This window comes from Schistocerca cancellata, chromosome 4, assembly GCF_023864275.1.
Source record: "Schistocerca cancellata isolate TAMUIC-IGC-003103 chromosome 4, iqSchCanc2.1, whole genome shotgun sequence".
Classification (NCBI taxonomy): Eukaryota; Metazoa; Arthropoda; class Insecta; order Orthoptera; family Acrididae; genus Schistocerca; species Schistocerca cancellata.
The window spans coordinates 316,913,047-316,985,135 of record NC_064629.1 but is presented as its reverse complement, the minus strand read 5'-3'; positions in this window follow the sequence as shown (position 1 = coordinate 316,985,135).

The window sequence follows — 72,089 nt, the reverse complement described above, 5'->3', positions numbered from 1 at the left end:
TATGGCTAAACATACAGTGGAATAAAGCTACATACAGGAATGGAAATTTCTTTCATTCTTCTATGTAGGGTTTGCAATATTATCTAAATTTGGTGAACAGTTGCACAGAGTTTGATCATAGAAAGATAAATATGGGGATACCCTCATTTGTTTCTTAAATTCTAAGATTTCTAACTGACTGTGATTTGCACCCATTGCATTGACTTCTACACCTATTATATATTTCTGGTTTTCATTTTACACAACAAAACTCTGTCTCAGAATCTGGCAGAAAAACAAAAGAGATTCTGGTCATACATAAAGCACGCCAGTGGTAAGACGCAATCAATATCTTCACTGCACAATAACAACGGTGAAGTCACTGATGACAGTGCCACTAAAGCAGATTTATTAAACATGGTTTTCTAAAACCCCTTCACCAAAGAAGAACAACTACGAAGATGAAAAACATAGAAGTAGATATCTCCGGTGTAGCAAAGGAGCTTAAATAACTTAATAAAGGCAAAGCCTCCAGCCAGGATTGTATAGCAGTCAAGTTCCTTTCAGAGTATGTTGAGCGATAGCTCCTTATTTAGCAATTATATACAAGCACTCGCTCACAGAAAGTTCCGTACCTAAAGACTGGAAAACTGCTCAAGCCACATGAATACCCAAAAAGGGAAATAGGAGTAATCTACTGAATTATGGTTGCAATCACTAACATTGATTTATAGTAGGAGTCTGGGACATATATTGTATTAAACACTATGAATTACCTTGAAGAAAACGATTTATTAACACATAGTCAGCACGGATTCAGAAAACACCTTTCTTGTGAAACGCAATTAAGCTCATTATACTCATGAAGTAATGAGTGCTATTGACAGGGGATGTCAAATTGATTCAGTACTTTTAGATTTCCAGAAGGCTTTCGACAGCGTTCCTAACAAGCATCTTCTAACCAAACTGCATGTCTGTGAAATATTGCCTCAGTTGTGCAACTGGAATCATGATTTCCTGTCACAAAGGTCACAGTTCATAAGAATAGATGGACAGTCATTGTGTGAAACAGAAGGAATATCCGGTGTTCCCCAAGGAAGTTTTATAGGCGCTCTATTGTTCTTGATCTATATTAACGACATTGGAGACAATCTGAGTAGCCATCATATATTATTTGCAGACGATGCTGTCATTTACCATCTTGTAAAAAGTCATCAGATGACCAAAACAAATTGCAAAATATAATATAAGATACCTGTGTGGTGTGAAAAAAGGCAATTGACCCTGAATAAAGAAAAGTGTGAAGTTATTCACATGAGTACTGAAAGAAATCCGCTAAATTTTAATTACATGATATGTCACACAAATCTGAAGGATGTATATTCAACTAAATACCTAGGCATTACAATTACAAGTAACCTAAATTGGAATGATCACATAGATAATGTTGTGGGTAGAGCAAATCAAAGACTCCGATTCACTGGCAAAACACTTACAAGGCACAACAGATCTACTAAAGAGATCACTTACACCACATTTGTCTGCCCTATTCTGGAGTATTGCTGTGCATTGTGAGATTCACATCAGGTGGGACTGATGGATGCCATCGGAAAACTACAAAGAGGTGCAGGTCATTTTGCATTATCACAAAATAGGGGAGATAGTGCCACAGACATGTTATGTGACTTGGAGTGGGAATCATTAAAAGAAAGACATTTTTCATTGTGGCGGGACCTTCTCATAAAAGTTTAATCACCAGTTTTTTCCACCAGTTATGAAAACATTCTGTTGGCACCTACCTCCAAAGGGAGAAACGAACATCATGATAAAATAAGAAGAATCAGGGCTCACACAGAAAAATTTAGGGGCTCATTTTACCTGTGCACCATATGTGATGGAACAGTAGAGACAGCTTGAAGGTGGTTCCCTGAACCCTCTGCTAGACACTTAATTGTGAATAGCAGAGTAATTATGTAGATGAAGATCTATGCAGTTTTCACCACATTTTCAGTTTACTGATCAAATTTGAATATGAGGTTCTGTGAGCATACATTCCACATTTGGTGGGTAAAACATTACTTCATCCAAAACATTACCTCTAGAAACGGTAAAGACAAGAATATCTGACACATTACAACCGACAAGGAGAGATATCAACAGTTGTTTTTATAAGTACATTATGTAATTTTATCTGCAATATATGATAGTTGTAGAAACAGAAGTTCTCTTCAGTACACATCATTGTGCTGGAATAAATAGAAATGGATGTTGGACTCAGACTTCTCCCCACTGCACAGCATAAGTGAAGTATAGTTTTTTCAATTTCCTTAACAGAAGTAACTGTAACAATTAGATCACACAGTCTCAAAGTCAAGTATTTGAATACATACATGACTGTCAAAATCATTAGAACATTTTCTCCAAGAATACTTGGCAAATTATTACATCCTCCCGTGCATTGGCCTATTAAATGACCATGGTGTAATAAACAGAGCACATAAAGAGTTTAATTGACATTGTTCCTTCATGTACACCTTATGCAAACCAAAAGGATGGGAGGAAAATAGTGGTTATAGAAGCACTCTCCATAACACATTGTGTGGAGGGTTTGCTGAGTAATGTTGATCTTTGATGTCCATAAGCAACAAGTAAATCTGGTGACTACTCATTATCCATTTACCAAACACCACTTCCTGTCAAAATTCAGAGAACATAAAATCCAAGATTCGTCAGAAGAAACTATTTCTTCTTCATAGCATTTGCTCCTAAAAGTGATAAAGATTAAAGGATCTGAAAAATTAGAGCTCATAACGAGCATCATCAACAAGTTGACACTCTATTTACCATTTGTGATGGATTTGAAATGAAAGAGACTGGGAAATGAATCAGAAATGCCGGCCAGTGTGGCCACGCAGTTAAAGGCGCTTCAGTCTGGAACCGTGTGACCACTACGGTCGCAGGTTCAAATCCTGCCTCAGTCATGGATGTGTGTGATGTCCTTAGGTAAGTTAGGTTTAAGTATATCTAAGTTCTAGGGGACTGATGACCTCAGATGTTAAGTCCCATAGTGCTCAGAGCCATTTGAACCATTTTTTTGAATCAGAAATACTCTCTTATCATAGAGCATTAAGCTGGCTTGTGCAGTATACATATATGTTTTCAATGTCATTTGATGTAGGAAACCAATATGACTCTCTGCAAAATTCTGAGAACATATTTTCCAAGTTTTGGTTGGCTAATTATTACTTACTCCAATAAATTGCTCTTAGAACTTATAGCAGGAAGAACACATGACAACTTAGAGCCCATAAGAATGACTGAACTGTACTTTTCCTGTGTATTATTTGCGATTTTATCTGGAAGAAATGTAAATTACTGTAGAAGCAGAAGACCTCTCCACTATACAGCAGAAAGCTGGTATATGGAATATAAACCTATGTTCTCAAAGTTTCTTAACAGAAGTACCTATAAACTCTGACATGCCCCAAGCGAAGTACCTATTTACCTTGCATAACTCACTGTCCAGATTATGAGAGCATACCTTCCAAGGAAGCTAGGGTAAATAGGTACATTGACCATTACATGCCACCATGAAATTATCATGATGAACAAAGCATAGCTGATAAGGATTTTAATAGAAACTAGCCTTCTAGGACTGTTCGAATGGAATTTAGCTTAGCTGCACTATTTGATGGAGTCTAGCAACCTCATCCATAAAAATGATAGGTTGGTGTTGGTGGGAAGCATCCAGATAACCCGGACAGTGTAACACTGTGCCAAGATTTGCTGGCCGTGCACCAAGGCATGTTTAGCCACAGGGTGATCCTCATTACCAACAAACACTGTCTGCCTGTGTCCATTCATGCGAATGGATAGTTTGTTGCTGGTCATTCCCACATAGAATGCATCACAGTGTAGGCAGGTCAGTTGGTAGATCACGTGGGTGCTTTCACACGTGGCTCTGCCTTTGATTGTGTACACCTTCCGGGTTACAGGACTGGAGTAGGTGGTGGTGGGAGGGTGCATGGGACAGGTTTTACACCGGGGGCAGTTACAAGGGTAGGAGCCAGAGGGTAGGGAAGGTGGTTTGGGGATTTCATAGGGATGAACTAAGAGGTTACGAAGGTTAGGTGGACGGCGGAAAGATTTCATGAAGGATGGATCTCAATTCAGGGCAGGATTTGAGGAAGTTGTATCCCTGCAGGAGAGCCACATTCAGAATCTGATCCAGTCCCGGAAAGTATCCTGTCACAAGTGACAGGGCTGTTTGGTTGAATCTGGGAGTGGGGCTGAAGGTGAGGCCTTTGGATAGGACAGAGGTTTCGGATTGGGAGAGAGGTTTCGAGGAAAGGTTAACTACCGAATTAGGGTGTTGTGGTACCAGATTGTGTTGATTGGAATTTTGAGGTTTTGGAGGGAGTGGAGCTGGAAGTGGGAGATTGAGTAGATGGGAGAGACTGGGTTTGTGTGCAATGAGAGGTGGTTGAGGTTTGCTGGAAAGGTTGTGAAGGGTGAGTGAGTTGCCTTTCCGGTGGTGGGAAACCAGGAGATTGGATAGTTTTTTGAGGTGAAGGGTGGCATGCTGTTCCTATTTACATATATATATATATATATATATATATATATATATATATATATATATATATATATATATATATATATATATTTTACATGTGTTTTCAATGCTTTTCACCTGAAGTACCATAAACAAGGACGTCAGACAGTCTCAAAGTTGAGTATCTACTTACTGTAACGACTAACTGTTCACATTACAAGGGAATATAGTCCACCAGTTGGGCAAATTATTAAATTCTCCAATTTTTGGGTCCACAGAGCTACCATGATGAAACAATCAGAGCTGACGCAGATTTAAATATATAGCAGTATTTCACACCATTGATAAATGGAATAGGGATGGGGGAATGTTGTAGTGATGCCAGACATACCCTCGACTACACATTGTGATATGGCTCGCTGAATACCCACGTAGATTTTTAAGGTTCATCAAGACTGTTAAAGATCAAACAAGTAGACCTGACAACCTCAAAATCCATTCTCAGTTAAATGAACATGAACTTCTGACAAGATTATCAGAACATACATTCCAAGATTGGGCAGGGTAAATATTACTTCCTCACACAGTATTATAAGATGTGATACACCCAAGAACATTCGGCATGTATCATTCATGATTTTATCTGTTATAAATACAAATGGTTGTGGTACCAGCAGTTCTCTCCACCAAACAGCATTATGTGGGCATGTGGTGTATAGATGTATGTTTTCAATATTCTTTATCACAAGTATCCATCAATAAGGAGACCTTCTTTAACACAAGTATCCATCAATAAGGAGACCTTCTTTAACACAAGTAACCATAAACAAGGAGACCAGATGTTCTCAAAGGTGAATTCTCTTTACTGTACAGCACCAGCTATCTAAATTATAAAAGAGTATACATTCCAGGAATAGCTGTGCACAATATTACATCCTCTATTATGTAGGTCCAAAAAATTTGCATCATAAAAGAGGATTTAGAGGTCATACAGAGGTAACTAAACATTGGTTTTTCACATGCACCATTAACAAATGCAACAGGGATGAGAGTAAATTATAGTAGTACAAGAAGTGCTCTGTAGTACACATTGTAGATGCTTTGTGGTTTACTCTTAGAGATTATTCATGTTCATCAACGATAACAACCATAGGGCAAGTAAATGACACAACCTCACAGTCCATTGTAAATTTATTGTGCATGATCTACTCTCAGAATCCCAAGAGCACACTTTAAAAAATTCGTTAGTTAAATTATCAATTCTGCCAGCACACAGTTCCAATGTATGATAAAAAAAGGACTTCTGACAAGTCACAGCTCATTAAAAGAACTATGGACAATACTCCTCCCATATATCATTATTGTTTGAATGTGGAAAGAATGGAAATGATTGTGGAACAAAAAGTATTCTCCACTGCACAGCACTGGCATTGTGTATGGAGGATAGATACATTTTTGCAATGTTCTGTAACCATTTACAGTAAATAATGACTTCTGGCAGCATACATTCCAAGAATGGTTGGGCATATTGTTACATCCTCCAATACTTAGGTCCATGTAATGAACTTGATGAAAAAATCACAACTCACAAGGAAAACATGTCACCCATCATTGAAAATTTTGAAATTATTAACAGTACCCACCTTGTATAACTATGATATTATCGTTTTTTGTGTGCCAATCTAGAATCATGGTAGGAGAACTGCTTTGATCACATTTATAATACAAGAAATAAAGTAAAGTTTATGTCACCTGCTCATCATTTAACTCATATGCTCAGACTCCCCACTATATGTGATTGAAAATATAGCAAATTAAAAGCCAAGAACATTTTGAATATGAGTCTAGATTCATTGAAAAGAAACCTACATGCTGCTGTGTTTCAGTGATCCTATTACTCAGTTGGAGATTCCATGAACAATGAACTGAATATCTGAGCAGGATGTAGTTTATGAACTGTCTTGTTATCTGAACATGTGAAGGTATCTTTTCACAAAAATGTTGCATTAATGTTAAAACAGAATTTCATCTTTTCAACTATAGCTTTATATCAGTGAAATTGTTTTAACCATATTGTGATGTGTCTCCAGTTTTCTGATCAAATTGTTAGTGTATGTATGTTATGAGACAAATAATTCACAATTCAACTATTTAATTGAGCTCAGAAGTGGTTCCTTCCACACCATTCACAAACACAACAGGTAGGAGAGCAATGTTACAAAAAATACAACCTACCGCACAATAAAGGCAGTTTGCAAAGTATCCATGTAGATCTTTTCTGTTGATCAACTTTGTTAAACATGAATCAGGTAGACCTGATAACCTCAGAGCCCATTGTCAATTAAATGAACATGATTTACAAATTATATTCAGAGAAATTACATTCTAGTGGTCATCAAATTTATTAAACATAAAGCAAGAATTTCTAATAACCTCAATGTCCACTCTCAATTAAACTGGCTCTGTTCACTAACATTATTCTGAATCCATACATAACAAGAATGTTTATGAAAATTATACTTTCTTTTGCACATTTGTCCTACACTATAAGGAGGACTGTCACCAACTGTCTTCCCATTTACCATTCAACATTGTATTTGAAATAAAATATGTATGTGTTATCAGAAATTCTCTCCACAACACAGCTTTATGCTAGCATATGAATTATAGATGTATGTTTTCGATGTCCTTTAACAGAAGTAATGGTCAATGAGATCAATCAGTCTCTGATTAAATTATCACCACTGCTGGTCAAAACATAGGATGAAAGTAACCTTTGCATGATGCATCATGGACAAATAACATAGATCATTGAAACTGGGTCCATACATACAAAGAATTGCTCCAGTATAGTATGGAAAGTAACTGACAAATTCACTATGGTACAAACAGAAATGATTCCTTTATTCGAAGGCAATAATTACACTGAAGGATTTGTTATTCATGTTGATGTCTACAACATTAAAAAGTCTGAGACATTGTTCTTAATATGGTGTTTGTTCACCACAGACATCAATTGCAGTATTACCCATGCTAACCAGATGGTTTATTTATTTATTTAGTCTTCTGATCATATCTAGTACAAGATAACATGGAACTAACCCTAAGGAGTTGTTGTGGTAGAATGTTACATACCTTCTCCAATATACTTGACAACTTGTGGATGGTCACTGGTGCATGTGAATGTGCTGCAATACATATTCACCAATGCATCCCACACATGGGATTTAAGTTGGGGGGATTGAGGAGGCCAGTCCATTTGCTGAACATCCTATCATTCCAAGAGCTCCTCCAGCTGCACTTTTTGATGGAGTCTTGCAACCTCATCCATAGAAATGAAATCTGGGCCACGTACACCCCTGAAAATACACATGTGGGGAAGGAGTACAGTACTCCAATGATGCTTACCAGGGAGTGTAAAGTTTTCAGGGAAGTTATGTACCTTCATATCCTGAGAGGTTGGAATGTATAATACACTCATAATCATTGACATGTATGATAGTTTTACTGCCCTATGAATTGCGTTGAGGGACTGTATTATGTTGCATGGGTGTACTGACTTCCAACTCAGTGTACATGGTACACTCAATCAATTGTGGTAATTGCAACACTGTGTTATTTCCCAGTGTGCTTTTTTCAGCAAAATGATAATTCTAGTAGAAATATACTCTACCTTACACTGTAAATTGGTTGCCGAGTACACACATAGATGTTTAATTATTATAAATATTATTACCATGAAACAAATAAATCTAACATCCACAAAATCCATCATCAATTTGCTGTAAGCAAACTTTTGTCAAAATTTCAAGATCAAATGTACTGAGTTTTGTCAGGCTAACTATTACTTCATTGTATACTTTGTTCCTATAAGTGATAAGGACCAAAACATCTGACAACTAAAAGCTCAGAAGGAGGACCATTGACACTTACCATCATATTTACCATCCGTGATTAAACCCAGAACAAAACAGCATGATTGCTGAAATACAGAAGGACTCTCCATCATAGAGCATTAAGGTGGCATCTGGAGTATAGATATCGGATTTCAATGGTCAAGAGAAGTAACAATCAGACAGAGGGATCTGACCATCTTACAGTCAAGTATATATTTACCATAAACAATTAAATGTCCAATTTGCAGGAGAATATGTTTCAAGAATATTTGGTCAAATTATTACATCATCCAATACATGGGATCACTAAAAGAGGATGATGCAAAAATCTAAGATCATAAGGACTTCAATTGATGCTAGGTTATCACACGCACCATTCACAAGTACAAGAGGGGTGGGAGGAAATAATCCTGGCAACAGATGTACACTGTGAGCTGGCTTGCATAATACTCTTGTATATCTTTAATATTCATCAACATTATTAATCACATGACAAGTAAATGTGACAATCTGAATGTCTATTATCAGTTTACTGATCATGATTAATCCTCAGAATTCCAAGACTATACATTCAAAAGTTGTTCATGCTATTACATCCAAATAGACATATGCTATTACATCCAAATAGACATTGTTCCTAGAAGTGATAAAGACATCTGGCAAATTAGCACTTATTAGGAGAATTAGTGAGAGTTGTCTTCTCATGTACCTGGAATGTCTCTGGAATCAAAGGAAGTGGTTGCAGTACCAGAAGTACTGTGTATCATATAGCATTAATTAGGTATGTGCAGAATACAATACCAATCAACAAAACAAACCATCAAAAAAGGTGAACTGACTGTCTCAAAGTATATACTTACCATGCATTCCTAAATGTACCTATATAGATATATGTATTCAGTGTCCAGTAACAGAATTAACCTTATAACAAGTAGATCTGTTAGTGTAAGAGTAAAGTATTTATTTACCATATGCAACTAACTACCAGATTCTGAATGCATATATTCCAAGGAAATGACTTTTACTGATACAATGTGCCCTCCCCCATGCACCATACAGTGGCTTGCAGAGCATCAATTTAGATGTGGATGTACATGCAAACCAAACTGGTTAAGTGTCCACAAAATGACCATGATAAGGAAAAACAGGGCCCATAAGGAGTTAGTGATTCTCCCATGCACCAGTTGCAAATGGAACAGGGAAGGCAGGAAATTACAATGTAACTTGAAGTGCTCTCCACCTACACCATATAATATAGTGTTTTGGTTTAAAGATTCAGATTTTCTGTTATGATTAACAGATTTACTATCAAACAATAAGAAGCCAACGTCTATGTTAGGTTTCAGTTTGTTGTATGAGTCTTATTTTTAAAATTCCTAGAGTGTATAGTTCAGGGACAACAGACCAACACACTATTTACTCACATATAGTGCACCCAAGATGACCACCATAACACAATTAGTGTAATTAGAACTTGTATGCAGGTTTATCAATAGTAGATCTTCCTGGGCACCATTCATAGATGGACTATGGATGGGATAAACGTATAATGGTAGTAGAAATGCAATCTACCACACACAACAAGGTGATTTTTTGGAGTATGGCGCATCTATACAACACTCATCCAGAAAAGATAATAGTCTATGTCAAAGCAAAATATCTATTTTAACTTCCAACTGTGCCCATAATCACAATCATGCTCATTGTGAATGTCAATTAGAATATCTCCTGTGGAGTTAAAATTGTATTAAGCAACTAGTTTGTGTTTCTAATGGTATTAGAATATTATGCTGAAGAATGTGGGAAATGTACATAATATGAGGGACACAACATAGTTGCCGAAATTTTGTCAAAAAGAATACTACTAATAATAAGAATGGACAGTATTGCCAGGTGCAAAATGTAGTTTACACTGAGAGAATAGGGAACAACTGCAGCAGAACTGGAGTCTTGTAGTTAGTTGTGAATGAAATATTAGGGGTATATTTTTACTCAAAATACTACTGCAGACAGACTCCTTGCCAGAGATGAAGGGGAACTACTATTAGATCTGTGGCGTAGAGTGCCATAAATATCGACATTTGTTCAGTGAATAAGTGTGCTATCTTTGAGGAGAGGGCTTTGGGAGGATGTTGGCCACTAATGGCAGTTAGCCTCCGGACTTGTATCTGTGTAGAAGTGAAGTGTTGATAAATCTGTATCTGAGAGAATTCTAGTTGTTTACCTACAACTATACCCTAGTCCCTCAGATCAAAACCAGTGGTATTACAGAAATCAGTCATGCCAGTGACACATTTTGAAACCTTGGCCTTGTCTACAATTGATGACACATTCTGAGTATGCTATACTTGGTTTCAGGAACTGATTAATTGGCATTCAGTTGTAGAGAGAAACCTGGAAAACGCAAATCATGGCCATGGAAGTTAAAAAAACATGTGAATTAAATCACTATTCACATGTGGAGCTAGCGATTTTTCACACAGGCAGTTGTGAACTGTTATAATTCAGTGTTGGAGGATTGTTTCAGTACATGCAGATGCACAAAACTTTAAAGAAAAAAACTGACTTTGTTGTTAACTAAATGGAGTTTATGGACTCATACATGTTTCCTGAAATTCAAGAGTGTTTATGAGAACCTGTACACTATATGTCTGAGGGTATACTTCATCACATAGTAAATAATACTTAAAGTGAATTACTGAGTGCATCAAGTTATGTGATGTTCACAAATGGTACATAAACATCAGCTTTAGAAAATCCAGTGAGAAGGGCCATTATGTATTAAGACTAGGTGACAAGCAGGGGAAATCTTCAATTCATCCTATTCACTGGTTAAGTTGGACATAGACACTATGCATTATCTCCTTAGTTCAGAACATGCTGTTGCTTTACAAACTGTTTACACACGAAAATACTGGAATGGGCACCAGGCCACTTTGAGATAACACGAGAGGAGGTGAAGCATTACTGCAGCTTAGTAGCCTACGAATACTGAAATCAGTCAAGGGTAAAGACTGGAAGATGCACCAACTACACGAGCTTGAAGCCCTCACCACACAACTGCTGCCATCAAGAATTTTCTAAGTGCAGCCTTGACTGTGACTGCCATATTTTAGTACTACAATTCTGTGTTGCCTTTATAGTGGCAGTCAATGAGGACTGCCTAAAGATGGTAGCAACAAAGTTATAACTCATTTGTTCACAGTCTCCTTTTTGGTTCCAAGAAACTAAAATTCTGTGAAAAGTTGTTATTTCATAAGAAAATTTGTATGCCACACACTTACAGTTGACCACTGATTTCTCTTCTGGAAATGAATGTACTGGCTTTTCACTTTATGAAATACTGTTGTGTGTGCTACTGCTCTTGGGAAATAAATGAATGCTTAGCATTAGCTTACTACATTAACATATAACTTCTTTTGAAGAATGTATAAATAACTTCCTTTTTACGGTATGGATAAACCAAATGACACTGAACTGGATAAAGGCAGACTGGCTGAATATTTTTTCCCCTCCCTCCTAGTTCAGATTCTCAGCACTCTCTTGTAGACGTCCCTATTGTATGATCTGACAAGCTGACATTCAAGTACATATCGACCTGCTTGAAATACTTATGAATGCCGAAAACAACTGTACTATGTTGGGTAATGAGCAATGGAAATTGAAAAGCTATGAATATAAACCTTAAATTTGTAAACAAACTCTCATACTTCTCTTTACATGATGTTATGTGTAAACATTTATTGCTTCTGTCAAGAATTGTCACTTTGTATTATTTAAACAGACTCAAAGTAATGTAATATTCAAAAGTATGCAGGAAAATAAGATCTCCAAAGTAAGTACATGGGAGCTACAGAGGAACTTCTTATCCACATTGAACCAAGAGTTATATTATCAGTCCCATTACTCATGTTCAGTTATGAAAATCAGTTCCGATAAGGAAAGATCGGTAGGGGTTTGTGGGGAGCGGAGGATGTATGTGACGACAACACTTTCTATAGTTCTTTCCTAATAGATTTTTCCAGTGGGCTCTTGAGTTCTTCCGAGCCGACTGAGCCCTGGATCCCTCTTCCCATACCTTTCATGGAAAATCTGTTTATACTCTTGTAGTTGTAATGATACAATACCCGAAATACTTGATCACTTAAGGGGCTCCGGAATGCCCTATACTTGCAATGTTAAAATGACGCTTATAAATTACATCTTTCCTCACAAAGTATTTGAGGTAGGAAGTTGAACTTTTTACAGATTATTTATTGGAATATGGGCTACAACTTAACACAGGGATTTTACAAAATTTTAGTTCAGTTATTAAAGTTGATTTTTTTCAATTGTAATGAAAATTCACAACATTTTTTTGCAATTTTTTATTTATATATTCAAAAATATACAGTTTTTTGGAAAAAGGCTGTGTTAAATTATGCAGAAGGTACTGTGTAACATTTACTGAAAGTTTGAAACAAATATGTTTGGAAGATCCTTAGAAAACATGTAATTAGTATGAGAAAATAAAAGTTTTGGGAATCGAGCGACAGAGATTGGATTAACTTTTTAGTGCATTCCAGGTCCATAGGATGGATTATCTTCATCCTCTGCAAACTCCTCCTCCAGCTTCCTCTTGTTCCTCCTCCTGTTTACTCTTGCTTGTATTTCTAGACTCTTTACAGCCCTGTCTGCAGCCCAAAGGCGTTCCTTGTCTAAAGCAAGCATCGTTCGTACCATGTTAGAATGTTATTATTTACAGTAATAACACATACCTTTGGCTTTCCAACATTTCTCCTTTTCTTAAAAGCCTTCAGAGGATTTCTAATAACTTTACTTTTACTCATTATTATACTTCAACAAAACAGAGACTCAAGAAACAGAATTAATTACGAATATTTCCGAGATAACGACAGAGTAAATAAACATGAAACAATCGACAATCACACCAGCGATATATATTGAACCATCACAGGTTAGCCACAACACATAATTTATCTCACATCACTAAAATCTACCTGATGAACACGGACGTTAATAATAACACCATTTGAAAGCAGTTTAACAGCGCCACAGTGGGTCACGCCCATGCAGAACACATTTCAAAAAAAATTTAAAAATAGCTGTAGTCTTCGGAATTGAATAAATTATATATCTATTAAAAGGTAATAGTCTGCAGATTCAGAAAACGCAAAAAAGTAAAAATTGAACTTTTCATGATTTTGAGCCTTTCCGGAGCCCCTTAAAGAAACTGAAGAATTTTATTGATATGAGAGACACTTCAACAAAATTTGTGATTCAGTTGAGGAGCTTGGGATGTTTTGATGTGCTGAAGGAACTCTGACCTGGTTTCCGACAAGTCATAAATTTAAATACAAGATTGTAGTAGGAGCAAGGTGGTTGTTACAAAAAGATATTTGAATCCGTGTAACTTTATAAGTAATTCGGCGTAATGTTATAATTTTTCTGCGTTAAGAGAGTGATCACTATATTAGAAGACTGTGATGTGTTATGTTAGCAAACAGGCAATGAATTATAGGGGAAATTTAATTCGTTTGGCAATACGCTGAAGTTATCATATATATACTTGATTTGCAGTTTCCTTTTTCTGTATATATGAAATCAAACTGCAAATTATATATAGGCCTATATATACACAAAATGTAAAAATAAATAATTGTTTTTGCAGAATAAATGAAATACATGGGCTTTTTTAACGTTCTCTTTAACTGATCGGACCTCCCCTTCAGCAAAATCCTAGCCAAGTCCTTGAGCGAACTCCTAAAGTATAGAGGGAAACTTACGATCGTTATCTAACCCTTTGTTCATTTCGCCATATGAGCAGACGACGTTGGCGTTTGTGTGTCGTCACTACTTCAATCGGAATAATAATAATTTAAAAAAAAAAATCTGTCAGACACTCTCACGGTTATCGTCGATGGTTATTAATGGCTTGTTGAAAACACATGTGCTTTGAATCGTGCTCCGACTAGAACAATAATGAATCGAATGGATTGCGCGACTAGGCAAACTGTGGACCTGAACAGAGTGAGAAACATCGTCGTCTTTACGATCAAGAATGAATGAAAGGAGATATAAACCAACTGTGTTCAACTATTGATACACGCTACTCGAATAAAGTCTTTCAAATGACTACCAACTTAGTAAAAAGCAGAGACTTAATGTAATCCGTTTCCTAGCCTGTGGTGGCTGCAAATTCGGAAGGTAACAGCAGTAATAGTTTTCTTTACCTGTGTCCCTCATTTCCGGGGGTAGTGGACGTTTTATAGTATTATGGTATAAGAACCAAAAAATGTAATTCGAATGCATAAGTACTTACACAATGGAAAAAGTACTTTTTGAAGAACAGAATCGCAATCTGCACAACCTCGTTCCATTAATGTTCGCAGTCTGTGAACTTGCCGACTGATACTACCGTATTTTAGTTAGTGTGTCCATCAGAACACATGTGGTCCTGTTACTTATATCACTCTTTTCTAACATTATGTACCACATATTCCCAGAATTACATATTATGCCTTCCATAAACTTGTAGAACTAGAGTAGCAGCGCGAGGAAAATGTTATCTTTAATAACGAATATAGGAGCATGTAAATTATTGAATTACTGAATGATGATAAAATATATCAATGCATAATCGAATTATGGACAAGAAGAGACCATTTGACACATAAACAGAATGAATTTCTATTGGCTAGGGTAAGATAAGGGGTTTACTCATATGAGGTGGCTAGGGTGTGGTCTGTGCGGCGCCAACTTCACTTCCTCCTTCCTTGTTCTGTTCTCCTAGCACAAAACGGAATCGTTTCGGGTACACGTCACTGTGGGCACCATGTTTAACTGTCAACTGGAAGAAAAAAAAATAAAATAAAATAAAGGAAATAAAATAAAAAATAAATCGTAGTTAACGTTTTGTTCCTTTTTCTGCATTCTACGGCTATTGGTTAAAATAACGAGGGGCTCTACATAAGGTGTGGCCAGGGCGTGGTCTCGGCAGGGCAAACGTCCGCTTCCTCCTTCCGCATTCTGTTATCCTAATACAGAGCGGAATCGTTTCGGGTACACGTCACTGTGGGCACCATGTTTAACTGTCAACTGGAAAAAAATTTAAAAAATGAAATAAAACAAAAAATAAAAAAAAATCTTAGTTAACGTTTTGTTCGTTTTCTGCATTCTGCGGCTATTGGCTGAAACAACGAGGGGCTCTACATAAGGGGTGGCCAGGGCGTGGTCTCGGCGGGGCAAACGTCGGCTTCCTCCTTCCGCATTCTGTTTTCCTAATACAGAGCGGAATCGTTTCGGGTACACGTCACTGTGGGCACCATGTTTAACTGTCAACTGTAAAAAAATTTAAAAAATGAAATAAAACAAAAAATAAAAAAAAATCTTAGTTAACGTTTTGTTCGTTTTCTGCATTCTGCGGCTATTGGCTGAAACAACGAGGGGCTCTACATAAGGGGTGGCCAGGGCGTGGTCTCGGCGGGGCAAACGTCGGCTTCCTCCTTCCGCATTCTGTTTTCCTAATACAGAGCGGAATTGTTTCGGGTACACGTCATTGTGGGCACCATGTTTAGCTGTCAACTGGAAAAAAAATAAAAAAAGGTAAATAACATAAAAAATAAAAAAAATCATAGTTAACGTTTTCTTCGTTTTTCTGCATTCTACGGCTATTGGCTAAAATAACGACGGGTTGTACAGAAGGCGTGGCCAGGGCGTGGTCTGGGCGGTGCCAATGTCCGCTTCCTCCATCCACGTTCTTTTATCCTAATACAGGGCACATTCGTTTAGCAATGGGAATCAGGTTTAACTGTCAACTGGAAAAAATGAATGTTGCATTGTTAATTTTTTTTTCATTTTTCTGCATTCCATAACTAGTCATTAATATAACACTACGGGTTCTTTACAAAGAGCCGGCCGTTGTGGCCGAGCGGTTCTAGGCGCTTCAGTCTATAATCGCGCGACCGCTACAGTCGCAGGTTTGAATCCTGCCTCGGGCACGGATGTGCGTGATGTCCTTATGCTAGTTAGATTTAAGTAGTTCTAATTTATAGGGGACTGATGACTTCAGATGTTAAGTCCCGTAGTGCTCAGTGCCATTTGAACCATTTTTTGTTGACAAAGCGTGGCGTTACCATGGTCTGAGCGTCGGCGTTACCGCCCTTACTCGTACCGCGTTCGTTCCTCGTAGTTCAGAGCGGAATCGTCAGGGATACACATCACGGAGAACATCAACGTTTAACTGTCAACTGAAGAAAAAGGTTGCTTAGTTACATTTTTGTTCGTTTTTCTGCATTCCGTGACCATTGGCTAAAATAACACTACTGTGGTCCTCATGGTGTGGTGAGGGCATATAGTCTGGGCAGCGACACGCTTGTCATATAAATACTCATAAATGATTACCTAGTTAATATAAGTAATACATTCATGAAGCACTAAAGTACTTCATACCAAATGTGTCCAAAACACCTGAATAGTGTTTCGTCTGATTTGCATGAAGCATACATAACGTAGCTGTACTCCAGAACAGGGCGGACAAGCGCGGTGTAAGCAGACTCTTTAGTAGATCTGTCGCACCTTCTAATTGTTCTGCCAATGAATCGCAGTCTTTGGTTTGCTCTACCCACAATATTATCTATGTGATCGTTGCAATGTAGGTTATTCGTAATTGTAATCCCTAAGTATTTAGTTGAATTAACAACCTTCAGATTTGTGTGACTTATCACGTAATCGAAATTTAGCAGATTTCTTTTAGTACTCATGTGAATAACTTGACGCTTTTCTTTATTCAGGGTCAGTTGTCACTTTTCGCACAAGACAAATATCTTATCTAAATCATTTTGTAACTTGCTTTGGTCATCTGATGACTTTAAAAGACGGTAAATGACAGCATCATCTGCAAGTAATCAAAGAGCGCTACTCAGATTGTGTCCTACGTCATTAAAATAGATCAGGAACAAAAGAGTGCATATAAAACTTTCTTGGCGAACGCCGGGCATTACGCCTGTTTTACTAACAGACTTTCCGTCTAGACTTTCCGTCTATTACTACGAACTGGGACCTCTCTGACAGGAAATCACGAATCCAGTCTCACAACTGAGGCTGTATTGCATAGACACGGAGTTTGGTGAGAATACGCTTGTGAGGAACGGTGTCGAAGCCTTCACGAAATCTAAAAATATTGAATCAATTTGACATCCCCTGTTAATAGCACTCATTTCATGAGCATAGAGAGCTAGTTGTGTTTCACAAGAAGGATCCGTGTTGACTATGTGTCAATAAATCGTTTTCTACGTTATACTTCGTAATGTTCGAACACGGTATACGTTCCAAAACCCTACTGCAAATCGACGTTAGTGACATGGGCCTGTAATTCGGCGGATTACTCCTATTTCCTTTTTGGGTATTGGTGTGACTTCAGCAGTTCTCCAGACCTTAGGGATGGATCTTTCTGTGAGCGAGCTGTTGTATATAATTGCTAAATATGGAGCTACTGTATCAGCATACCCTGAAAGGAACCTGACTGGTATACAATCTTGCCCGGGGGCCTTGCCTTTATTGATTTAAGCTGATTTGCTACACCGAGGATATCTACTTCTATGTTTCTCATCTTGGCAGTTATTCTTGATTGGAATTCAGGAATATTTACTTGGTCATCTTTGGTGAAGGAGATTCGGAAAACCGTGTTTAATAACTCTGCTTTAGTGGCACTGTCATCAATGACTTCACTGTTGCAATCGTAGAGTGAAGGTATTGATTGCGTGTTGCCACTGCTATGCTTTATGTATGGCCAGAATCTCTTTGGATTTGCTGCCAGATACAGGGACAGAATTTCACTGTGGAAATTATTAAAAGCATCTCGCATTGAAGTAAGTGCTGTACTTCGAATCTCTGCGAAACATTGCCAATATTGGGGATTTTGCATTCTTTTAAATTTGTCATGCTGTTTTCGTAGTTTCTGCAACAGCGATCTGACCCGTTTTGTCTACGATGGGGGATCAGTACCATCACATATTAATTAATTTGGTACGTATCTCTCAATTGCCGTCGATACTATCTCTTTGAAATCATTCCACATCTTTTCTACACTTACATGATCAGATCGGAAGGACTGTCGACTGTCTCTTAAAAAGTCGTTAAGAGCATTTTTATCAGCTTTTTTAAATAGATATACCTTGCGTTTCTTTTTGATGGTTGTAGGTGTTACGATATTCAGCCTAGCAGCAACTGCCTTGTGATCACTAATCCCTGTATTCGTCACAATACTCCCTATTTGTCCAGGATTATTGGTTGCTAAGAGATCAAGTATGCTTCCGCAACAATTAACGCTTCGAGTGGGCTCATGAACTAATTGTTCAAAATAATTTTCTGAGAAAGCATTAAGTACAATTTCGGATGACGTTTTATGCCTGCTAAACGTACAATTTTTCCAGCATATCGAGGGTGGATTGAAGTCACCACCGACTATAATTGAATGAGTGGGGTACCTATTTGAAATGAGACTCAAATTTTCTTTGAACTGTTCAGCACCTATACCTTCTAAGTCGGGAGGTCGGTAAAACGATCCAATTAACAGTTTAATCCGATTGTCAAGGATAACCTGAGACCCTCTAACCTAAAAAACCGCCCAGTTCTTTCTACACAGCCCCCGCTGCCCGTTTCTCCGCTTCCTGTGTACAGTGGACTCCTGACATATTAAGCAGAATCCGGAAACCCATAACCTCGTCTATGGCTACGACTCGTACACATTTACATGTGATCAATCATGGCGTGGAGTGGCTTTCTACATACGGGAAGGAATCCCACTCAAGGACATGACAATCCTTCCCTCTAGAAGGGGCATGGCTGTTACCATCTTCAACACTCGTGTCATGATTATCTACGCTCCGTCTGGCTCCACGAACCGTCGGCAGCGGTCCACTTTTTTCGGACATGACGTGGCGCCCCTATTTTCTGGCTCTATGATCGCTTTATCGTGGGAGGCGATTTCAACTGCGTCCTCCATCCGCAGGACCAAATGCCTGGTTATTCGCCATGTCCGGCACTGCTCACCTTAATCGACTATTTTCATCTACTTGACGTTTGGAAGATAATTCATGGCAATACCCCCGGTTTTACCCATTATACTACACATTCTGCGAGCAGACTGGACTGGTTTTATGTCTCTGCCCACCTTGGCACCGAAGTCGCCCAATCTGAACGATGGCCCCTTGCATTTTCGGACCATTGCACCGTCATTTTCTCCATGGCTTTGCCACCTGTCAGTATGGCGCAGCAGAGTTTACTGTAAGCTTAATACCTCCCTCCTTAATGATCCACACTGCCGACAATGTATTGCCACTACATGGGCATCTTGCGAAAGACGCCTTGTGCAGTACACATCCACGTTCCATTGGTGGGTCAAATGTGCCAAACCTGCGATCAGAAATGTCTTCATGCAATGTGGCAAGAAAGCAGCAGCATGGCATCGAGACACCATAAATTTTCACTACGCCGTCCTCTGTGAGCTCGATGCACTCCCTCCATCACCTGAAACCCATAGGGAATGACAACGTGCTAAATCTCGGCTCCTCTCTCTCCAACATGCACGACTGCATGGTGTCGGGGTGCGTTCCCTACGACAGGACCTCCTCCACGACGAAACCCCATCCACAATCCATGCCGCTTCCGACCATTGTTGTCGACGTAGACTTTTCGTCCCCTACATCATGACCTCCAATGGTGTTCACTATACAACACAGGTGGCAGTGGTGTCTGCCTTTGCTGAACATTATCGCCAATTTTATGATAATGAACCGATGGCAACACCAATTCCTGATGCTCGCCATCCATCTCCCGATCAGACCCTCACTGTAGCAGAGTCAACGTCCATGATGTCTGCAATCACTGCAGAACAGGTGGTAGATGCGCTCAACAAGGGGGCCAAGAGCAAATCACCAGGACCAGATGGTCTCCCCATGGAGTTTTACCGGGCGTTCACCACGTTAATGCTTCCTCGCTGGACTGAAATGATTCAGGACCTCTTTACTCTGTCCTTCCCAATTCCACCTGAATTCGTCACCGGCATTCTTCTACCTGTGCCTAAGCTGAAGGGAAGGTCTCATGTCTCTGCATATCGCCCCATTTCATTGATGAATGCAGACTATAAAATCTATGCATGCCTCTTAGCATTGCACATACGCACCATCTTACCTACAGTCCGTTCACCGGAGCAGACTGCACGTGGTTGTGGGGCCACCTTACAAACAGCCCTAGGAGAATGCTGCGACCTCATCGCTCTGGTGGTAGTTTGTCGTCTTCGTGCAGCACTGGTATCCATCGGTTTCACGAGTGCCTTTGATCACATTCGACACCTATTCCTCCTCAAGGTGGTGACACGTATGGGGTTCCCATTACTTTTTGTCAGTGCCATTCGCTGGTTACTACTTCCAGCAGTCTTGATGGTACAAGTCAATGGGAGGCTTGTAGGACCGATTCCTATATGCCAACTCTGTATGTCAAGGATGCCCTATGTCTACTTTACTATGTTCCATTGCAATTGAGTCCCTCATCACTGGTCTTACCCTCTAGACTGCAGGGTCTCACTTTACGTGACTGCGCCTTTCACTGCAGGGCTTATGCAGACGACCTCCTCTTTCTCACCTGCTCCTCCACGGAACTCAATGATGCCATTCAATGGATCCACCAGTATGGACGTCTTTCTGGTAGCATTCTTAATTTCCATAAATCGACTATGATGCACATTGGGCGCAGCCTCCCGGTTATGGTGCCGACCCCACTCCCAGTCGGTACCTACTTTGTTATTTGGGAATCGAATTTATGAGCTCCACATACCGCACAGTGGCCCTTGCTTACCGACAGCTTTTGTGGTCGATTCGGAACCATGTCCGTCAAGTGCACCATAAGTTAAACCAACTCCAAGGTGTGTCCTATGTCAACATGTATGTCGCCCCTAAACTGGTACACGTCGCCCAGATCCTCCCAATGCCGTTACTCCTTGGCCGCCGCATCCATTCAGACTTTGGATATTTCGTGTCAGCAGGGGCAGTTTTTAAAGTCCGCTACAACACTAACACTGCCTCCTGCAAAAGGTGGCCTCAGACTCGTCAACGTGCGGGCATGATCTTCTGCACTCTTTGTCCATACTATGTTGCGGCACTGGCGGGGGCCGCTCCTGTTCTTAACACACAGTCTCTTAGATATCCTCTGACGAGCTTCTCTCGATCTGCTGCTCAATGTGGCACGTATTTCTCCATTATTGTACCATGCCGTCAATTGTTTCATAGAACTCAGCTACATTCGGGCCAATCTTCGAGCCACCCGTCCTCCCCATACGAAAGATTATTATTGTTTGTTTATGCTGTCCAACCCTTGCAACCCCATGGTGCTACAGCGCTCTGACATTAACTGGCGAACAGTTTGGGGGTGTGTGCATGCAACCTTTTTACCGTCATCTGTGTCTGCACTCTGGTATGTTTTAGTCTATGGCGAATTCCCGACTAATAGTCGACTTTATCACATAGGACTGGCCATCTCCCCACTCTGCCCTGACTGTCAGCTCGAAGACACCGACGAATACCGACGAATGTGCCCCCTGAAACGAAACGTATGGCTTCTCATCCAACGAATCGCGGGCTTTTACCTCCATGCCCCGCCAACCTCCATGCCCCGCCAACGATGGTAACCCCAGATTTCTTGTTGGTGCCCCAGACATTTCACTACCCTCTTGCTAAGTACCATACACTCAACTGGCTTTAGAATACCTCTATCAGAGTGGTTCGCATACAGTCCTTGACTTCTGGTAGAAAGTTGTGAACACGCATAGCACCCTCACCCAAAAATCATCTTACCAACAAACTTTTGCTGGTTATCTCCGCAGCGTCTTCCTTGACCCCCCCCCCCCCCCCACAAAAAAAAAAAAAAGACGATAGAATATGTTACATTTTGTTGTATTTAATGTTTTCTAATAGTTTTTTTAAACTATCAATCATTTGTATATGTTTCAATGGTACCCTGAAGAGCTGTTGCATTGTGTACATATATATATATACTGTTAATAACAATTTGTCCATTATATTTGGACTGTTGAGCTCCGTGGCTGTGGATAATGATATTTATTGTAAAAAGTGGCTGGTTGCTGTATTTTTACAATAAAATATTATTATATACTGTTAGTTTGTTCAATATAGGTTATTGAGAAAAAAGAAAGGAAAAAGACAGAATAAGTTATATTTTGTTGTATTCAATGCTATTCTAATATTTTTGTTTAACTAACAATCATTTGTATACGTTTAAATGTTACCTTGAAGAACTATATATATATATATATATATATATATATATATATATATATATATATATATATATATATATGTGTGTGTGTGTGTGTGTGTGTGTGTGTGTGTGTGTGTGTGTGTGTGTGTGTGTTACCTTGAAGAACTATTGAACTATATATATATATATATATATATATATATATATATATATATGTGTGTGTGTGTGTGTGTGTGTGTGTGTGTGTGTGTGTGTGTACTGTTAGTTTGTTCAATAAAGATTATTGCACCAAATAAATAGCGCCACTGCCAAGGTAACTGGTTGGGAATTGGAAAACCCGGGTTCGAATCTCGAAGAAACCTAGCGGATGTTATTCTTTTCGTTTGTATTTTTCCATATCTCAACTGATAGGGATAGGAGGGGTTAAAAGGTAAATAAATCAATCAGGAATGATAATAAGAAGGCAGGCAAATAAATGTCTCAAACCTATTGGGCTAGTAAACAACTAAAATGTTACTCCAGGTCACATTACAGTAGCTCTAGCCATACCAGCAGGAGTGGCTGTGCGGTTCTAAGCTCTACAGTCTGGACCCGCGACACCGCTATGGTCGCAGGTTCGAATCCTACCTCGGGCATGGATGTGTGTGATGTCCTTAGGTTAGTTAGGTTTAAGTAATTCTAAGTTCTAGAGGACTGATGACCTCAGAAGTTGGGTCCCATAGTGCTCAGAGCCTTGTGAACCATCGCCATCCATAAACAATGTATCATATATTATATTATTAATTTGTCCACTCCAGGAATCCAATATTAGACAAAAGTTGTTATCAGAAATTTATGGATTAAAACATTCTCAAGAAATGTTCTGTAAATCTCCGTCTGTTTCCCGGATTTGCAGCAGATAATGGAAACATTTATCAACGAGTCGGTTAAACGATTGACCTCTTCTATAACCTGAGGACCAAATGTAACATTCGTTTCTTGTAATCACATGAAAACCTTAGGCAACACTTTTGCAGAGGCTGTGATGGCTTATTGCGCCGTGTACGAATGTGTTAGTTCTTTTTTTTTTTTTTCTACTACCAACTGCGAGAAGGGTCCGTTTTTCTCCCTTATGCGATAACGTGCGTCTAATATTCACCTAATGCTCGCATCCTGTTTGATCGGTGTTGATCACGTAATCACAATTAAAACCGGTCATAAGTGACGCCGTTTGCGTGCTGAAAAGAGCCGCCACTTTCTGTGTATTTTCTATACTTTGTACCTCCTTATGAGCGACGTATTTAGTGACGTGCCGTTGACGAATTTTATACTCTGATCTGAAATTTCTTGCCCAAGATAATGACGCAGCAAACGTAAAATCCTTGTTGGCCGTACACTGACGCGCTGCACCTGCAGCCCACTCCTAAGATATTCTCGTTGTTACTTCGTTCGTCAGCTCCAAAAATCCCTCGACGATAGCCGCTTCTATCAATCTGGAATGCCGAGAAACAGAACTGCCTGCTTCCGGTAGTGCATTGATAATGCATCTCTCTTACAACACTTTTACAAACCAAAACACAGCGTCGGTAACTTCCCGCTTGCCATCGTCTGTGGCAGGCTCGCAACTATGTATTACAGCGCTAGTTGAAGGGTGTGTCTCCCCGAGCGGATTTTCCTCCTCCCCCCCCCCCCCCCCCGAGACCCTGCACCCCATACTTGCCTCTTTCCTTCCCACATCCCTCCCTACCTGGCCCTTTTCAGCGCACCCCCCGCTCATCTCCCCCATCTCTTCCCCTCCCTCCCTTCTACCGGTCTCCCTCATCTCCTTGCGCCTGGCAGATCCTCCATTTTGATCATCGTCAGTGTGCCACATCAGTGTTGTGTTTAGTGTTGTTTCTCCTGTGTGTCAAGAGGTGTAATTTTAATTGTGTGCTGCCTTGAGGTTCGCCGTCAGTGTTTGTTATGTGCTACGCCATCCGTCGATGCCTTTTATGCTCCAGTCATACTGTGCCTTGTGTTCTTTTAACTGTCGCAGAGTGTGGCTTTTTGTGTGTGCTACTTTTAAACAGTTTTTTATCTCCATTTTACAGTCACCCCGTTTTTTTTCTATTGCCTTCCATGATGTTCCCCTTTTTTATATCTATGTTCACCATATTCTCTCCCGTGTTATTTTTAAATGTCTTCTATTGTTTGTTCTATGTCATTCGGCTGAAGAGCAGCGCATATGCTGCTGCCAGCCCACCCCGATGGGGAATTGAAATACAATAAAGAAAAAAAAGAAAAAAAAGGAAGGGTGTACATCCTCCATTATTCAGATGATGCACCTGAAGGATATGACACAACGAACAGTAAATAGTTACTACGCCATAAACAGACGACCTAATTACTACAAATTACATACAGTACTCGCCATATGTTACTTACAGAAGAACACTGTATTAATTCACAAAACGTATTTCATTCGGCGCATTAACGATGGAAAAATCACTAAGTGTATCCGCGAGGTTCGCAGCAGCCTCATGACGGAAAACAACTCCATCCCATCGAATTCCATAGGATTCGTGCTGGACACCTTCACTCTTCCAGGTTCACAACTATGATATGACAAAGAGGCAACCGGGACAACTTAACTCTCGTCATGTGCATTCTGTCGCGTGCCTCGCTGTAAACAAGCGTCGTGCGTTTGGCTATCTATGATCCCTCATGAGGAATTCGCAGCACTCTTACTCGGAGTTGTTTTCATGTGACAAGGCTTAAAAGTTTAATACTTTACTAAGTCATGGCGTTTGGGAAATTAGTTTGTCTATCTTATTATTATCATTCCTTATTGATTTACTTACCTTATTAACCCCTCCTATCCCTATCAATTGAGATATGGAAAAATACAAACGAAAAGAATAACCTCCGCTATGTTTCTTCAACATTCGGTCACGGGTTTTCTGATTGCCAGCCAATTACCTTGGTCATTACGCTGTCGGCACTGTCGGCGAAAAGCGTTTACCATGTGGGTACAGAAGCAGCAGTTGTAAAAGTTTCTTTCCTAGGTTTCTGGAAACCTTTGTGTTTGCGGACCTGATGATGAAAAATGCTCTATTTACAATTATCTATCGATTCCTCCAATTTTGAGTCGATTGCTCGTCATAAACTTTAGGGGTGATTTTCTCAAAATATCTTAGAGTCCTTCGTTTTAGGTTATGCACAAGCGACCTGCCAAATCTGAGCCGAATCGAACACGGCATCACACACAGCTGGAATCACATTGCTATGAAACAGTTGAAATCATGGTTTCCACAGCATCATATGAGGTAGACAGAAAGTCCACATTGCAGGTGGTATTGTATTGGCATGAGACCAAAGGCAGTGCAACAGAGGTGGCATACATCGGCCTGCAGTCAGCAGCCGCATTGTAAATTTGTAGTTTGATCATCAGCCATGGCCAATGAATTTAATAATTTAAAAAGTGATTGTGGGTTACGTGCTGCAGGGAGTGATGGTAACATTAGCATGCCAAAGACAAGGGAAGAAATTGGGTGAGTGCCAGGAAGGGATCTGAATGCATTTTTTAACATTCAGTAAGAAATTAAAAAAGATAGATTCACAAATGGGGAGTATACGATCTCAGATAGTTAGAGACATAGATTGAAACAGGGGGAGTACAATAGGAAGTGTAAAAAGTGAAATAGCTGGGAACATAGATTCATAATTAGGGGAAATGGAATTGATGGTAAATGCAGCAAGCAAAAAGTTTGATCAGCTAAATATTAAATTTACAGTGCTTACAAATAAATTTGACAATAATGTTGAAATTGCCTTGGGAGTTAATAAAAGAGTTTATGAGGTCGAAAAGGGATTTAGGCACGGTGGAAAACATGGAAAGCCATCTCGAGGTACAAGAACAGAAGTGTATAAATAATTAACTACAAACAAAAGTAGCATTTAAATCAATGAGGGTGGGTAGCATGCAGTGGACTTCTTGGCTTCACATGAAAATAATTTTTTTCTGGGATGAGTAACATGGCTAACATTAAATTTGTAAAGAGGCAATTGGAAGGGGAGCTCAGACATGGAAAACCAGCATGCAAAGCCATCTGTTACCTTTAGGACTTTTGAAATGATGTTCTTAAACAAATACTGTAGGCAAGCTAAACAAATATGAAAGCACTCTGTCTTCAGGCCACGAGTGGCCTATTGGGACCATCCAACTGCCGTGTCTTCCTCGGTGGAGGATGCGGACAGGAGAGGTGGGGGGTCAGCACACTGCTCTCCCTGTCGTAAGATGGTTTTCTTGACCGAAGCTGCTACTATTCGGTCGAGTAGCTTCTCAATTGGCATCATGAGGCTGAGTGAGCCCCCAAAAATGTCTATAGCGGATGGCGGCCTGGATGGTCACCCATCCAAAAGCCGACCACGCTCGACAGCACTTGTCTTCGGTGATCTCACGAGAACCAATGTATCCACTGCAGCAAGGCCATTGCCAAGCTAAACAAATAAGATTAAAAAATGAATCTGTTAATATGTCAGGTTATAAGAGTGGTAAAGAGAGCATGAGGGAATTTTGTGCAAGAGAATTAAATAAATTAATACATTTGTATATGCCATTAGTTCTTACAGAAATCTCTGTGTTAAAAGAGGAGACTTCCAGAATCACTGGAGAGGGACATCATCCATAGCCCTACTGATTCTGTAGAGGAATTTCTGAATTCCACAGAAAATGTGGATAGGGCTTTGTATTATAGACAAAAGATTGTTGAGCAGAGGTATATCAATGGAAATCATGAAAGACATAATTACAATATAATTTCAATGGAAATCACAGGAATGGGGGGGAGGGGAGAAATGATAGGAGTGCACATAAAAATCACAAAGGAATTGAAGTGAGACACAACAGGGTGAGAAAGGCAATTATAACTGAAGAAGTAAGACATCTGAATAGAGCAGAAAGGAAGTAAGGCAAGGGCCAACAGAAGAGAGGGCATGAGGTGCAAGCACTCATGGCAGACAGTCGGGAAAACTAATTGGAGCCTCACTCAATGTCTACAGGGGAGCAAATAAATATGCAAAAAATAGGGCCACACAGGGATACAACAGACAGGAGAGTTATAGTGAGAAACAGTGGCAATATGCAACATGGATGCAGTTATAGGTAATAAAAACATGTGAAAAGGTTTTAAAAACTATAGTATCTCAAACAGTAGGAACAATTTTAATAATACATGCTCTTTAAATAAATATAGCAATTGCGATTGTATTTATTACATTGGAGAATTGATTGCTAGAGATGAGATGAAATTGTTGAACTGGAAGATAATGAAGAAAATACTGTGGATTTCCCTTCAATGAAGATCACTGAGGTATTTGAAACAAAGATAGTGGTTATGCCAGGAATAGAAATAGGTGTTGATATGTAAATGAGGGGAAAAGCAAATAATGTTGAAATTATTGATAATCAGGTTATGGGTGTAGATACAGAGGTGAATAACGATATGAACTCTTCAAATAGTAATGTATGTGAGCCTGCTCACAGTGGAGCATGTTCTGTTATTAATAATATTGATAATGTGCCAGTACCAGTATTTGGTGATGAAGCAGTAGGTGATCATGTACATGTAAATGCTGTGCCTGTACCAGTGGGTGCACCTTATAATGTTGTGTGGGGTAATTGTGAATTAGTGGTTGACACTGAGGTTAACTGCAGTAATGAAAATGTTTTTGAGTTCTGCCCCTGTGGGAGAAGTTGAGGCACATGTTTTTTATGGAAGGTAGTCAGATGTGTCTGGATAAGAATATTAGCAGTTATTGGGCTAACAAAAAGGAAGCTGAGTATGATATTAATGACTAGTTATCTTATGCTAGGAACCATAAGCTATTAGTTCGTGAGCAATGGGAAAATTTAAAATTTAAAGTGGCAAGGACAATTAAATAATTAAGGGGTGAACAGGACATACAGGATGAGGTTAATGATTTGTTTAAGGAAGATGCATTTATTTAGTATGGGGATATGTATAAAAGGGTTTATGTACAGGATAAAGAGATCAGAAAAGAAATTTATGGAGATCTCTCGGAAGAGACTGAATTAAAGAGGGTTGTTATTGAGAAAATAATTGATATAGCACCAAGCAGATAAGTAATATATGAAGTTGGGGTATTAATGTTACAGGTAACTGGTTTGATTGCCACAGGGCAGACAGACTCTGACAAGTTGGCTCTGAGCCGGTGTGAATGTCTGTTGGGCGTCCAGTTGACAGACGAGCTGTGACAAGTGAGCTGAGCGCAGGCAAATGCATCTAGCAAGTCACTTGGCCCATCAGAGTTTTCCTAGGTGGAAAGAGGTGTGTTCTGGTAGAATGGTTGTGGGATGAAGTAAGATGGAGAGGCCTGTCACTTGGAAGATCATCATTAATTTAGTTTAAGTGAAAATACATAAAATGTCTTACAAGCATGCTATAGAGAAACCAATGACAGTTGCAGAACCACGGCAATAATGTGATCCAATTGAACATAAATCCATGCATGAAGCTGTAATAGTTAAAAATAATAATTAACATTATTGTTCATAGTAAATTGTAACAACTGAACCCATCACAAAAGTCACACATAAAACACAAGATGAAGGAGGACAATGCCATCAACATCATGAACAAATAATTTTTTCTAATTAAACAAATGCACAAAGATGTTATAAACAACTGAGTTTATTTAGGTAAATAGTGCCATAACTGGGACTCCTCAACAGAGACATATATGATCTTATCAGCATGGGTTTCCTTCTTTCAATGTATATTTAATTATAGTTTTAATTTACGAAGTAAATTAGGTCATTGTTTTCACTCAAGTGCCAGATGTGGTGATTTACATGTTTGGGATTTGTTTAAAATTGTTGAAATAATGCGTAAGTAATTTTATTATGAAGTCACAGACTAACTGCACATTTTTTCTGTTTGTTTTATCACTAATATTTACATGAATTAATGTGAAGATCATGAATGAAGATCAGGCTGAAAGTATCTGCTCTGAATTGAGGAGTGGTCATGTGACTGAACCTTTAAATAAATGTGGTGGGCCGAGGTTAAGATCTTCTGGTCTGCCTTCTTGTACCGGGGTTTTTTGTGAGGAATTTCATCTTAGTTTCATCTGGAGTCGGTAAAATTATGGGCGTTGTGTATGCTGTAAATGTTAATTTTGTGTAGCAATACTTTGAATAATCTTGGTCATGTGTGATAATTTGTAAGCATTGGGACCCTTATTTTAATGTCTGTTTAGTAACGGATGAGATCTCACATGAGTGACTTTAATTCATCAAAAAGTAGATAAGGTTCTTGATAGTTTATTGCACAGGTGCACCTTCTTATTTAGCTAATGAATCTGGGTGTAAGTGCTATGTCTGTACAAAGTCTAAAATTTTGCATTGCTGGTAGGTATTGAAGTTATTACGTGAGCTACTGGTATGCTACTACCATTTGCATACATTCAGCACTTCTGAAAAATAAAGGGGATTTATATTAAAGTTGAGATCAATCTGTTTTGAGCAATATTATTATCCTTCAGGATCTCAAACAACAGATCCAAATTCAGCTTATCTTTTATTAAATTATTCACTAACGTGTCTGACTAATAGTATTAAATTTGGCGTAAACTAATAATATTGAGTTGTTGGGCTACAAAATGATTTTGTACAGCCACCAGCTATTGATGATAGTGAGTCATATGCATAGTTAATGGAGGTACATTACCTGGACTCTGGCAGCACTTATTACTGTGTTGTAATTGTTTATATTGGAAGTGATTCATGATGCAAGGAGTAGGAGCAAGAACCCCATGACTAATGTCATACAGTGTGTTCAAACAATTTGAATTAACTCAGAGGAGATGATCAGAAAATATCGTTCTTGTGAAAAGTAACTAGCTCTTTATTCACATGAAGTAATGGATCCTATCAACAGGGGATCTCAGACTGATTCCATATTTCTATATTTCTGAAAGGCGTTTGGTACCATTCCTCACAAGCAGCTTATGATCAGATTGTGTGCCTTTGGCATATCATCTCAGTCATGTAACTGAATTAATGATTTCCTGTAGAAAGATCACAATTCATAATAACTTATGGAAAGACACTGAGGAAGACGGAAGTGATATCAGGCTTTTCCCAAGGAAGGACTACAGACCCTCTGTTGTTTCTAATCTATGTAAATTATTTAGGAGACAATCTGAGCAGATGAGGCTGTTATTTACTATCTAGTAAAGCCATCTGAAGATCAAAAGTAATTGCAAAATGATGTAGACAAGCCATCAGCTTGGTAAAAAAAAAATGTGGCAATTGACCCTAAATAGTGAAAAGGATAAGGTCAACCACATGAGTACTGAAAGCAAGCCATTAATTTTTTGTGACACAATAAATCACACAAATTTAAAGGCTGCCCATTGAATGAAATACCTAGTAATTACAATTATGAAAGAAATGAATTGGAATGATCACATAGATAACATTGTGGGGAATGCAAACCAAAGACTGCATTTTACTGCCAGAACACTGAAAACATGTGACAGGTCTACTAAAGAGACTGCCTGCACAATGATTGGCCATGTTCTTCTAGAGTTATTGCTGTGCAGTATGGGATCCTTACCTGATAGGATTGATGGAGGGCAGTGAAAATGTTCAAAGAAGAGCACCTCATTTTGTATTATCACGAGTAGGGGAGACCATGTCATTAATGTGATATGCAAGTTGAGGTGGCAGTCATTAAAACAAAGGCGTTTTTCACTGTGGTGAGATATTTTCATGAAATTTCCATTTCCAACATTCTCCTTAGATTGCAAAAATATTTTGTTGACATCCACCTACATAGGGAGAAATGATAACTGGAATAAAATAAGAGATATAAGAGCTCATATGGAAAGATTTAGGTGTTTGTCTTTCCTGCGCACTGTTGGAAAGTGAAATGGTAGAGACATAGAGTGAAAGTGGTTTGATGAAACCTCTGCTAGGAACTGAAGTGTGAATTGCAGTGTAGTCATGTAGGCACTGATGTATCTGCATGTAACAAGTTTCCATTCTTTGTAACAATGCACTGGGGCCTGCAGACATTGGTAAAGAGTATGTATGCCATCTCAGCTGCTTAGACATTGACACGTGAGTTGCACCACTTTTAGCTTGTGTTAAAGCACTACGCAACACAAACAAAACAGATCCATCATTCCTTAGATTTTGGGCCCATGTCAAAACTGCAGGAAGATGTGTGTAGACTGGTAGCCTTTTGACCATATTCTGGGTGTATGTTTTGAAAAATAGGAAGAATTTTAAAAAGATATAATATGAAAAGTTTATTTTGTCCACCAGCCAAGATTAGAGCACACCTTGCCTAGGTTAAAGATGACCTAGGATAGAGGCAGCCTGGTTTTTGTAAAATCCCCTTGCTGCTATCAGAAATCATATATTGGTCAGACAATTAGGATTATGTAAGACAAATGTACTGAGCACTATCGACATACATGTTTCATACAGCCTGAGAAATCTGGTGTTGCAGAGCACTGTCTTACCAAAAGACCCACAATATTTTATGGTAAAGACATAAACTGTAGCCTCTGAATCTCACTCCTGGTGCTGTAATTTCAAGGAAGCTATTGAAATTAGACTGGCAGAAACATTATAAATACAGACAAGGTTTACCCTTTAAGTAACATTTTGAATACTGTTTTATCTGACATTAAAAAACAATTGTCATATACTTGACCAGCAGATTTTATTGATAGTGGTACACCATAGCGATTTACTATTTCTACCAGTCTTCATCCCTAGAGTGCTGTACATTCATTTGCGCTAGAGGGCAGCAGCGACGATTTGCGGAGCTCACACTGTTGGTCTTCCACAGCATATAAAAGTGGTGTAGTTCATGGTATCAATCAGTTCTGGTGAGATTGGCCTACAGCATTCTCACCTGAAGACAATAGCCTGATGTACCGTAGAGATATTGTGTTCAGAAAATTGCTTGATACTGGTGGAGACCTGAGATGAATATCATAAATTAATACCTGTAAAAGTCTACATACTCACATTATATTTATCTCTTAGTGAAATTTGTCAACAGGAATATACCTCTCTTTCAAAGCAACAGCTTAATGAATGGAATGAACACTAGAAACAAGAGCAACCTTCATCAAGTTGTAAAGTCACTTACTGTGGTCCAAAAGGATGTCCCTTACAGTTTGAATACTGTACTAGTAACCAAAATCAGTTAAGCTTCTAATAAAGTATGGATTAAGAAGAGCCATAAATGATTATTTCTGACCAAGTCTTTTTATATCATTGGTATGTGTAAGTATACAGCCAGTTTGATATATTTATAATTAACTACATCATATGAAATAAATGCCACATAATATTTGACCTTTGCACAGCCTCATTACAGCATTATGACCCATACATGTAAATTTTGTAAACTGCATTTATTGTGACAGTTGTTAGCTGCAATAGCATATGAAGTATCATACACAGTAGTACATACATATATAACTTTTTTTGGCTAGTTGTTTGACTAATTGGTCAATGAAACCAATAGTAAATGTTTACTTTTTCCATGTTCTTGAGAAAGTATGCCCTTAGGATCATTAGCATAGCACTTCTTTTTCTGATATAATATTGTTTTGTAACATTTCCAAATCCATGATGATATCACTAATGGTCTGTGGAATGAACTGTGCAAATAATTAAATTACTTTAGTGGATATTCTGATTTGGTAAAAGTTGTTTCTTATTGGTGCTGGAAGAAATTACTTACGAAGTACATGAATTATAATTTACCGCTCCCAAATGTTAAAATCATGGAAAGAATCATTCATGAGATAGCAATTGATGTCCACCTTGTCTCTGGCTGTCCCTCAAGCAGAACAGACGATTTTGGTGTAGGTCAATCAGCAGCTTATTTAATCATACATGTAATGCTGCTGACAAATTTTTGGTCATTTCTTTGCTGTTCAAAAGCCGCAAGCTTGGTGAATGACATACAGATTGCTCTGCTCAACAGCTATCTCAGTGGCTTTGTGTCAGGAATTACTCCTTCTGATTAGAGCACTCGTGCTGGAAAGAAGTCACTCAAAGGCAAATCACTATTTGCTTTTCACTAAATTTCATTAGTATTAGTGTAGATACTCTAATACATAGAAGGGGCAGGCCACAGTTAAGTGATGCCCCAGTGTCATACAAAGGTTAACCATGAAAAATAGCTCAACTGCTGTCTTGAAGCTAATAGTGAAACACAAACAAGAAAACTGGTTTTTGTGTTACCTGGCTACACACACACACACACACACACACACACACACACACACACACACTCTTATTTTATTTTGCTACCAGGTTTGACAATTTCGTACCCCATTTTGAGATCCCCTGACTGACGTTTAGGAAGATTCTAACCTTGGTTCTCGTCAAAATAGGTGCCAGAATTCAAATACTGGCACCCGTAGATTTCTACTTCATACAACAATCACTTCATCCATCATCTTCCGACTTCCTACACGTCACTCAGGATGCCTGAGGATGGCGTAGTAAATCACCAAACCTGGTAGCCAGATATTGATACTTGATATTTCCAGAGGTACAGTCGTCACGAAGAGGTATTTCCGAGACTCTGCTCACTGTTGACTGTCTTATAGGTATGGAACGAGGCTTGCCTTGCTTTCAACTACGTAGTTTCATACACGTTTGAAACATACTGTTAAAAGTCCCTCTTTCTTTGTTTCGTCGGTCCAGCACGTCTGCAAGTTCCATTCGTATTTTTAAACAAATACCGATGTAAATGATAACAGCTTCGAGATTATCCATATACCCTACAAAGTCATGCAAGGTTTTAATACTCATAATCATATGTGTTTCTCATATCTGGAGAACCATAAAATGTCTTTTCCTCCATGTTTCACCATTTTGATGCAAACAACACGTCACAGTCGATGTTATCTCAACCAAATAAAGGCGGGAAATGTATAGGACGCCAGTGTACGCTGCAGTCGAACAAGAGGCTTCTGGAACTCTCTGACCAGCCTGACGGACTACACAATGAGAGAAAAGAATTGTTACAGCTTGTTCAAACATGTATGGAAGAAGGGTTGTCTTGTTTTTGACTTCATAGTTTTGTACTTATTTGAGAAAGACATTACAAGTCTCTCCCTCTCTGTTTGTGTCGTTAGTCCGGCAGGTCTGAGAGTTCCAGAAGCCTCTTTTTCGACTATGAGGTATACTGGTGTTCAACACATTTCCCGTCTTTATTTGGTAGTTGTGATGCGACGTTTGCATCAAGATAGGTGAAACACCGGTTGAAAAGACATTTTTTGGTTCTCTAGATATGAGGCACATACGATTACGAGTATTACAACATTAGGTAACTTTGTGATGCATAAGGATGATATGGAACCTGTTATATCATTGACAACAGCATTCATTAAAAAATACGAGTGTAACCGTTAGTTTCCTCTCTTTTCGTGTTTTCAAGTAAAAATTTTTGCAGATGAGATAAGTTTCTAATTACGCAATAGTTTGTAGCACATCCCACACTAATGTTTCGGCTCTCTAGAGGTATTTTTTCCACTCATTATTACCTGAGATACACTGTGCAGGCAATTAGTAGCATGATGCTTTGTGGTTGTATCGAGAAGAGGTGGGTAAATGGTATGATATTCCGACAAACCATGTGAAAAACCATGAAATTTTCGGAATTTTCATACGCTACTCCATGATTTCAGAATAAAAAGTGTCACAGTAAATTCATTCGCGATTGACGAAACAAATATCGTCGTTTTTGGTGTGTAAAATCCCTTGTTCGAAGGGAAGGTGGTGTGATTGATAATATCACACTTTTTTGTCAGAGTGAAACAAGTCTCTCTGTCACACACCATCCAGCAGTTCTTTGTACTCAACTCTTGGTCAATTACAAGGCAGTTTTCTCGTCTGTAGCTCTGTGCAACGAGTTCCATTGTCGTTTGAAAGACATGGGCTTATAGTGCAATGCACACTGGTGCTGAGACTCACGACACCTGGCTGGTGCATTATACAAACCCGTAACTGGGCCTGATGGCTCACACTACGGGTGGAGCCAGCCAATTGACATTGGCAGGGGAGTAAATCGGGTGTGCCCCGAGGATTGTTACCCTGCCAGTGTTTCAGAATACAGTGTCTTTGCTTATTCACTATCAATACAGAGTGGGATACTCGTTTAGGAAGGGGTGGTCAGCAGATGGGTATTTTATTATTGTTCACAAAGGCTGGTATGTATTGCATTGCAGAATGCATTTACCTCAGAGTACGGGTATATATTTGAAGCCAGAAAGTTTAACGGTTAATGAGATATTGAGGATAGGAATTTTATTTATGAAGAACTGTTTGGTTTCGACAATCATTACCTCTCCCTCCCTCTCTCTCTACTGAGAAAGATTTGAGTATTAATGGCAGAATGCTCTAGAAATAGCGGTTTATTGGAGGTGGCTGTTGAAAGTTTAGATTAGAAAGCTGTATCCCAAGATGTACTTTGGCTGTGAAAATGATCAATAGAGTCTGTTATTTATGAATGTGTAGGACTGCTGGCTGTTGATCCTGCAGAACAGACCATGTCACCCTTGTGAAATCATAACAATACTCTGCATACTGTCTCACGCGGCTGCTGCTTGGACTGCAGTGCGGCGTGCCTTTCTGTGCTGTCTGGCATCATGACGGTCAGCAGTGCATGCATTGGTGCCACTACAATCCACAGCACTGGCAGAGCGCCGAGTGAGACACAGCTAGAATTCCTCTGGCTGCCTGGTACCTCTTGGTACGCCATGCTATGCATTAAAAATGTGATTACAAACATCGTGTGTAGTAGCTTTTAAAACGTGCTGCGCTAGCATCTGGTAATTTACAAAGCTTTTTCATGTTCTTTTATACCCCGTAGCATACTGCTGTAATTTAAAGATGAAGAGGTGTCACGCTTTTCATAATCGTTTTTAGCATGATGTTATTATCAGTCGTAGGTACGTGTAGTCCAATTTTTTAACATTACTGAAGTTCTCGTTTTTCTTTTCAACAGCCAGCAATGCCTAGGCACATTCCAGTTTAGGTGGTTGTTTCAGTTATCTTTTCAGGCTGAGTCTTCTTCCTGCTCATTTCACATGTGGAGCAGAGAGCTTTATTTCGACTTCTGGGTGAAGAGAGCGTCCTATGTCAAGTTACCATTTTTTGTAGTCCGACTGCTACTATTTTCGAGTGGTATTGTGAGTGTTTTTCAGTAGGATAACATTAGTTGTCTGACAGCAACAATTTCGAGATGTATTCCAATTTTAGGCACTCATTGTGTAGCACTAGTCATACAGATGTGTAATTACGAATGATCTTTACTTCAGTTTCCAACCAAAAATAGACTGAATGTTTTCCCCTAATTCACAAATGGAGCAGAGAAATTATTTCCACTTACTGGTGAAGGGAGCGTCCTATGTGAAGTTATTACTTATTTTGAATCCACCTCCTACTATTTTGTAGTGGTATAGTGAATTTTTTTCCAGCAGGATAACACTAGTTGTGTGACATCGTCAATTTTGAGCTGTATTATGATTTTAGGCTCTTGCTGTGTAGTATTATGTACATAGTTGTGTAATTAGGAGCAATAATTACTTCAGTTTCTCACCAAAAATAAATGAAGTTCACTAACATAACCTTCCTCTCCTTTAGCTCAGCACAGACCGAGCGTTTCCAGTCATTTGAAAATGAGGTGTGGTGGTGGTGGGGGGGGGGATGACGTCATAGGAGTGGGTGGACAGGTGGGTGAAATTAGGTTAATGAAGGTACCCCAGTCGCTCTATTTCCCACCAAAATTTGATTTTAATACCATGACGTCAGTGCAAATGATGCCACATATGTGGGCACCATCTTGGATGTGGGCACCATCTCGGATCTATCATCTTCGATAAATCTGGCAAGAATGGAAATTTCTTGAGTGGAAATGAATGGCTGAGGAATAGGAATAGCCATATACTTGAGCATAGGTCTTTATGAACATTTTTTGCATGTGTTAGCTGGAAAAGGATGCTTTGCACCAGGAAGTCTACCCCAAGGACGTGTATTACAGCTGGTATTTGTTGCAAACGACTGAGATGCGTACTGGCCGCAGTGTAAGAAAAACGACAGACAAAACTGCATTGTTTGTTGCTACTATACAATAAGAAACTCTGCTGATTTCAAATTCAAATCTGTCCAGTAGGTTGTTCGGTAAGTCATCCCTCATACCCTTATTATTTTGACCTTATACTGTCAGATGTTTACCTTTGCTTCTCGTTATCGAGAAACGTTCAAGAAGATTCATAACAGGATGATAATGCACTTCAAGCCTGGTCTGACGACATCTTTAACTCAGAAAGAGCAGGTTTCTACACATGTGTGGCAAAGGTGAACTGCCCGAGCACTGTCACAATTGATTAATGTTTACATTTCTATTTAATAAATTAGTTGAGAAAACTGTTAAAATGTGCACTCTACTAATATAAATGAAATACAGCTTAGCATTTTATTAGAATGACAAATCCCAACGAGCAGAGACAGAGATGGATGTCGCTTGGTTGTCCGCTTTGCATGACAGCTGGTTGCCAAGAGGGTTTGCTCTGTCTGAAGTCTGCATACGAAGAAAGTTAAGTGACTGTGTTCAGTTTCTCAGAACCTACCAGTGAGCATGAATATGGTATCCTGTTTTCGTGTTCCCTATCGGCTGAACTGATGGAGTGATTTTGCCAGCAAATTCAGCAGAGGCCTGAAGGAATCTCTCATCAGCAGCTCTAGCTGTGCACAACTACCTCAGTTGTGAAAGGCAGGCTGCTTGGGTCATGTATGTATGGCTAACGTTACACTAGAATACATTTACAGCTTTGACTAGGGTCTTTGCAACAAAAATTCTTGAACGAGTTTCCAAAATAATCCTTGACAGGTTGGTCACCCTGCATAGTTTTCCCTCTAGAAAGCAGTAGTGTTATGTTCTCCCTCTACTGAGATGGTAGTTATCCATGCTGTGCTATGAGGGAATCTTTGTTGTAGTTAAATTATGATACCTTGCCATTAAATTGTTATGTATGAATGAAGTGTTATGCATGAATAATATCAGAATGTGTGGACACCCTAATCATATGAAGACTCTGCCTTGATAATTAATCCTCCCAAAGTAATGCAATTATAATTAATGTGTAGACTTTTGCAAAGAAATGAGTTTGTTGTCATTCTTATTTTTTTCTTATTATAAGAAAGACTATTTGTCAAACACCAGTCACCTATCTTTGTTCTCAAATTATTTTCTTAATGTACAACTACCAATATTAATTATGATAATCTTCTCAATAGTAAAAAAAATTAAATGAAAGGCCATTGTTGTAGTACTAGTAATAGTTGTAGGAGCTTCATTCATCTGTAGATCACTTCTGCAAGGATATTGGAGATGTCCTAGAATTAAAATTTAGGAAATCACGAAGACAATGTAATTCATACATACAGTTTTTCACATAGTTACAGGTCTAGCTTGAGAAGAATGGGGCAGGCAGTCAGTGATGGCATTATAGTAGGAATCATCCCAGAATTTGCCTGAAGTAAGTTAGGGGAACCAAAGAAAATCTGAATCAGAACAATTTATTGTAGTTTTGTTCCTTGCCAGAAAATACTGTTTGGAGTTTTATGTTTATTCTTTCTTGGTAAATGTAAGTTCAATTTAGCTCTTGTTCCGTTGGTAAATGTATTCACATGGTGTAGTCAAAATCCATAGTATTTTGAACATCTCAGTACAATGACTGCTATTGTTGGTTACAATTCATTTGGTCCTTTTTTATAGTTTGAAAACTATGTTAGATTTTTGAGCATTTGTTACTCAGAAAAGAATTTCATGGCTGAGAATTGAGTGTACGTATGAAGAGTATGTAACTGAAAGATATTGGATTTTTGCTGACCTCTGGCATAGCCTACCTGTTGCCGCATAACCCAGAGCGCTGCCCCATGTTCGCTGCCCAGAGTATTACTAAGTGTTTCACAAACACACTCCTGGAAATGGAAAAAAGAACACATTGACACCGGTGTGTCAGACCCACCATACTTGCTCCGGACACTGCGAGAGGGCTGTACAAGCAATGATCACACGCACGGCACAGCGGACACACCAGGAACCGCGGTGTTGGCCGTCGAATGGCGCTAGCTGCGCAGCATTTGTGCACCGCCGCCGTCAGTGTCAGCCAGTTTGCCGTGGCATATGGAGCTCCATCGCAGTCTTTAACACTGGTAGCATGCCGCGACAGCGTGGACGTGAACCGTATGTGCAGTTGACGGACTTTGAGCGAGGGCGTATAGTGGGCATGCGGGAGGCCGGGTGGACGTACCGCTGAATTACTCAACACGTCGGGTGTGAGGTCTCCACAGTACATCGATGTTGCTGTCAGTGGTCGGCGGAAGGTGCACGTGCCCGTCGACCTGGGACCGGACCGCAGCGACGCACGGATGCACGCCAAGACCGTAGGATCCTACGCAGTGCCGTAGGGGACCGCACCGCCACTTCCCAGCAAATTAGGGACACTGTTGCTCCTGGGGTATCGGCGAGGACCATTCGCAACCGTCTCCATGAAGCTGGGCTACGGTCCCGCACACCGTTAGGCCGTCTTCCGCTCACGCCCCAACATCGTGCAGCCCGCCTCCAGTGGTGTCGCGACAGGCATGAATGGAGGGACGAATGGAGACGTGTCGTCTTCAGCGATGAGAGTCGCTTCTGCCTTGGTGCCAATGATGGTCGTATGCGTGTTTGGCGCCGTGCAGGTGAGCGCCACAATCAGGACTTCATACGCCCGAGGCACACAGGGCCAACACCCGGAATCATGGTGTGGGGAGCGATCTCCTACACTGGCCGTACACCACTGGTGATCGTCGAGGGGACACTGAATAGTGCACGGTACATCCAAACCGTCATCGAACCCATCGTTATACCATTCCTAGACCGGCAAGGGAACTTGCTGTTCCAACAGGACAATGCACGTCCGCATGTATCCTGTGCCACCCAACGTGCTCTAGAAGGTGTAAGTCAACTACCCTGGCCAGCAAGATCTCCGGATCTGTCCCCCATTGAGCATGTTTGGGACTGGATGAAGCGTCGTCTCACGCGGTCTGCACGTCCAGCACGAACGCTGGTCCAACTGAGGCGCCAGGTGGAAATGGCATGGCAAGCCGTTCCACAGGACTACATCCAGCATCTCTACGATCGTCTCCATGGGAGAATAGCAGCCTGCATTGCTGCGAAAGGTGGATATACACTGTACTAGTGCTGACATTGTGCATGCTCTGTTGCCTGTGTCTATGTGCCTGTGATTCTGTCAGTGTGATCATGTGATGTATCTGACCCCAGGAATGTGTCAATAAAGTTTCCCTGTCCTGGGACAATGAATTCACGGTGTTCTTATTTCAATTTCCAGGAGTGTAGTTACATATATGAACATGAAACAAGGCCAGTTTGGGCTCACATTTACCAAGAAAAAAACAAACAAAAAAACTCAAAACAGCAGTTTATTTCATGGAATTAAATTGTGTGGTAGATTGTCCAAGGTGATTAAAAAGTTTGCTGAAATAAATCTGATTAAAAATACAGCTAAAATGTGTTTCATAACTAATGTGTATTACACAGTCAAGAATTACGTAGAAGACTTGGAGGAGTGGCTAATAACAGAAAGGAATAATTACAACACCTTTTCCCTTTACAGTAACAGTACTGCCATGTTTCTGTAAGGAAATCATAGTTCAAAATCTATTGTGCACTATAGTAATGCCTTCTCACTCTTCTGAGTTCATCATCTCATTCTTCATGGAGTGTTTTGATTCATTTTTTCCATTAGTCTGAGGGAAAGACATGAAGAAGTGCATGGGGAATACTGGCATGTTTATGGGCCTGGTGTCCATTTTCCAAATTGACTTGAATTAGGGCAAGGAGCACAGCAATAAGTTCTTGGTTCCTGAGTCACCATTAGATATCTGTAATGTGTGCATTAATAAAGAGCAAAACAGTGTTTTTGTTAAAGAACCTTGTACAATCGACAAAACAGAACAGTTCAAATGCCCTGATGCTTTTACGAGTCTTTGGTTACAAACAGCTCACACTGGTGGTAAAGCGGCACACACTGTCAATGGTGACTAGTATCACATGTAGTACATAGCCTATTTAAAAGTGTAGTTGTTCCCTTCTTATTGTACTAAGTTTACTTATAGGCTTTTCTGATTTTCTCTGATCTTGTATAGTTAATGCACATTGTTTTATCTGTAATTATAACATTTACTTTTATGTGTTTGAAATAATGGGATGCTTCTGCCTCAATTAAGCAAATGAGAGAAAATATCTTTATAACAACGAAAGCAACCAATTACTGACAAAATTATTTAGTTGGACAGATAAAAATCTACTCACCAAGTGGCAGCAGAACATGCACATAAATGACTGTTGCAATTGGCAAGATTTTGGAGCCAGTGGCTCATTCTTCAGGCAGAAGTGTTGAAGGAAAAGGAAGAAGGGTGAAGGAAAAGGGCTGGAGAGGTCTAAGAAAAGGGTTAGATTGCTGGAAAGCCACCCAGAACTTCAGGTCAGTGTAAAATTACGGTAAGGGATGAGAAGGAAACACTGATTGTTAAGGATTGCATGGGACGAGATTTGAAAACCTGAGAGCTTAAAGGAGGAAGACAGGGTAGTATATAGACAGAAATTACTGCTTAAACATCATTCATGAGTTAATAAGAATGAAAAGCTAAGTGCATTGTATGTAACAGAGGTGGGAGATGGGCTGTGAAAACTAGATGGGAAAGGCAATGAAAGATATAGAAAACTAAACTGTAGTGAAGCAAAGAGTAGTTACAGTGACAAAATGCTGAGACACAAGAAATTAATGTAGATTAAGGCCAGATGGGTGGCGAGAACCAAGAACATGTTATAGTGCTAGTTCCCACCTGCAGAGTTCTGAGAAACTGATTTCTGGGGCCAGAATCCAGATGACATGTGTGGTGAAACAGACACAGAAATCATGACTGTCATGCTGTAGAGCATGCTCTGGAACACATTGTGAGTTGTCAGTATACACTCTCCACCTATGCCAATTCATCCTAATTGATAAGTTGGTGGTAGTCATGGCAATGTAGATGGCCAAACAGTGTTTACATGACAGCTGGTATATGACATGTGTCACTTTGCAGGTGGCTCTCCCTTTGATAGTGTATGTTTTGCCCATTACAAGGCTATTAATGAGGGTGGTTGGTGGGTGCATAGGGCAAGTCTTGCAGTGGGGGTAGGAGTCATATAGTAGAGAGATGGGTGCAAAAGGACCATAATGTCTAACAACAATATTGCGAAGATTGGGAGGGCGACGGAAAGCTATTGTAGGTGTGGTAGGCAAAATCTCAAACAGAATGGATCTCATTTCGGGGCATGACTTTAGAAGTCATGGCCCTGTCAAATTAGCTGATTAACACATTCCAGACCAGGATAATACTGAATCACCAACAGTGTGTGCCGAAGCTGTTTTGTGGAGGAATCACAGTAACAGGATTAGATGTGATGGCCTGGGAAATCTGCTTTTTAACTAGGCTGGTAGGGTAATTACATGCAGTGAAGGCTGAGGTGAGAATGGTGGTGTATTGCCATAAAGAGTCTGCATCCGAACAAATAATTTTGCCTTGAATGCCAAGGCTGTAAGGGAGGGAAAGTTTGACACTGAAAGGAGGGCAACTGTCAAGCTGTAAGTACTGCTGTTTGTTGGTAGGGTTAATGTGGATGGAAATGTGTAGCTAGCCTTCAGTGAGGACGATATCAACATCAGGGAAAGTGGCATAGGATTCAGAACAGGGCCTTGTGAAATTTAACTGGGAGAAGGTATTCAGAGATTCCAGGAATTTTAGTACGGTAGGGTCGTGGAATAGTAAAGAGTTGGAAATGTGGAATATTGTCAAAGTTTAGTTGACTATGCCAAGAGCCAGAGGCAGTAGGTTATCCAAGAGGTAAGAGGATTGCACATGTACCGGAATGTGTCATCCCACAGGGGCAATGTCCTGATTACACACAACAGGCGAGAGAGAATAGCATAGCACGCGGGTTTGTGTTAGACGGAGACTTTCGTAGAGTGCAAGACAGAGGTATAGCGTCAGCTGTACTGCATTTCACAACTTCGCGTAAGTCTGCCATAACCACACATAACTTTGTCGCAAGAACACCTAAGGGGCGAGTATGACATATGAATCAGCAGTGTAAGTGGAATGAATGCGTTCATTACAAATGAGCATGACGTCAGGACGTCGCTCATGTTCCTTTAAATACACCAGCTTTCATAGCAGTTAGACTTGCAGTTAGATGTGTACTGGGTTGCTGTGTAGCGCTCAGCTCAGTGATCGACACGTTAATCTTTATTAAGAAGATGTTGCAGTAAGGGCGGTCCATCCAGCAGCAGACGTGAGGGGACAGTTCCAGCTCTGGTCCCCTCTGCTGCCGCTGTCAATCATCAACCCAGGATTAGCAGTCATCACGGCGGACTCGCTCGCTGCCAATGCTGATCACATCTGTGAGCCATTGTCGAGATTGTGCGGGGCCTAGGCGCTGTGCATCCACCGTCACATCCGGGTGAGCCGACGACGCTGGGGGATTGCAGCCCGTTCCGCCTGTCCACTACGGACGAGCCACAAGAGGAGCAGGGAAGAAGATGGGGTGGGATAGAGTACACTCCACACTATGAGAACGCCTCTCGTGCCGACAGCGCCGGGACTCCAACCAAGAGCCTTGTACGCGCAGCGGCTTGCTGTCCACCACCGAGCCGGCCGGCCAGCCTGATGCCACCAGCCACTGGTGGCCAAAGTAAGGGCATTACAACGCTATTTCACAGCACGCGGCGCTGCGCTAGCAAGACTGGTGCGGCCCGGAGTTGGTGTCATCGCTACGAGTCAGCGAGGACTCGGGGAAGGTCGTTGATATCACCAAGCTCAGCCAGACTGTGTTATGCGGACCACATTGTACTCAGCAGGAATAAAGGTGTTATGTATTCAAAATGTTTCTTTGGTGTTTCTGACGCGTCCATTGTCATTTCCTAGCATCCTGACAACTGGAGAGGTCACTACTCGGCTCCAGTCCACCATAGGCAACTGGGACCACCGGGACGTCTACAGATTTGGTGTCAGATGTCCTCGAGCCCACCGCCTACGGATTTGGTATCAGAAGTGTTCGAACCGCCGACTACAGCACTGGCCTGCAGATGTGGTATCTGGAGTCGTCAACACTGTCACTGCAGGAGCTGCGGTCAGAACTGTCGACTCTATGCTGCCTTGTGGTAAGCGCACAAGGCAATCTTTGTTAATAACTATGGATGCACGTTCTTTGTTGGGAGCGCACTTTGTGAGACCTGCGGAAACAGCAGATTTATCTGAGTTTAAGGGAAACAGTTGGGAAATGAACTTGGTACCAGTCGGATGTACTGTGTGTAATTTAACGGAGTATGGTGAGCCATGCACGAAGTTTGTACCAGTAGAATGTTCAATTTGTAGACGGTTTGGTCACGCAGCGCACAACTGTAAAGAGTGTTGCTGGGCAATAACAAGGCGGAAGATTTAATTTTGTTTAGTTGTGCATTGTGAGTCTTGTTTGTCTTCTTGTGTGTAGTGCTCAACTTTGACAAAGGAGTTGAGTAGCTAGTGTAGATATTGTTCTGAGGAATAAATTCAGTATAGAGTAAGTTGTTGGCAATTTGCACAAATCATGCTGGAAACAAGATCTTTTAGTACTGAAGTGAGTATAGCTGCTCTGACAGAGCAAGTCTCAAAATTCTTAGAAGAGAATGCGCAGCATAAGTTATGTCATGTAGAATTAATGACGCAAATGGAGACCTTGCATTCGGCGCAAGAGTCGCAAATGGGTCAAGTGAGTGCAAGACAGTAGCAATGTCCAACATTGCAATATATCCTTCAGTAGCTAACCCGATCACGCCTTTCTCGGGTAAAACAACAGAGGATGTCACAGCATTCATTAACGATGTTTTGGCAACAGCTGCAATGAGCAATTGGTCGGACGTAACTACGTTACGTATGGCAAATTTGTGATTTGCAGGGGAAGCCAAGAAGTTTGTGATGTACCATGAGATGCTTAGTAAGGGGAGCACGTTTGAAGAATTGGCAGATGGGTTACGACAAAGATATCATAAGCTGAATAGTGTAAGACTTTTTAGGGAGAAGTTAGCTAATTTGACACAGAAGGTCAATGAGACAGTGGAGTCTTTTTCAGATAGGATACGGAAAATTAATTCACAGACCTATGAATTATCGGGTAATCCTGATGCGAATCGTGTATTACTACGAGAGGCAGAAAACAGAGCCCGCGATGTATTCCTCAGTTGGAATTCCTGTAGAATTTTCTTGTAGGATTAGGATGGAGAATCCTGGGGATTTACCTGCAGCACTGCGTATTGCAACACATTTGCAGGAGATAGACATTGCAAAAAGGGTTCGCAATGATAAACGCATCTTTACGTTGGAGAGGAATTGTTACCGTTGTGGGAGGAAAGGTCACGTGAAAGCTCAATGCAGACAGCTGCAGTGCTATGCTTGTAAACGCTACGGTCACAAGGCGAATGAGTGTCGTAGTAAGCAGAATAGTAATGGGAATAACAGGAAAAAGCGTTAAACGGGAACGGGAGTGTTTCGTCCGTCAGAAAACAGTCCTGGTAAGCAGTATGGTGAAAACTAGTACAGAGACGGATTGTTGCTTGATGGGTGTTGTAAGGAATAACAGATGTAAGTTTTTGATTGATACAGGGGCACATGTATCTGTTGCTAGTCTAGACCTCGTGGGTAGGAGAAGACTAGGTACTCCTAGGTATAGATTACGAGGAGTAGGGAGTAATGATTGGCAATCGTTGGGTACAACACAGCTCGTTTTTAAGATTGGAACTGTAGAGTTCGGAGAGCAAATGGAAGTGTTGCCAACTGTGGGACAAGGGTATTCTGTGATTCTCGGACTGGACTTCCTCGATAGACACCATGCCAAAATTAGTCTTTCACAGCGTACAGTTGAACTTAGTGGAAACTTGTTTTCAATGGGTACCACAGCTGTAAATGTTTCTACGTCGTGAAGTGCATTCGTTGCTAAGATGTCACCAACTGAACCGCGTACAAGGGCATTAAAGATGATTACGCATGTCAAAGTGCCTTCGGAAGTTAGTTTGGTTGTCAGTAAGTACCGATGTACCACAGCACAGACTATGTGTGGTGGAGCCACTGTGGAGCAATGAAGCATTGGATGAAATGCATTGTTTTATTAGGAGAAGCGCTGCGCGTGTAACGGATATAAATGGGGAACTGATGATTCCGGTCAGTTTAGATAATTTTTGGGTAGATGAAGTGGATCTCCCAAAGGGTTTAGTGGTAGCAAGTTTGGAAATACTCGACGATGAGGATATAGGTGAATCCCAAGGTGATTATAACTCAACCAAACCGTCAAGGCATCTACATGAGAAGATTTGTCATTTGGAGAATGGTAATCGGAAAACTATGGAAGCTTTGTTATTACCGAGTGGGGTGGCGCAGTGGTTAGACACTGGACTCGCATTCGGGAGGACGACGGTTCAATCCCGCGTCCGGCCATCCTGATTTAGGTTTTCCGTGATTTCCCTAAATCACTCCAGGCAAATGCCGGGATGGTTCCTCTGAAAGGGCACGGCCGCCTTCCTTCCCAATCCTTCCCTAATCCGATGAGACCGATGACCACGCTGTCTGGTCTCCTTCCCCAAACCAACCAACTTTGTTATTAGAGTATTTAGATTTGTTTAATTCAGAAGGTCCATTACCAGCAACTCCTATTACACAGCACCTTATACCGACTGGCGATAGTCCGCCGGTCTGTAGAAAACCATACAGGATATCGAAACACCTAGTGGAAGAATTTATTAATCAACAGCTAAGGGACGGTATTATAGAGAACAGTGAAAGCCCGTGGTCTGCCAACATAGTGGTAGTTCCTAAGAAGTCATTGGATGGTACTAAAAAGTATAGGTTTTGTTGTGACTATTGTTTTTTTAGCGCACGAACTGTAACAGATGCGTATTCATTATCGAACTTCACGGAAACATTGAACAACCTAGGTCGGTGTAAATATTTTTCGACACTAGATCTAAAGAGTGGGCACCATCAGATAGAAGTAAGTCCCGAGGATAGACTGAAGACGGCCTTTACAACAAGCCTTGGTCACTTTCAATATCGCAGAATGCGATTTGGTTTGAAAAACGCTCCTGCTACTTTCCAGCGTCTGTTAGATGGTGTGCTTCGAGGACTGAAACCGAAGATTACTATGGTATACCTCGATGATATTGTTGCTTTTTTGCGTAATATAGAAGAGCATGTGGAACGACTGAACGAAGTATTTAGTAGGATAAGAGCGGCAAATTTTAGGCTCAATGTCGAGAATGTCAGTTTGCTCAGATGCAAGTGACTTACCTTGGGCATATTATCAGTCAGGATGGAGTAAGAACGGATCTTCGTCTAACGTCGGCTGTGCGTGGTTTTCCAGTACCACAGACCACTAAACAAGTTCAGCAATATGTCGGGTTATGTAATTACTACAGACGATATGTAAAGGGGTTCGCGGAAATTGTACATCCATTAACGAGATTGGTAAAGAAAGGTGTTAAGTCTGAATGGACAGCACAGTGTCAGGAGGCATTCGAGAAGCTCAAACACATACTAACATCAGACCCAGTGTTGATACTTCCTGATTTCGAACAGGAGTTCATACTATCTTGTGATGCTAGTAATATTGCTGTAGGTTGTATTCTTTCTCAGAGGGTTAATGGACAGGAACATCCAGTGGCTTATGCTTCCAGGAAACTGAATAAGGCAGAGAACAATTATTCACCTACAGAGAAAGAAATGTTAGCAGTGATTTACGGTATCTTGTATTTTCGCTGTTATTTATATGGGCATAAGTTCAAGGTGATTACAGATCACGCAGCACTGAAGTGGTTGTTGGGGTTGAAAGATCCTTCGAGGCGTTTAACGAAATGGGCACTGAAACTAAGTGAATTTGACTACGAGGTAATTCACAAACCGGGGGTAAAACATACGAATGCAGATGCGCTTAGTAGAAAAATAGCAGCTGTACAAGTTGTGGGCATAAGTGAGAAGGAGTGGATAAATGCGCAAGCCACTGACAGAGAGTGTCAATTGTTCCGAACGCAACCGCAGTTTGAAATGCAGGATGGGTTGCTTTGCAGGAAAACGAAGTGCGGACTACACGTCGTAGTACCGGAGTCGCTGAGGGAAGAAGTGTTCAAACAAGCGCACGACCATATATTGTCGGGTCATGGTGGTAAAAGAACGACTGATAGACGGGTAGCTGAAAGGTTTTGGTGGAAGACATGTCACAATGATGTAGAGCAGTATGTGCAAAATTGTATACCGTGTGTGCAGAGAGCAGATTTAAGTCATCAGAAAATTCAGTTAGAGAGACTACCTGAAGCAGATTGTCCATTCGCATTCATCGGATTAGACGTAATCAGAGCATTTAACAAGATCCAAGCGGGTAATCGATACATATTAACAATATTAGATCATTTTTCCCGATACCTGGTAATGGTAGCTGTAGGTTCACAGGATGAGCCAGTGAAGAATTTCACCATGAAATTGAGAGAGATTTGGCAAAGGGTACTGCGTGCTAATACTAAAGCTTCGAAGAAACAAGAGAGTATTGGGCAGAGAACAGGTAAACTGCCGCAATACAGAATTGGTCAATGGGTATTGTTGGCTAATCCTTATGTTCCGAAGGGTAAAACGAAGAAGTTTTTGACGAAATATTCTGGACTGTATCAGGTAAATGAAAGAGTGTCTCCAGTGAACGTAAAGTTGCACTTATCAACCAAGTCGTCAGTAGTTCATGTGATAGGATTAAGCCGTTTAAGGGCGCAATGGATGCGTTATCGCAGATTCCTCCAGCAGTAACAAAGGGTGTGAGGGTACCGAAGCTAAAAGAACAGCAGAGGAACGTTCCTTACGCACTTAGGTACGGATAGATTAAGTGTCCTCGAGGAGGAACATGTCGTATTTATTGTTATTAGGTAATACGGTATGTGTAGTTTTTACTTGTCATTTGTGTATTTTAGACGTGGTAAGAAAGGGAGTGATTGACATGGCTTCCTTTTCCTTCAGATGCCGTGCCAGGATGGGGCAGTCTGGTACTGCTACACTGTTGCAGAGGAGAGGTGGTGCAGGTGTAACCACTAGATAAGGGAATTTTGTTTTCAAGACAATTAGATGTGGTATTGTCAAGCCGCAGGAGGACAATTGTGTTCACGTATAATATATGGGGAGTGAGGAATGATGTACGGACACTACAGGATAGGTTTACGGCGCTACAGGCAGCAACGGAGAAGGAGGGGTTGTTACAAGACAAAGAGAACGAGTATCAGGAATTGAAGCTCTCATACGAAAAGCTGAGAAGGCAGCTGCAACAAGTAACGGAAGTGGTCCCCCAAATGCTCGTTCGCAGGAAACGAGGGTGGTTGGATGCAGGGGGAAAATTGCTGAAAACAGTGTTTGGAACCGCAGAGGAGGAAGATATAAGGAGCTTAAATAGTACAGTGGGGGAGGTGCAGGAGTTGGCGGAGGAGACAAAGTCGAAAGTGGATTGGCTGGAGCAGGGGATATTGAATGTCACTAGAACAGTGCGGGAGTTGATGTCAGATCTGGAACGGTATGCAGCAAACACCAGGAAAGTGTTTAATGGGGATATAGAGGCTATACAGGCGAGATTGAGCCGAATAGACGGGAAAATACAAGTAGCAGCTTTATTGAGGGCATTAGCAGACAGGGTGGATGATCGCGAGTCGAATTGGAAGCGTTATATGAAGCTATGCATCACGCAGTGCATGGGCAATTGAGTGCCACTTTGTTAGGTCCAGATCAGATGCTAAAGGCGTTGCTAAAAGCGCAGAGAGAATTTTTGGAAGGAGTGCGTCATGTTGTGCGTCCGGCGAAGCGGAATTTACCGTTATTCTAACGCATGTCTAAAGTGAGAGTAATTATAGATCAGGCGAGTATACACAAAGAAGTGCAAATACCAGTGATGGGTATCAATTCGCGGTACCAGTGTTATACAGTACACCTGTATCCCATTAGATGGGGTGCACTTGGGAAGTGGGTGCAAGTGCAAACTCGGGAAGTGTTGTTAGTGTCAAGACGAAGGAGTGCTCATGTGGTAATGTCTACGGAAGATTTGACAGACTGTTTTAGGGGAAGTGTTTTTATTTGTCCAGCAAAGGAGGTGGCAGCCCACAATCATTCGTGTGAGATGCAGTTGTTCTTGGGGAGTATGGGAACCTTAGAATGCGAGAAGAAGGTGTTACTTCCGAGACCGAAATTTCAGAAAGTGGGGGAACATTGGATTTATTCTGTGTTCGAACTAGAGACCGTAGTTGCCACTTGTTACAGAAATGGTAGATTGACAGATATATCAAAGCCTGAATTGCAGGACAGCGGGTTATTGATTAATGGCACTGGATGTGAAATAGTGGGGAAGCATTTTCACGTACCAGCTACTTTCACAGGTACTACAATGATTAACGTGACATAGCCTATCTTGTATTATCCAGATGAACCACCACACATATTGCCTCGCCAGAACCTAACGTTTATTAACGAGTTCTTGCATCCCACATTGCTACAATCTTTAGATAGCCCGATTATCTCAGAAAAAGAGCAGATCTCAGTTAATCAACTACTGCAGCAAGTGCAGCGATATCGGGAGAAACGTAAGCAAAACACAACTATATTTGGTGTGTCAACGACTAGCATAATCTTAGTTCTAATGTTTATTTGTGCATCTTACTTTTGTATATGGAAAAAGATGTCACGTTCTGAAATAACAACCGTACATCAAATCCCTATGGGTTGGATCGGGAATAGTGGAACGTAATGTAAATAGATAACAAATGATAAGATTAGAATCAGTATTAAGTGTAAATAGATAATTAGCAGATAAGAAAAGTTTGACAGTGTTAAAGGTGTAGTTGTAAGATTCCAGTAGCGTATAAGGAAGTACGGTGTGCAGAACCAGTAAGTCCAGAATTGAAAAGTTCGGGAAGAATTTTCTTAAAGGAGGGGGATGTGTAGTGTCGCGGAGTAGTAAAGAGTTGGAAACGTGGAATATTGTCAAAGCTTCGTAGCCTATGCCGAGGGCCAGCGGTAGTAGGTTAGCCAAGAGGTAAGAGGATTGCACATGTACCAGAATGTGTCGTCACGCAGGGGCAATGGCCTGGTTACACACAACAGACGAGAGAGAATTGCTTAGTACGCAGGTTTGTGTTAGACGAAGACTTTCGTAGAGTGTAAGGCAGAGGTATAGCGTCAGCTGTACTGCATTTCACAACTTTGCGTAAGTCTGCCATAACAAAACGTACTTCTGTCGCAAGAACACCTAAGGGGCGAGTATGACAGATGAATCAGTGGTATAAGTGGAACGAATGCGTTCATTACAAATGAGCATTGGTTGGTTGGTTGGATGGTTTGGGGGATGAAAGGGACCAGACTGCTACGGTCATCGGTCCCTTTTTCCAAATAAAAAGATTGAATGCCAATCACACCGCACTATTATACTTGACTCACGCTATAGTTTACTTTGCTAAACTTTATTGCTGTTCGTGCCACTGAACATCCACTGTTCGGTCTTTACGTTAGTGTATAACCGACAACAACTGGATGTCCTGTCACGGTCGCCACGTGTAACACTTCCGCCCTGTCGGACGTGCGTTAGCTCAATAAAGCCTGTACTGTAATAAGTTCACGGGCTTCACCTTGTAAACAAGGATTTAGTACATAAGTTGACCGCGTGTACCTAATGGAAGCAATTCGGACTTATTCAGTCAGTAACTACAGTGATGCGTCAAGCAAATGTAAAGTACAATTATGCGTTCGCATGGACAAGAAGTACACACAGTAGATACTACCAATGATTAATAATACGGTCGCCAGCCTAATTAGGCATTGAGTGAGTTTTTCCCTGTACAAGTATGTGCATGTACAAGCATAATGACACGTAGTAATGTTGCGTTTTATAGCAAAATTTAGAACCAAAAAGAATCTACTGAACTAAGGTTTTCTTCTTTTGTACTAATTTGTACGAGCTAAAATTACACAACACCACACAGCAATGATTACTACGAGCTGCACTTTGTATATTGATCAGACTGAAATCGGGCATAGATTACCCTAGAATCAGCAATTTTGAAAACACACATACAATGTCACTATTAAAATTGGAAAAAACACTAATACACTTAGGTTTAATATAGAAATTAATTTTACTGTTCAATTCTGATCAGTACACTTTAAAATGTGCAAGAATAGGCAAGAGAAAGGGGGGGGGGCCCTGAAACTGTTACGGTCGTTATGCTGAAACTAGTAAGTCCTGAAGGTACATTAACACTCAAAATTATCAACCTATGGATTACTATTCTTTTGTCACGCTTCTGGAGTAATTGACTAACATTCTTTCAATCTCAAATGAATTAAATATCATTGCTAGCTCAATTCATAATTTATCTTTCAATTTAATCACACTGTAGTTCTTTACTAACATTTACATTGGCATTCCTAACTCTCAAACTGCTTTATAGCTTAAATTGGTCTGCAGATAATTTAGTACTAACAGTAAACTTTCAATTCAGGATACTCGGGTTGCACAATATGTGGTAAGGACCCTGTCTAGGTCAATGATAAGGATAAGTGACGGCTAAGGCAATTCTGGTAAAAGTCACGTTATTATTTAACAGTCAGAACAGTTTCAACACTGGTCCACACAGATACACTTCTAAAGATGAAATAAATGTTTGACCTGTGCACGTAGTTGCGGCGGATGGCGGGCAGCGAGATAGCGGGCAGCACAGCACACATACAAGCACGGCTAAGGCTCTCACAGTATCGGCACTTTCATTCTTCTTAGCGTCGTAATCTTTCCAATTTTGTGCCTGAGGAAATAGCCATGCCAAGTAGTCGTCGGAATCGGCCCATCCGAGGCTCAATGGAATCCACTTTTCCTAGATAGCCTCCTCGGTACAGTACATGTTCCTCTGACCGATACTCAACTCCGACTGTGTCACAGAGCCCGTTGTGCCGATCCGCGCCAGTGTGCGTTTTCCCGCGCTCGCGTGCATCCACCTTTTCCCGCGCCCCTACAGGTAGGGTATTCACCACAGGTTTTCTACTACACATATTCTAATGCATTACCTACGTATGGACCAAGTGTTTAAATTACAATTTACACATTTTACAATAGTATTTAACATTAAATACATTTTCCTTTGGTTATCAAATTGCTTAAAATCTAACGTAAGTAATGACATTCATTTCAAAAGTTGTGTACAGTTTCTTTAACATGGCACGAAAAGGAAAAATCTAAAATTAATATTTACATTATTTCACATAAATTCAGAAAGAAACATTTATCTAAATGCATAAAGAAAAAAAGTATTATAGGTACATTATTGTTACACATGCTCCTGTTTCCAGAAAATTTTCTTCAGTCCAAATTTTATGGGAACACTAAATTTAACAATAATACACTGGTTCTGAATCTTTACGTAAAAGTTCAAGAAGATTTACACTACATATTTCCTTCCACTCACTGTATATAGGTTCATACTATTTTAATATATTAAGACCAATATCTTGTTATTTACTTAAGTGCCTTTTGCACAGTCCAACTTCCCTTCATAACATTACTAAAATAGCAATTTAATCATTTTTTTTTCCAAATTTCTTAAAGAAATAATTTAAAATTCTGGAATACACATATTTAATTACAAAAACAAATGCATATTTCTTATACACTATAGGATAATTTGTCGCTGATAGCTTTGAATAGCAGTCCATTTCCTAATTTACTAAACAAAACACACACACAAAATTTTCAGAAATTTAACTACACATATTTACTGCCTATTATGTGGATTTGGGCAGTCCATTTCACTTCATATTGTCACATCCTCTGGATTACATTTACTATTTTCCATCGACTATTTATCTGCCCTCATTGGTATTTGGCAGTCCTTCATATTATGGTTCATACACTGCCCATTTTCATTTTAGACAGTTCCATCTTTTATCTGGCTGACAGCATTTATCCTTTCCTTTCAGTCCTTTCCTCCATACATTTTTATAGTTACAGTACAATTGGTAATCTGAAACTCACATAACTACATTAGTAAACTTTCAATGGTATACAGACATTTACAAAGAATAGTTACATTTGAAACAATTTGTGTTCAGCATAAGATACAGCACAATTACTCGTTTCTGGGAACATACAGTTTCAGATCCACTATATTTCTTACACCTAAAGGTCTTTTGGATTTTGGGTAGATTAGGTAGTAAGCATTTTCGTGTGGAATGTTCTGTATTATATATGGTCCATTGTAGATATATTTAAATTTTGAAATTTCATGGTTTAGTTCACTAGATTTTTCGTGGGTTTTCAGAAGAACATGATCTCCAATTTTAAATTTTGAAACTTTTAGATTCTTATCGTGTCTTCTAGATCTAGATTCGGCTCTTTGCTTTGCCCTTTTTATTACCAATTCTTTCTTTTGATTCAATCCCAAACTTGTACAAGGTGGAAACTCTAATTTTTCTTCAATTAAACTTTTACTACTTTTATCTAACAAAATTTCTTCCGGTGGGAACCCTGTAGTTTCATGATGTAATGTGTTCATGACATTCTCAAAATCCGATATGAATCTGCCCCAGGCTCTAATAAAAAAAAACAACACAAAATTCAATTTCAGCTAACACTGAGTTACAGTAACAATAAAGTTATGCATAATATTAATAATATATACAAATACAGCATCCTGCCCCTGCTCGTCTCTTTATTAACAAGGCAGTCTTTTATGGTTCATAAAACAGTCACTTAAGTCTGGTGGCTTCTTAGGCCTCTGGAGTTCAAAGTCTTTGCTCACTTGAACTCTTCGCAAAATAAACACTGAGTCGTCAGGCGGCTCTTTCTTTCTTTGTTCGGTCTCAACATCTGGATTTTGTTTTGATACTTCGTCATTGTTAGGTGCAATATCGTACTTAACTGCATCCCCTTTGATTTCACTGATTTTTTCATACCCTCTTTCAGTAAAAGTATATTCACTTTCTTTTACACCGAAAAATACATCTTCACTAGAGTCATCATTACTCTCTTCCTCCACATCAGATTCATTTAAGTACGCTACTTTTGCACAACAGGGAAAGCTAGTATATTCAATTTTGTCTGTATTTATGTATATTTCATCATCTGAACTATCGTCGGAATCCGACCATTCCGGATCGCTATCAGGTTCTAACATAAAGGCTTTTCTGAGACAGGCACTAAGTTCCTCCTCGGTATTGTCATCAGGTTTAGATTTTAATTCAATCTCCTCTTTTGGCGAAACGGCCTCATCATCAGCTTTATTTACATCTACTGTGACTTCATATTCGGTGTAATCCTCGTGGACTTTAATTACTTTCATGTAATCATCTACCCCTTCTCCACGGTGCCCCTCGGTAGCAGCTTGCACTATTGGCGGATTGTTAGCAGAAGTTATTTCTTCGTCAATGCTGAGGATTTCATCCTCCAACTCCTTTCTACTATTAATCTTCCTCCTATCTGCAGCACGCGTACTTTGCGCGGCGCTATTTATTCTACCCTCTTCAAATTTGGGCCACGTCACTATATTGACGCCCCTATCATCTCCCTTTCTATTAACTAATTTCCTCGCCTCATATTCCTTCTTAAAATCCTCCCATTCACATTGCTTTAGGCCCTTGTACAGATCGTCGATCTGCACACGCCAATCAGTTACTTCTGCTAATTCATTATCGCCCTTTTCCTCATTGCGAACACTGCTAACCGCACCTCTCTGAGCACTCACAGTTTCATTTATTGTTTCCTTTGCCACGGAATTATCACTCGTAAAATTTTCATTATCTCTTACAGCTACGTTCGTACCTACTGCTGCCGTATTGCTAGCGGCTTCTCTCTGAACAGATGTTCCGCTAGGCTGGGCCGTTGCCCTCTGATGCTCCACTCGCCCGTTAATCTGGAGTATTCTGTGCGGCCTATATGACTCATGCTGGCTCGCACCTGACGCTTGTCTCGCCACTACACATTGCGTCGCTTCGCGCCTGTCTCTAGCCTGTCTCATTGCATTACGGTCGGACCGGTATCTTTTCTTAATTCGGGGCCGGTATGTATTGTCCGCTTCCGTTTGGCCCGCAACGTTCGCGGAAATTAGTTTCCCGCGTCGTTATTATTTTGCGCGGCATACCCTCTACCGCGACCTTGATAATTTCCTCTGCCTCTTCCTCTCTGTATCATATTGACGCGAAATCCATCGCCGTCATTTCTTTCGTCATTGTGTCGGTTATTATGGTTACCAAAATTTTGATAATTGGCACGACTTGCGCGCCAATGGTCTTCGTCTTCGACTCTTTCGAGAAATGCTTGGAAGCTGCGATGATTGCTTCCTACATACCTCTTTGAATCTTCTGGGAGCTTTTTATACAGCTCCCAGATAATTTCCGAATCTGATCTTCTACCTCTTAAATGCGTCAATTTCCTGTACCAATACTCGCAGAAATCTTTCAAAGAATTCCTGCCCCTGTTATCATGCTGTTTGGCCATGATAAATTCGCGCCATAAACGGTCCTGCTTTTGTTCAGACCAATATTCTTCCGTAAAACGTTGCCAGAATTCTTCGAACGTCATTCGTTCGATATTTAAATTTATTCCCCAGCGCTTAGCGTCACCTGCTAAGGCGCTAATTACAACGTTTATCTTTTCCTGATCAGACAAGTGCCCAGGAAATATTCTCTCGCAATTTTTTATGAAGTCTAACGGATGCCACCCGTTATGTTTCTTGGCTGGATCGAAGCGTTCCTCGCCTTCTAACAGCTTCGTAATTGGTGCGCCATTACAGACCACACCAGGCCTATCTTTACTTCTGCTCTCTAGATCGAAAATTCTGCCTTGAATTTTCGTAGCATTTTGTTCACAATTCTGAACACATCCGGTTACTTTTTGATCTAAATCCCTTTCAGTGTCTACAACCACCTTTTTCAACTGAGATATTCCGTATTGACATTCGTTTACGATCTCAGTTTTAAGACCGAAAACTTTTTCGTCTACCTTAGTTTCAACCAGAGGTTCTACTTTCTCTTGGATGTTGAGAATTTCAACATCGAATCTACTATTAATGTTTCCAATTTCCTCCTGCATAGTATCCATATTTTTGTTAATAGTATCAATTTCAAATTTCAGAGTATTTACCACAGAACTTAAATTACCCATTTTTTGTTCTACTTGTTCTATTTGTTTACTAATTTTAATTCCCTGTCCTTCAACCTGTGCTTTAATCTGATCACTTTGGGTTTTGAGCTGCTCGTCAACGTGTGTTTTAAGCTGATTAACCTGATTACCGACTTGTTTTTGAAGTTGTTCATTCTGTGTTTTGAGCTGCTCATCAACGTGTGTTTTGAGCTGATTAACCTGATTGCCGACTTGTTTTTGAAGTTGCTCATTCTGTCCTACAATTTGTTTGGTTAATTGTTCAAATAAGTCATTCATGCTTAAAATTTTTACACTGTTTTGTTCTACGGAATCCGTGTGTTCCGGTCCTACTTCATAAGTTTCTTTCGGTTCTTTCTTTATCTGTGGTGAATCAAATATGCCAGTGGATTCGTTCACGTACCCACTATCATCTACAAAGTCACCCTCTACTTCCTGTTTTGTCCCTTGCTGTGTTCGAGGCGATCGCGACATTTCAATCTGTTCGTTGACGTGTTCATGGTATCGTATGTACGCCAATTGTCTTTCGCTAACGCCATCTGTTATCTGGCCGCGTAAACTCCTGCTACTGCTAGCCGCATTCTCCATTTCGCTCGGCACATCTACCCTGTCCCCGTTCCTGTCCATATTGAATGCCAATCACACCGCACTATTATACTTGACTCACGCTATAGTTTACTTTGCTAAACTTTATTGCTGTTCGTGCCACTGAACATCCACTGTTCGGTCTTTACGTTAGTGTATAACCGACAACAACTGGATGTCCTGTCACGGTCGCCACGTGTAACACTTCCGCCCTGTCGGACGTGCGTTAGCTCAATAAAGCCTGTACTGTAATAAGTTCACGGGCTTCACCTTGTAAACAAGGATTTAGTACATAAGTTGACCGCGTGTACCTAATGGAAGCAATTCGGACTTATTCAGTCAGTAACTACAGTGATGCGTCAAGCAAATGTAAAGTACAATTATGCGTTCGCATGGACAAGAAGTACACACAGTAGATACTACCAATGATTAATAATACGGTCGCCAGCCTAATTAGGCATTGAGTGAGTTTTTCCCTGTACAAGTATGTGCATGTACAAGCATAATGACACGTAGTAATGTTGCGTTTTATAGCAAAATTTAGAACCAAAAAGAATCTACTGAACTAAGGTTTTCTTCTTTTGTACTAATTTGTACGAGCTAAAATTACACAACACCACACAGCAATGATTACTACGAGCTGCACTTTGTATATTGATCAGACTGAAATCGGGCATAGATTACCCTAGAATCAGCAATTTTGAAAACACACATACAATGTCACTATTAAAATTGGAAAAAACACTAATACACTTAGGTTTAATATAGAAATTAATTTTACTGTTCAATTCTGATCAGTACACTTTAAAATGTGCAAGAATAGGCAAGAGAAAGGGGGGGGGGGGCCTGAAACTGTTACGGTCGTTATGCTGAAACTAGTAAGTCCTGAAGGTACATTAACACTCAAAATTATCAACCTATGGATTACTATTCTTTTGTCACGCTTCTGGAGTAATTGACTAACATTCTTTCAATCTCAAATGAATTAAATATCATTGCTAGCTCAATTCATAATTTATCTTTCAATTTAATCACACTGTAGTTCTTTACTAACATTTACATTGGCATTCCTAACTCTCAAACTGCTTTATAGCTTAAATTGGTCTGCAGATAATTTAGTACTAACAGTAAACTTTCAATTCAGGATACTCGGGTTGCACAATATGTGGTAAGGACCCTGTCTAGGTCAATGATAAGGATAAGTGACGGCTAAGGCAATTCTGGTAAAAGTCACGTTATTATTTAACAGTCAGAACAGTTTCAACACTGGTCCACACAGATACACTTCTAAAGATGAAATAAATGTTTGACCTGTGCACGTAGTTGCGGCGGATGGCGGGCAGCGAGATAGCGGGCAGCACAGCACACATACAAGCACGGCTAAGGCTCTCACAGTATCGGCACTTTCATTCTTCTTAGCGTCGTAATCTTTCCAATTTTGTGCCTGAGGAAATAGCCATGCCAAGTAGTCGTCGGAATCGGCCCATCCGAGGCTCAATGGAATCCACTTTTCCTAGATAGCCTCCTCGGTACAGTACATGTTCCTCTGACCGATACTCAACTCCGACTGTGTCACAGAGCCCGTTGTGCCGATCCGCGCCAGTGTGCGTTTTCCCGCGCTCGCGTGCATCCACCTTTTCCCGCGCCCCTACAGGTAGGGTATTCACCACAGGTTTTCTACTACACATATTCTAATGCATTACCTATGTATGGACCAAGTGTTTAAATTACAATTTACACATTTTACAATAGTATTTAACATTAAATACATTTTCCTTTGGTTATCAAATTGCTTAAAATCTAACGTAAGTAATGACATTCATTTCAAAAGTTGTGTACAGTTTCTTTAACATGACACGAAAAGGAAAAATCTAAAATTAATATTTACATTATTTCACATAAATTCAGAAAGAAACATTTATCTAAATGCATAAAAAAAAATTATTATAGGTACATTATTGTTACAGAACACATTAAAAGATCAGTTTAAAATCATAGGCTAAAGGCCAGAATCACACAAAACAATAAAATAAAACAAACACTCAGATTAAAGAATAAAAACTCCCTGCCCTAATAAAACGTAAAACTAAGGCAGCCATAACAGGGTCATCAGATAAAACGGCAGGGAGCGTATCAGGCAGCGCAAATGTCTGCCTGACCACAGCTAAAAGGGGGCAGGCCAACAGAATGTGGGCCACCGTCAAAGCCGCCCCGCAGCGACATACAGGAGGGTCCTCACGGCGCAGTAAATAACTGTGTGTTAGCCGAGAGTGGCCAATGCGGAGCCGACAAAGGACGACTGAGTCCCTGCGGTTGGCTCGCATGGAGGACCGCCACACAGTCGTCGTCTCCTTAATGGCACGGAGTTTATTGGGTGTAATCCGATCGCGCCATTCAGCATCCCAAAGCGCAAAAACTTTTCGGCGGAGGACTGCCCGCAAATCAGCCTCTGGGAGGCCAACATCCAGAGATGGTTTACTCGAGTCCTCTTTCGCCAGGCGGTCAACATGTTCATTGCCCGGGATACCGACATGACCGGGGGTCCACACAAAGACCACAGAGCGGCCGCAACGCGCAAGAGTATGCAGGGACTCATGGATAGCCATCACCAGACGAGAACGAGGAAAACACTGGTCGAGAGCTCGTAAACCGCTCAGGGAATCGCTACAGATAACGAAGGACTCACATGAGCAGGAGCGGATATACTCTAGGGCTCGCAAGATGGCGACTAGCTCAGCAGTGTAAACGCTGCAGCCAGCCGCCAAGGAATGGTCCCCTAGAGTTAGCGCATACCCGACACGACCAGCAACCATCGAACCGTCGGTGTAAACAGTTCCAGAGCCCTGATACGTGGCCAGGATGGAATAAAAGCGGCGGCGGAAGGCCTCTGGAGGGACCGAGTCCTTCGAGCCCTGTGCCAAGTCGAGCCGAAGGCAAGGGCGAGGAACACACCACGGGGGTGTACGCAGAGGCGCCCGGAAAGGAGGTGGAACAGGGAAAAACCCAAGCCTGCAGAGAAGCTCCTTGACGCGTACGGCGATCGGACAACCCGACCGGGGCCGATGGTCTGGTAGATGGACGACTGACTGCGGGAAAAGGACACGATAATTTGGATGCCCGGGCAAGCTTAGAACATGGGCAGCATAAGCGGCCAGCAAACGTCGGCGCCGGAACCGCAGTGGAGGTACACCTGCCTCCACTAGTACGCTGTCCACAGGGCTGGTGCGGAAAGCACCAGTGGCAAGGCGTATCCCGCTGTGGAGAATTGGGTCCAGCACCCGTAACGCAGATGGGGATGCTGAGCCATAAGCCAGGCTCCCATAATCCAGATGGGACTGGATTAACGCCTGGTAGAGCCGCAACAGGGTAGAGCGGTCGGCGCCCCAGCGGGTGTGGCTCAAACATCTCAGAGCGTTGAGATGCCGCCAACACGCCTGTTTAAGCTGCCGGATATGAGGCAGCCAAGTCAACCGGGCATCAAAAACCACCCCCAAAAACCTGTGGGTCTCCACCACAGCAAGGAGTTCGTCGGCAAGATAAAGCCGTGGCTCAGGATGGACTGTTCGGCGCCGGCAGAAATGCATAACGCGGGTCTTGGCTGCCGAAAACTGAAACCCATGCGCTACAGCCCAAGACTGCGCCTTACGGATAGCGCCCTGTAGCTGACGTTAAACAGCTGCAATGCCAGTAGAGCTGTAATATAGGCAGAAGTCGTCAGCATACAGGGAAGCAGAGACAGAAGTTCCCACGGCCGCAGCGAGCCCGTTAATGGCTATTAAAAACAGGCAGACACTTAAAACAGAACCCTGTGGCACACCGTTCTTCTGGACGTGGGTGGAACTATAGGAGGCTGCGACTTGCACGCGGAAGGTACGATACGACAGGAAATTGCGGATAAAGAGCGGCAGAGGGACCCAAAGACCCCATCCATGAAGCGTAGAAAGGATGTGATGACGCCATGTCGTATCGTACGCCTTCCGCATGTCGAAAAAGACAGCAACCAGGTGCTGATGGCGGGCAAAGGCAGTACGGATGGCCGACTCCAGGCTCACCAGATTGTCGGCGGCGGAGCGGCCTTTCCGGAACCCACCCTGAGACGGAGCCAGAAGGCCCCGAGACTCCAGTACCCAATTCAAGCGCCGGCTCACCATCCGTTCGAGAAGCTTACAAAGAACGTTGGTGAGGCTAATGGGGCAGTAGCTGTCCACCTCCAGAGGGGTCTTTCCAGGTTTCAAAACGGGGATGACAAGGCCTTCCCGCCATTGCGACGGAAACACCCCCTCGACCCAAAGACGGTTGTAAAGATCGAGAAGGCGCCGCTGGCAGTCCACTGAAAGGTGTTTCAGCATCTGACAGTGGATGCCATCTGGCCCAGGAGCGGTATCAGGGCAAGCAGCTAGGGCACTGCGAAATTCCCACTCACTGAATGGAGCATTGTAAGATTCTGGGTGGTTGGTGCGAAACGAAAGGCTCCGACGTTCCATCCGCTCTTTAATGGAGCGGAAGGCCTGGGGGTAATTCGCAGAAGCGGAACTCATAGCAAAATGCTCTGCTAAGCGATTGGCAATGACGTCGGAGTCAGTACAAACTGCTCCATTCAGTGAGAGCGCAGGGACGCTGGCAGGGGTCCGATAGCCGTAGACGCGTCGAATCTTGGCCCAGACCTGCGAAGGAGTGACATGGAGGCCAATGGTGGACACATACCGCTCCCAGCACTCCTTCTTGCCTTGGCGGATAAGGAGGCGGGCCCGCGCACGCAGCCGTTTGAAGGCGATAAGGTGGTCTAAGGAGGGATGTCGCTTGTGACGCTGGAGCGCCCGCCGGCGATCTTTAATCACTTCAGCGATCTCAGGCGACCACCAAGGCACAGCCTTCCGCCGAGGGGACCCAGAAGATCGGGGAATGGCAGATTCGGCGGCAGTAACGATGCCGGTGGTGACCGATTCAACCACCGCATCAATGTCGTCATTAGAGAGAGACTCAAGAGCGGCAGTGGAGGAGAACAAGTCCCAGTCAGCCTTATTCATAGCCCATCTGCTAGGGCGCCCAGAAGAGTGACGCTGTGGTAGTGACAGAAAGATCGGAAAGTGGTCACTACCACACAGGTCGTCATGCACACTCCATTGGACAGACGGTAAGAGGCTAGGGCTACAGACTGAAAGGTCAATGGCGGAGTATGTGCCATGCGCCACACTGAAGTGTGTGAAGGCACCATCATTTAAAATGGAGAGATCGAGCTGCGACAATAAATGCTCAATGATGGCGTTCGACCTGTTGCCACTGACCCACCCCACAGAGGGTTATGGGCGTTGAAGTCGCCCAATAGCAAGAAAGGTGGCGGCAATTGGGCTATCAGCGCAGCCAGGACATGCTGCGAGACATCACCATCTGGTGGAAGGTAAAGACTGCAGACGGTAACAGCCTGTGGCGTCCACACCCGAACAGCGACAGCCTCTAAAGGTGTTTGGAGAGGGACAGACTCGCTGTGCAGAGTGTGAAGGACATAGAGGCAGACGCCACCCGACACCCTTTCATATGCTGCCCGGTTATTATAATAACCCCGATAGCCGCGGAGGGCGGGGATTTGCATTGCTGGAAACCAAGTTTCCTGAAGAGCAATGCAGAAGAAAGGGTGAAGGCTGATAAGTTGCTGGAGCTCAGCTAGATGGTGGAAAAAACCGCCGCAGTTCCACTGGAGGATGATATTGTCCATGGCTGAGAAAGGCGTGAAAGGACTGGGAAGGCAATTTACGCCGCTTGTTCAATCACTGCCACCGATTGAGTACCCGTACGAGAGGCATCCGTGGCGTCTGAGGGACCAGCGAGATCAAGGTCCTCAGCGGACGCTAGAATCTCGACTTCAGCCTCAGACGCAGAGCGCGAAAGGTGCGGTGGGGTTGGTGCCACCGCAAGTTCTTTGGCCTTAGAGGTCTTTCTATTGGACTTCTCTCGCTGAACCTTGGGTTGCACCGGCTGGGAAGGCTTCACCGATTCAGTCTCCGGGACAGAGGAGGATCGTGAAGCCCTACGCCCGGCCGCTGGTGAGGACTTATGCCACTGGCGGCCATCATCCTTCCCGCTGGTGGAACCCTGGGAAGGGAGGGTCCCAAGGGAACTCTTACGGGCGAGAGTAGCCGAAGAAGTTAGACGCTTCTCCGGCTGAGAAGCGGGGACGGACGTCCCCGACGGGTGGGAGGAGGTTGCTCCTGAGGTAGGTGGTGCAGGAGCAACCGGTTGGGTAGAGCCCCCCACGGGCAAGGGGGCAGGAGGAGTCTTACTGCTTATCGAGCTGGCTGGAAGTCTCAAAACTGATGGGGCTAGCACAGTTGTCGTAGCAGCTGCATAAGAAGATGTCATTCTCACAGGATGGAGTCTGTCATATTTCCTTTTGGCCTCAGTATAGGTCAGCCGGTCCAGGGTCTTATATTCCATGATTTTGCGCTCTTTCTGAAAGATATTGCAGTCAGGCGAGCAAGGTGAATGGTGCTCCTCGCAGTTGACACAGATGGGAGGCGGGGCACATGGAGTATCGGGATGAGACGGGCGTCCGCAATCTCAACATGTGAGGCTGGAAGTGCAGCGGGAAGACATATGGCCGAACTTCCAGCACTTGAAGCACCGCATCGGGGGAGGGATATAGGGCCTGACGGCACATCAGTAGACCATCACCTTGACCTTATCCGGTAACGTATCACCCTCGAAGGCCAAGATGAAGGCACCGGTAGCTATCTGATTTTCCTTCGGACCCCGATGAACGTGCCGGACGAAATGTACACCCCTGTGCTCTAAGTTGGCGCGCAGCTCGTCATCAGACTGCAAAAGAAGGTCCTTATGGTAAATAACTCCCTGAACCATATTTAAACTCTTATGCGGTGTGATCGTAACAGCAACATCCCCCAACTTGTCACAAGCAAGCAACCGTCGTGACTGGGCAGAGGATGCCGTTTGGATCAGGACCAATCCAGAGCGCCTTTTTGGACAAGCCCTCCACCTCCCCAAACTTGTCCTCTAAATGCTCGACGAAGACCTGAGGCTTTGTGGAGAGAAAAGACTCCCCATCAGCTCTCGTACAAACTAAGAATCGGGGTGAATAACTATTACCTCCATCCTGAGACTTACGCTCCTCCCACGGCGTGGCCAGAGAGGGGAACGTTTTCAGATTGTACTTTTCAGCATTAAATTGAGCCCGAGAACGCTTAGAGACTGCTGGCGGCTGGCCGCCAGCGAGAGATGATGTACCACGCTTCATTGCGGGTCATCCGCCCTGATGCCACCTACTCCGACCAAGGGCCCTCCCCACGGGCGCCACCCAGCCGCAGCAATAGCCACCTGGCAGGATGTCCATTGCCGGGAGTCCTGATGCCCCAGGGAGATGGGCATCTACTCCTTGGCATACGTGGGGAGTTAACGGCGCAGGCATCAGTAGAGCGATCCCTGTGTTGTCAGGGGGCTACAACCAAGAGGGTACATGGCGGCCCCACCACAACGGACTGGCTACCGTGCTGGATCTTAGGTGCAAAACTGTCCAAGGTCGTCGTCGCAGTTAAAAGAAACACTGCAGAGTGCAGCGTGGGAATCGCACCCCGGGACGTATCCTCGCCCAAGAGATGGAAAACGAGCGGGACACCATTGCAACGACGAAAAAGCCGGCTAAAGGTCTCAATGCACGACGGATACAGTGCACCACATAAGGCACCCTTCCCCAATTGGCTCGCTCTTCGGAATAATTTAGAAAGATGGAGGTCAAACCCGAGAGGGGACCATCACATAAGGCCGAAACATTTGAGACTCCTTTTAGTCGCCTCTTACGACAGGCAGGAATACCGCGGGCCTATTCTAAGCCCCGAACCCGCAGGGGGGGTTACAAATGAGCATGACGTCAGGACATTGCTCGTGCTTCCTTTAAATACGCCAGCTTTGATAGAAGTTAGACTAGCAGTTAGATGTGTACTGGGTCGCTGCATAGCGCTCAGCTCAGTGATCGACGTGTTAATCTTTATTAAGGAGATGTTGCAGTAAGGGCTACCCATCCAGCAGCAGACGTGAGGGGACAGTACCAGCTCTGGTACCCTCTGCTGCCGCTGTCAATCATCAACCCAGGATTAGCAGACATCATGGCAGACTTGCTCGCTGCCAATGCTGATCACATCAGTGAGCCGTTGTCGAGATCGTGCAGGGTCTAAGCCCTGTGCATCCGCCATCACAACCGGGTGAGCTGAGGGTGCTGGGGGATTGCAGGCCGTTCCACCCGTCCACCGCGGACGAGCCACCAGAGGAGCAGGGAAGAAGATGGGGTGGGATAGAGTACACTCCGCACTACGAGAATGCCTCTCATCCCGACAGCGCCGGGACTCCAACCCGGAGCCTCCTACGTGCAGCGGCTTGCTGTCTGCCGAGGAGCCGGCCGGCCAGCCGGACGCCACCAGCCACGTGCCGCTGAAGTAAGGGCATTCCAACGCTACGTCACAGCATGAAGCGCTGCGCTATCAAGACTGATGCGGCCCGGAGCTGGTGTCATTGCCACGAGTCAGCGAGGACTCGGGGAAGGTCGTTGATATCACCAAGCTCAGCCAGCCTGTGTTACACGGGCCACATTGTACTCGGCAGGAATAAAGGTGTTATGAATTAGTAATGTTTCTTCGGCATTTCTGATGCGCCCACTGTCATTTCCTATAATTCTGACAACTGGAGAGGTCACTGTTCGGCCTCCAGTCCACCGGGACGTCTACAGTACATCAACCTCACCATGAGTTCATATAGTAAGGATGTCTTCAATGCATCTAAACCAAACCAGGGGTTGAAGACTTATGGATCCCAGGAAAGCCCCCCCAAGTGACTCATGTAAAGGTTGGAAGAGGATGGAGCCACCCTGGTTCCCATGGCAATACCTCCGATCTGTTTGTATGTCTGCCCCCTCAAAGGTGAAGTAGTTGTTGGTAAGTATAAAGTTGATTAAGGTGAGTAGGAAGGATGTCATAGGTTTGGAATCAGGTGGGCTCTTAATGAGGAATTGTTCAGCAAAAGACAGACCATGTGTGTGGGAGATGTTTGTATAGAGGGAGGTGATCCATCAATGGTGACAAGCAAGGTGTGTGGTGGTAGAGGGACAGGCATGGATTTCAGATGATATAGGAAATGGTTGGTATCTTTGATGTAGGAGGGGAGTCTTTGTACTCTGTGGGTTGCAGGCGTTGATCAACTAAAGCAGATATATATTTTGGTAGGTGCTCTGAAGCCAGCAACTATAGGACAGCCAGGATGATTGGATTTGTGGATATTAGGAATAAGGTAAAAGTAGGGGGTGCATGGTTTGGGTGGGGAGTGAAGTTCCATGGATTGAGGTGTCAGTCCTTGTGGGGAGCCTGAGGTTTTAAGAATTGACTGCAGGTCAGTTAAAATCACAGGGATAGGATCTTGATGCCAGACACTATATGATGAGGTGTCAGACAGCTGGCTTAGACCTTCACTAACATACTCCTTTTGTTCAAGTACAACAGTGGTAGATCCTTTGTCTGCTGGGACGATAATGATGGGGTCGTCAGATTTAGGGAATGTAGAGTCTAGATTTCTTCAGAGGACAGGGCCATGTTGTAGGGACCTGAGGAAGGGTTGTGAAGCAATGTTGGATGTGAGTAATTCTTGGGTAGTGGCAGTGGATCAAGTTGGGATCATGGACTGAACTGTTCAAGGGATCAATGTCAGGTTTGCTGTTGAAAAGATTTTGGGATTGGGTTGCAAAGTGATATTTCCAATGAATATTACACGTGAGGGAAAGTAGATTGTTCACCAATGCAGCATGATCAAATACTGGTTTAGGGTTGAAAGTGAGGCCCTTAGATAATACAGTTAATTCAGGAGGGGAGCATGCTTTAGATGAGAGGTTAAGGACACTGTACTGTTGTGACTGGTTCTTGAGATTAAGGGTTATTCTTGGTCTGGGAGGCAGTGTTGAAGGGTGAGGGGTGAGGGATGTTAAGGAGTATGGCCAAGCTCGGTTTGTAGAAGGGGAGTAGTGGTTGATGGTGTGGCTGTTTTGGGAGCTGCAGAGGGACAGGAATGGAAATACCACTGTTCAGGTAGCTTAAGAATAGGTAGGGTAGCTTTTTGAGGTGAACTCTGGCATGTTGTTGCAGTTGTACCATGGTCATTATCCACCCACTACATGAGAAGGGGGATAAGAGCAATCCGGACAATTACAGAGGACTCTGTCCTAGACTGTCCATACAAAATTTTATCCAAGATCCTATATGGAAGAGTCAAGGAACATTTAGAACAGGAGTTAGGGAAAAACCAGAGAGGTTTCAGAACATGGAAAAGCTGTGCAGAGCAGATCATTACTTTAAAATTGATTATGGCTTACTTCCAGAAACAACAAAAAATCTTGGACTCCACAAAAATTAATTCAACTAAAGGACTGACTCTAACCAATACCAAATTTAAAGTGAAGTTTAGAAGAAATTTATGAACTATTCCTCATACAAAAAGGCTTAAGACAAGCTGACTGTCTGTCACGACTGTTCTGCAACTGTGCATTGGAATACATTATGGGAAAATGGTACAATGATAACTCAAAGAACATAAGAAGTGGAAATGTAAAGAATGATGTAAGTTTAAACTGCTTGGGATTTGTTGATGATCTTGCTCTCTTAGTCCACAGTGTTGAAAAAACCAGGTAACAAGTTAAATCACTACAAGAAATAGCGCAGAAAATTGGCCTTAGAATATTATTTGAAAAAACAGAGATGATGCTAGGTGACCCACCACTTGCAAACAAAATTACAACAGAAGAACAGGAGATGAAGACTACTGATAAATTTAAATAATTTGGTGAAATTTTAACATACAGTCCAAACGAGAAACCAAAATGGCAAAACAGGATAAAAACTGAACAAAGCAAATTATTACAAAAAATACAAGAAAAACCTATCCACAGAGGCAAAATTGAAATGTTGCAAAACTGTCACACAACCACAAATAACATATACAACTGAAATTATATTCAAAACAACTAATACAGCAGAAATTGACTAAATACTAAAAGACAGAAAGGGGAAAATTAGAACATGAACAAATAAACAATATCAGGTACATGGGTATTGGAGAATAGTTTAAAATTAGACATTATACAAGGAAATAGAAGCAGTAATGAGAACAATCAGGAAGAAACATCTCATTCTTTGGACATCTGATGAGAACATCAGAAAACAGAATTAGTAAGGGCATAATAAAAAATTGTGGAATAGTAAGAGCAACATCATATGGCTCACATAAATTAAAGAAGTTATAAGAGAACTCTAAATTATGGTAGATGACCTAAAAAACATAATAGAGGAAACATGAGTACTGCAAGTTGCACAAACCAGACAACAAACAAAGATCAGTAAAAGGACTACAGGAAGATTGATCTCTGACGAAGAAAGAAAAAAAATCTGAAAGAATGAGGAAATATTTGGCAGAAAGAGGAGCAAAACAACCTTCATGTAATAATAAACTGATATAATCCTTATATAACAATTGTACTACTGAACTTAGTTAATTATTACTGAACTGAACTGCATTACTGATTAGCAACAACATGTATAAACCTATGTATAACTGTTTAGTATGGTCCAATGAAGCCCATAAAATAAAAATAACTAAAACCTCACACAAATGGAAACAGGTCCCAAGGTGTCCAGTTATAGCACAAATTGAATATAACATTATTAAATCAAGTAAAGTCATGTTGAGAGCATTATGGAAATGGCAGCTGAATCCAACAGCCTAAACAGTCACCTGTGGTGGAGGAAGAACTATGTCCGTTTTGTGATCGCAATGCAAGAATTATTCACCAGCTCAAAATATTTCAGAGTTCAGCATGATGATTTACACAATAACCCATGAGAGTTAATGAGTTTGAACTCATACTCTGTTTATTCTAAGTAGCAAAAAGTAAATGGAAAAGTTAAAGTTTAGCAATGGGGCACATTCAGACAGTGCAAAAGCATTGTAGTGGCTCTTTGCTGCCCAGGAATCAGACATCCACATGACAGAATATCTTGCTAAACCACACACACTTCTGTTTCCTTCAAGGACTCACATGAAAGTGTACAAAGTCATTCCCTTGAGTGTGTCACTCAAGTATCTGTCTCTATTTGACTCCAGTAGTGTTCTACCACTGCCTACTTCCCCACTGACTGAAGGCCATCACCACTTAAAATATGTTATTCTTATGTTCTACAGACATGGTTATGACTCAACTTGACTACTTTCTGCATTAAACTAATATAATGTAACAATATTCAAATAAAATAAATGTTATAAACATAAGAGCATATGCAGACTATTTACAGTCAATATAAATAAAGGTTTATTCATAAATAAATAAGCTACCATTCTAATGCAAGTGCACTCATGTTAAAGAAGAACAAAACATAGTTAAATATTGTTTCAAAATTATTTACACTGATCAGCCATAACATCTTGAGCACTGACCTACTACCAATATAAACCAGTCCAGTCAATAGCAGCATCACCTGGTGAGGAATGACTTGAAGTCAGATACACACACGGTGCACGTTATATCAGTGAGCCTGCTGTCTGTGTGTAGAACGGGGAAGGCACATGATCTGCCTGTGTCTGGCCAAGGGCAGAGTGTGATGGCCTGGAGGACTGGCATGAGAATTTCAGAAACTGTATGACTTGTCAGCTGTTTGAGGAGTTCTGTGTTGGGTGTCTTCAACATGTGACAAAACCAGGGTGAAACCATATCCAGACATCATCTGGTTGGGTGGCCACACTTCATTACAGATGTCAGATGTTGTATCCTGGTCAGAATGGTAAAACAGAACTGTGGTGGAAGTAACATCAGCCTTCAATGCTGGGCAGAGTACAAGTGTGTCTGACCACAGGGTGCATTGAACATTCCTAATAATGGGGCTCTGCAGATGATCCACAGTTGTGCTAAAGTTAACACATTGGTGCAGTGACAGAACATTACATGGTCTGATGAATCTTGATACCTTCATCATCGTGTCGATGGGAGAGCACAAATCCATCATCATCCAGGGGAGCAGCTCCTTGACATCTGTGCTGTGGGTTGGAGACAAGCTTGCAGTGGCTGCATTATGCTCTATGGAACATTCACCTTGATACCCATGGGTCCAGTGGAGCTTGTGCAAGGCGACATGATGGCAAAGGAGTATCAAACACTGGTTGCAGACCATGTACACCTCTTCATGACAATCATGTTTCCGGGCAGAAGTGGCAGTTTTCAACAAGACAATGCACAATGTCACAAGGCCAGGAATGTGATGGAATGGTTTGAGGAACACAGTGGTGAGTTCTAGTTAATGTGCTGGTTCAGATCAGAACCTAATTGAACACATCTGGATGTTAATGAACATGGCATCAGAGCTCATCACCCCCTCCCTCTCCCCAGATGTTTCCTGGCTCTGAGGGTAGCAGTGATCTGTTGGTGTCCCAGCAGGGGCAGAAACGACT